Here is a 72,089-nt window from a genome sequence, read left to right as displayed (position 1 = left end):
TAGAACATAATCATTAAGTCATGCTTTTCATGTATGCATTTCTACTATTAAAGCATGCATTTTCTAAGGTGTCCACTCACTGTACACCATTGGTGCAAAGCCGTACAAAAAAGGAATAATGGAATAGCCGTTATTAATTGCACCTATGTACATAGAGGGTACATTCTTAATTAGGGAAAACGGACTCCAAAAACGGGTCCAGGACATCGAAATTAGCCTAGGAGAAGTCCCAGACAAAAACTCGAAAAGTCAACTCGAAAGTCAAAGTCAACAGTCAACGATCAAACCGGGTCAAACGAGTCTGGGCTTAGGGTTGGACCAAGTTTAGGGCTTGGGTTCTTGGCCCAAGGGTTTAAGGTTTTAGGCAAACAAGACAAAGACCCTGATTCTCACATGGCCCAAAGGCCTAACTAAAAGGGCTTGAAGCCCTGGTGTAACGAGTTCTGGTTCACAAGGTTTGCAATTGGGTTGGGCTTATAGGCCTGGCCTAATTGCATTTGGGTTTTAAGAAATTTAAATAAAAAAAAAAGCGAATGGGTAAGGGTTTTGGGTTGGTTCATAACGGGCCTAAAGCTCGATGGTCCCTGGGTGTTAACGAGGGTGAACGCCAGAGCTTCCCCAACTCCGGCCGACTGCAAATATGAACCCTAGGCTCCGATCTAAGTACAAAAGGAAGCACAAGGTGAGATGAGTAATTTGCTACCTTTGGTTCACCGTGAAACGGCCAGTGATGGTCGGAAAACCTCTCAATACTCACGAGCTCGCTGGAGATGGGTTTTCTTTTCCCCAAGCCGATCTCGTGTTAAACCTTGCCAACCACATGAAAATCTCTCAACAATTGAACTCAAACATCAACTTAAAACAGAGGGAGAAAATCCTGAGGCTTGCCTAGCTGGAAAAACAAGAAAATCTCACCAGAGAATTTCTGAGTTTTGTTATCCTCGCAGCGATGGGAGAAAGAGAGAGAAATGAGATGTTGATGGTGACGATGATGATGACACCAAAACGATGGTATAAGTGTGGGTGTACTTGGGTGCTCAGGTGAAGGAAAATGAGAGGGATGAGAGGGTTTCAAGAGAGGGAGAGAGTGCAGAGTAAGAGAGCTGAAAGTGAGAGTAAGAGAGAGATCTCGGGGTGGGGGAAAGAAAGAGAAAAGCAAGGAGTGCTAGGGTGCTGCCACGTGGCAATTTGAGGGTGAAAAGAAATCTCACTTTTAGATCCTGATTGGGTGAAAAGCTAAGGCCTTAATAGTTAATTCCATTAATTTTTGGGGGAAAACAAAATTATACATATAATTGGGGGTGGGGTGTAATAGTTTTGGGTACTGAACGGGTACTGAATTGATTGTTCAGTACCCAAGTATTATCCCTTTTTCTTTTTTTTTTCCTCTTCTGACCCCACCTTTTTTTATGGTTTGTTAACCCATTTCTCTCTTCTCTTTCTTTTTTTTTATTATTCTTGTATGTTCTTTTTTTCCCTCTTTTTAAGACCCCAGCGTATTTATCTTAAACTCTCACCTTATTTATAAATGTTGTATTAAGTTTAAAAAAAATAATGTAAATATCGTTTAACGCTTAGTTTACAATAAAAGAAATTCATTTAAATCCATCTAGGCTCCTGCCTAAATCTCACCTAGCTGCCTAATTGCTAGGCCCCAGTCCGCTGCCTGACTAGTGCTTAACGTTTTTTAGAATATAATCCTTACCAATTTAAGCTTCTGACATGGCTTTCATCTTACCGCTTACAACCGCTTTGGTGGATAGACTATTTTCTATTATGAATATTGATTCAAAACTTTGCACTCTCTAATGTAAAAGCAATCATTTCGATTAAACCTTGCATTCTTTTGAATTTTGCCCCTCCCCTTGCCAAATCCTGGCTTTGCCACTGGGATCAGCCTTAACCAATAGCTAAAGCTACTACATTTCGATTCTCTATGGCCTCTCCTACAGCCCCCTTAACCACCTTATCTTCTGCTGCTTTCTCATCCGATTCTTCTTCCATGAGGACAACCATCACCCCAACCTTTCCCACTACCTTCAATATATTTCACATGATCAACACTCTTATGGATCGTACCAATTATCTCAGTTGGCGATCTTAATTCCAAGATGTTCTTGAGATTCATGGTCTCGAAGACACTGGTCTGCAATTCTCAACCCTCTAACAAGCTCAACGACGACTCCGTCAATCCCGCCTAGTATCAAGATAAACTGATCCTCAGTTGGATTAAAGCCACTTGTTCCTCCTTCATCAAGCCTATCCTGCTTTTTTGTACCACTACCTATGCCGCCTAGTCACTCTTGAAGAAGCGTCTCTCTCCCTTCTCTAAGACTCACCTTTGCACTATTCAGGACCGTAACTTGAAGAAAACTCCCAAGCAACCTATGAGTGAGTACTTATTACATGCTCGAAGCTTGTCTGATTCTCTTTACTATGCTAGTTCCAGCATCATTGATGATGAGCTTATCGAATCTATTTTTGACGGGCTTGGTCAAGAATATAAGGATTTTAAGACATCAGTTCATCTTCGTCCTTCTCTTTCTTTTGATGACTGTTATGATCTGCTGCTTCAAGAAGAGTATCTCATTCAAAAAATGTCGTCTCTCTCCTTGTCCAATGGCGCTACCTTCAATGCAAAACGAGCCACAGGTAAATTCTGAGACTCTTAGCATGGTGTTGTTGAAGGATAATTTGGTGAAAACATGTTCATTTGAATAACATCTATAGCATGCATTTAACAATTAAAAGGCGGAATCATGCTTGCATGCATTCAAAAACAAAACATTACCCATGAAATTCAAAGCCTAGTAGATTGGTGAACCATTAATCAACTCAAAACAAAGTGAGTTGAGATTTATACCTTTGTAGATTCCTCTTTGCATAAGCAAAGGCTAATCACCCAAAGAGAGGGCCTTCATTCCTCGCATCTTAAATCTATGGATTTGGATGGATGAAAAGGTTTCTCCAAGTTCCCAAAATTGAGAACCTCTAAGTCTCTTCACCAAGGTTAGATTGGAGAAGAAATGAGTGACCTTGGAGTAGTGGGATTGCTAGATGCACCCTCAAAGGGGGCGGCCTCTTTAGAGAGAAATGGAGAGACATGTTCTCTCCAATTTTCTCCAAAACAAACCCTAAATGAATTTTGGCTATAAAGTCATATTTATACCTTTATTCATTTGAGTGGCAAACTTGTAAATAAGTCCAAGTTCACTACCCTTAACAATATGGCCGGCCTTAGGGTGTATTTGTTGGAAATGTGCCCTAAAACCAATCATATGATGATACTTTACGGACATTTCAAATGTTAAACTAATCTAGTTTAACATATAAAGGGCAAAGATTATTGTTTGAGCCGTCTCATATAAATGTTATATGCTTAAACGATAAAGTCCAAGGAATATGTGATTGGGAGAATGCAATCTAATGAAGTTAGATTAATGAGACCATTCTTTCGTAGACACATCCTAAATGTTCCTGATCATAGGATTACCAATTGGGCATTGACAGTCCGTTAAGATCAGTACGTACTGTGTCTTCTCTCAGGGAGAGTGACTAGTCTCGAGTCATTGGTGTGTGTGACATCAAGACAAGTACGTAGGTGCTCAATAAGAGAATGAGTTCACTGAACGTGATCAACGAAGAGTTCTTATATTCCATGTCACATGAGAACTCATGGTTGGGATAATGCAAAGTAGTCCTTTGACCTGAGGCATCACAGTTGTCTTGTGGTTAAGTCCTTAATCTTTGATTATGTCTAATTCACCCCCTCGGGGTGTCACGGCATCGTTGGGGTTAAGCCACTTAGCTATGGAGACAAGTGAATGCGCAACAAGGGATCTCTAACCTTCAAACAGTTGAGGGAGAATACTCTATGATATGATTTGGAATCTCTGGCCAGAGTATGAATGAGATTGGGGAATGCGTTCCAAATCACATTCAAGGAAATCATATAAGCAAAACGATTCACATTGGATAGTAGACATGAGTAAATAAACTATCATACCAAACAATGTGGTCAAGAGTATTAGATTAGAGAAGGACCGTATTGCATTTGTAATCCCAAACTGAATAGGTTCTCTAACCTCTTCTGATTAGCTTGGGTAACCATGACATGCTGCTAGGCATCAACCATGGTTTGTGGAAACCCTATACGTGTATAACCACTAAAGGGAGAATTGAAAATTGTTTCAATTCACAATCGATGTAAAATGGTTTTAATCGCCCACTGCCTCGCTAAAAGGAACCTAATGGATCGCACACCATAAAAGGTGGAGATTGAAGATTAAACGGAAATGAGTAAGAATGATTAAATGGTTTAATCATTTATTTATGGCAAGGATTAATTAATATGTTAATTAATCAAACGAATAAGTTCGTTAAAGACCTCGGGATAGTTTTGGACCTTAAGGCCCAATGGGCTTCGAATGTCAAGCCCATTGACTTAAGATGTATGACAACTTAATGAATAAAGATTCACAAAGGCCCAAAAACCCAAAAATCCCAAAGTAGGCCGGCCATGTAGATGAATTAGGGTTTTTGTTCTTTAGGTCACTTATTTGAAGGGACTATATAAAGGACTTTATAGCTAAATATTCATTAAGTGATTAAGGGTTTATTTTGGGTGAAAATGGGTGAGAATTGTCTCTCCATTTTCTCTCTAAAGAGGCCAACACCTTGGAGGGTACATCTAGCAATCCTACTACTCCAAGGTCACTCATTTTTTCTTCTACAATCAAACCTTGGTGAAGAGACTTAGAGGTTCCCTATTTTGGGAACTTGGAGAAACCTATTTTTCCATCCAAATCCATGGATCTAAGAAGCAAGGAATGAAGGCCCTATCTCTTTGGGTGATTAGCCTTTGCTTATGCAAAGAGGAATCTACAAAGGTAATAATTTCAACTCACTTTGTTTTGAGTTGATTATTGATTCACCAATCTACTAGGCTTTGAATTTCATGGTAATGTTTTGTTTTTGAGTGCATGCAAGCATGATTCCGCCTTTTAAATGTTAATTGCATGCTATATGATGTTGATCAAATGAACATGTTTTTCAAAATAAATCCTTCAAGTGGTATCAGAGCCTAGGTCTAGTAGTTGGTGAATCCTTTTGGGTTTTGTAGTTCATAAGTTTATGATTTAAAAGTTGTAATTGTTACAAGCTTTATTCTTGCTTCTTTGAATGTAAATTTTGTTTGAAAATTTGCCATCTCAAATGTTGTAGATGTAGTTCATATGAGGATGAATATTGGAGCTAAAATTTGGTGCCATGATTTTAGGGATTTTCGGCCAAATCCAAAGGGTGATTTTTTGGGTTCATGTTTGTCTTGTTAAAATGGTTTTAAGGTGACTTTTGGAACCCCTAAGTACCCTAGGATGTTAGCCTCATTTTGAATGATAAAAATTTGAGTTTTATTGCATGAAAACATTCATGGAGCTCTTATGGGTTTTCATGGATGTTCTTCATATGTTCTTGATGTTCTTGCCAAGAACACAAAGGTTTGTGTTTTGATTCAAAGTTTTGATTTATTTCATAAAGTTTATGATATATGTTTTTCAAATGATTTATCATGTATTTAAAATGTTTTTCAAATGATTTATCATGTATTTAAAGTGTTAAATATTTGTATAAATGATGATGGAAACATCAATCATCAAAACATATATTATTTTTATGAAAGTATTTAAAGTGTTAAATATTTGTATAAATGATGAAAGAAATATCAATCATCAAAACATATATTATTTTTATGAAAGGTGAAAGCACTACTTGATTGTTTTTGACAAAACTAATAAATCAAAACACCCACCACTCATTTTTATCCCTAAAAACCGGCCACCCTAATAAAATAGGGTATTTTTGGGGCTTTTATGCAATTACATAAAGTTTTGATACTTTTGTGTATTTGTACTTTGACCCGAAAGTTTACGTTTTGACGTTAAGGCCTAAAAACGCTAAAGGACAAATTGTTTTGCTCCTTTAATGAAGTTTTTGAATTTATTTAAATTTTGGGTTCTAGTTGTATTTACATGAAGTAGTGACTTTTGTGTTTTTACAAAGTGACCCCAAAAGTTTATGTTTTCGCAATATGGCCCAAAAAGTTGTGGTTATTGCATGATGGCCCAAATAGGATGAGAACAAAATTGTTTTGTCTCTTTAAATGAGAATTGGATTTTCATTTTGTTTAGCTCCACTTAAATCAATTTTATGGATACAAAAACCAAATGAAAATGTTGCATTCAATTAATTAGTTAAAGCGTTAATTAATTAAAGGATGATTATGAACCTAAGCCTAATATAATTGAGCTATGTGAAAGGCGTTTCAAATTTGTTTGAACCATGGGAATGTGTAGATTAGATTTTGGTTGTAATTTGATTTGATCAAATGTTGTAAAAGGGCATAAGTCCTTCTTTACTTTAAGGTAATTTGTTTTATGCAAATGTTGTAATGAGCATAAGCTCATCCTTTACTTTGAAGTATTTCTTTCTTGCTTTATATGATATGCATGAAAATGAAGTAATTGGGTCCAACGCCCCTAAGACAACACGCCTTAATGTGATTAAACGCGTAACTAAAATCAATCTCCATCCCTAGACCGAGATTCAACACAAGGCTCGTGTTGAATCTAAACAAAGGTTCATAGTCATCCTAAGGCCCTAAGGCAACTATATAGTCCATCAAATGAATGCAAACCTTATGTTAGTAGTAACATATACTCTTGCTTTAAAAACCGTTTTAAAAGCATAGTGGGAGTATTATGTACAACTAAAACAATCATATGGACCAATAGTTGTAATAGGACCAAAATTGTTTTAATAGAGATTAAAATGTATATTGATATGTGATGAGACCTAAAACCCTCAACCAAACCAATATTAAGTTGAAAGCGTGAGAGTGCTTAGAACATTCTTTCGTGGCCTTCCACCATGGTAGTTCCAATCGTTTATGACTTGTACACCGGCTTCACCCTATCATGGGGAAGTACAAAGTGCATGGTTATACTCAGGAGGAGTCTATATACATATGATGAGGTGAGTGTAGGCAACGAGGATGGCCAATATCGTATCATCGTGAGGCTATTCTTGAAACCCTTCATGAACTAAGCTTGGTGGGAATGACTTAACTAAGTGCAATGGAACCAATATCATATCATTGTGAGGTGACATTCTCTAGAGGCCAAATAAGATGGGTACTTGCATGAGTTGCAAATGAGTAAGCGTACTCTCTCATTATTATTGTTGCTAGCCATATATCGTATCATCGTGAGGTGGGCTTGGTAATAGTGAGCCTCCCATAACCTACTAGGAGTTTCATCCAAAACTCTCGAATTCCTATGAGGGATATGGAATTTGCCAAAAATAGTGGGTGGTGCTATTTGATTTAAAGACCCAAATCAAATGGCTTAAAATCAATCAATTTATATTCGTTATGTATTTGATTACCAATATATTTGCAAACGCTATCCAACACTTGACAAATAAAAGCCGAACGTTTAGTTTACGGACTTGGTACTACAAAACCATAGATTGTCTTTAATGGCTTGTAAAAGTACCAAAGTAGTCTCATCCTCACAATCTTCCTATTGATAATGTATCATTAGAAGAATATGTTAGAAAAGGTCTATCATAGAGAGGACAACACTTTTAATGTCATAATTCTTCAATTACAAATTGTTGTATGAAGAAATAAGAGTTGCTTTGAACAACCCTTAGTCAATACAAACACTTAGTGCTTATTTCTTTGTTAATTGAACAAAGAACTTGAGAAGTAAGCACAAGGGCATGGACACTTTATGTGCCATGATTCTTCACTTACAAATTGTTGTATGAAGAAATGAGAGTTGCCTTGTACAACTCTTGAAAGTTTGTAATTATGTTTAGAACATAATGGTTGGTTGACAAAAATAGTCCATTAACATGGACTTATGATGATTTTGAATCATTGAGTGTTGAAGTGTTAAACCACTTAACGAGACGGAAACTAGGCAAGGACTTCACCTTTGTTTCCCTATCCTAATGATTCACTAAGTTTATGGTAAACTATGTAGTGAACAATAACCACATACTCTCCAAATTGTTTGATGTGTATAACACAATTGAAAAAGGTTTCAAGAGAGATAGTGGGAGTTTAGGGACCATGACTAATGTAGTCAAAGGTGAAAGTCAAATAAAGAAGATAAATAACTCCAAGGGAACAAACTTTCTTTATGAAATGATGGACATTGGAAGGGGTATTTGCAAGAAATGTCTTGCATGTGTCAAAGAACACACCTTTCGAAGGTGTTGTAAATTGTTCTTGAATAGTTCAAAACAGTTGGTTCTTCTACTTGAATATATGATTCCGTATTAGTAACTATGTTTTACAAATCGTTGTAAAAGTGTGACTAATAAGAAGTAGAAGATATATGAGAGAAGAAAAGGTACTTCACATACGGAACGTGAATAAGATATAGATCTCTGCGAAAGCAGATAGTACTTACTTCCTCATATGAACTACCAAAGAAATTGGATTATAGTAATCTAATTGATTGTCTCTATAGTAGAGATGATATGGTAGTGTTAACTGTTTAGAATATAATGATGCTTAAAACCCAAAAGGTTGCAAGGTAGTGACTAATCCCAACTAAATTATGATACCTCTAAAACATAAGTTACGAGTTGGTGAAACAAGGATGCTTTGGATCGTTAGATCCGGATCCAATACCTTCTTGTTAAAATTGTATAGAGGCGAAATGTTCGAATCTTTATTCTTTTGGAAAGAAGAAAGCATCACAAAAGTTGTTGAGGTTAATTCACTTAGATGTTAGTGGCACTCGTCCTCAACATAATACTACTCATGTTATATGACATTCACCGAAGATCACTCTCGGTTGGACTATAGTTTATTTTGAATAAACACAAGTCCGAATACTTTGCAAAAAGTTTCAAAGAATTCAAGAAATGTAAATAGATGAGTAAGATATCTAAAGTATTTACCTCTTTAGATTTGATCCAAGGAAAGGTAACACTTTAGATGAGTTTCGTTGAATGATATCAAGGAAAATAGCATCATAAGATAATGTATTTCTCCATTAGGAGAAGAACGAACTTGAATAAGATTTAGTTCGTTAAATGTTATCTATTACCCATATATAGGATATATACTTCTAAAACAATATGATTGTTGATGAGAAGATCTTCCAATATTTTCATGACTCCATAAGATGTAGTTGGAAAAGAAAGACAAATCTTAAGCATGTTAAAGATTTGGGGTTGTGTGCTAATAAGCAATATTTGTTTGATAACAATCTTGTAGGATATCCTTAAAATAACTTTTGGATATCGCTTCTATAAACCAACTAACAAATGTTGTTTTGTTGGGTAGTTCATTATAATTCTACAATGTGATTTGCCTAAAAGCAAATGAACGAGAGATAGAACTCAAAGAATGGGTTCTTTGAGAGACAAGATAGTAATCAACAAATATAACAACCTAGTTCCTATACCACAAGCTCCAAGGTAGTCGATAAGAATGAAAATCCTTATACACTGAGTGCATATACGATATATAGTCAAGGAAATGGTAAAGTACCATTTGACTCGAAATAATGAAACCTTCATAGCTAATTGGTAGCTTAAGGTGACTACAATCAAAGAAAATGGTTGACTTTGAAGAAACCATCTTTGAGATAGTCTTAGTTTCAATTAATTCGAAGATTGCTAGCTACAACTAAATAGTGATTCAATGTTTGGACATTATTAAGATAGTCTTGATAATATATGTCTAAAACTATGAATCACAAGACATGTAAGTTGTAGAGATCCATCCATCATGGATCTTAGCAAGCTAGTGGGAGCTATTTGCATCTTATGAGAAAAAGATCAAATCGTTTGATTGCTTATAAAGATGTAAATGAATCTTTTGTTTACTAGGTTTACAAAAGATTAGTGGGAGTTAATCATGTTCCTAAAATTTAAAATATATATGATATATTAAAAATGAAATGAATTCTTCTTCGTTAAAGTTATGACTTTAAGCATTCTATAAACGATAGAATGTATATGGGAGATATAGTCTATATACATGGGAATGAAATCTATATTGATAGATTTTAGGATATAATTGGATTGTATCAATCCCTAATAATAGACAAGAGATGCTGGGAAGTTTCTCATATGATGATAAACTTCAATCAAATGGACAATTCTAGTAAGACTAAGAAGTTGTTGACTCCCAAAGAAATAATGCGTAAATAGAATCCTTTATGCGTAAGCAGAAAGGTGATTTATGTATTTCATATTGTATGAAAAACATTGATATGAGTTGTACCTAGAACGGTACAAGACGATATCAATACAAGCCCAGGATCAGAACCATGGCAACTGTCAAGTGAGTCCTTAAGTATTTAAGAAATACTAAAGGATAAATTCCTCAAAGATCGAGGAAGAATTAGAGTAACGTAATGGAAGCGTAAATGTATTAGATTATGAATCTAATCCATCATTGGATGTTTCTTCATTACGAATGAAGAAATAAACAGATATCTCTTTATTATGACTAAAGAGATATTTGGATGGAAACATTAAAGTAATGACTTTAGTGTGTTCCATTATGAATGCAAGATATATTGCCATATAGAAGTTTACAACAATGTTGTTTGGATGGGAAAGTTCATTTATGAACTCTCTATTCGGTTCCAACCAGAAAGTGTATGACACTAATGGGGCGATAGCTCAAGCCTGGGAATCAAGGGCTCATCAAGATCCGAACACAAATGAGAGACTGAACCACATGATTGAGAATCATGTATAATGGTGACGTCGATATTCTCAACGTTGCTTCTATGGATAACATATAGATATCCATTGTCTAGGCCTACTTTTCAGCCATTTATGAAATGACTACAGAAGAGGTATCATCACTGATGACCAATGCTGATTGGCTCTAGTGCAAGTGGGAGATTGTTGGAAATGTGCCCTAAAACCAATCATATGATGATACTTTACGGACATTTCAAATGTTAAACTAATCTAGTTTAACATATAAAGGGCAAAGATTATTGTTTGAGCCGTCTCATATAAATGTTATATGCTTAAACGATAAAGTCCAAGGAATATGTGATTGGGAGAATGCAATCTAATGAAGTTAGATTAATGAGACCATTCTTTCGTAGACACATCCTAAATGTTCCTGATCATAGGATTACCAATTGGGCATTGACAGTCCGTTAAGATCAGTACGTACTGTGTCTTCTCTCAGGGAGAGTGACTAGTCTCGAGTCATTGGTGTGTGTGACATCAAGACAAGTACGTAGGTGCTCAATAAGAGAATGAGTTCACTGAACGTGATCAACGAAGAGTTCTTATATTCCATGTCACATGAGAACTCATGGTTGGGATAATGCAAAGTAGTCCTTTGACCTGAGGCATCACAGTTGTCTTGTGGTTAAGTCCTTAATCTTTGATTATGTCTAATTCACCCCCTCGGGGTGTCACGGCATCGTTGGGGTTAAGCCACTTAACTATGGAGACAAGTGAATGCGCAACAAGGGATCTCTAACCTTCAAACAGTTGAGGGAGAATACTCTATGATATGATTTGGAATCTCTGGCCAGAGTATGAATGAGATTGGGGAATGCGTTCCAAATCACATTCAAGGAAATCATATAAGCAAAACGATTCACATTGGATAGTAGACATGAGTAAATAAACTATCATACCAAACAATGTGGTCAAGAGTATTAGATTAGAGAAGGACCGTATTGCATTTGTAATCCCGAACTGAATAGGTTCTCTAACCTCTTCTAATTAGCTTGGGTAACCATGACATGCTGCTAGGCATCAACCATGGTTTGTGGAAACCCTATACGTGTATAACCACTAAAGGGAGAATTGAAAATTGTTTCAATTCACAATCGATGTAAAATGGTTTTAATCGCCCACTGCCTCGCTAAAAGGAACCTAATGGATCGCACACCATAAAAGGTGGAGATTGAAGATTAAACGGAAATGAGTAAGAATGATTAAATGGTTTAATCATTTATTTATGGCAAGGATTAATTAGTATGTTAATTAATCAAACGAATAAGTTCGTTAAAGACCTCGGGATAGTTTTGGACCTTAAGGCCCAATGGGCTTCGAATGTCAAGCCCATTGACTTAAGATGTATGACAACTTAATGAATAAAGATTCACAAAGGCCCAAAAGCCCAAAAATCCCAAAGTAGGCCGGCCATGTAGATGAATTAGGGTTTTTGTTCTTTAGGTCACTTATTTGAAGGGACTATATAAAGGACTTTATAGCTAAATATTCATTAAGTGATTAAGGGTTTATTTTGGGTGAAAATGGGTGAGAATTGTCTCTCCATTTTCTCTCTAAAGAGGCCAACACTTTGGAGGGTACATCTAGCAATCCTACTACTCCAAGGTCACTCATTTTTTCTTCTACAATCAAACCTTGGTGAAGAGACTTAGAGGTTCCCTATTTTGGGAACTTGGAGAAACCTATTTTTCCATCCAAATCCATGGATCTAAGAAGCAAGGAATGAAGGCCCTATCTCTTTGGGTGATTAGCCTTTGCTTATGCAAAGAGGAATCTACAAAGGTAATAATTTCAACTCACTTTGTTTTGAGTTGATTATTGATTCACCAATCTACTAGGCTTTGAATTTCAACATGTTTTTCAAAATAAATCCTTCAGTATTTGGGTTGTTTGGGCCTTTGTGAATATTTAGTCATTAAGTTGTCATACAACTTAAATCAATGGGCTTGACGTTCGAAGCCCATTGGGCAACTTAAATCAATGGGCTTGACGTTCGAAGCCCATTGGGCCTTAAGGTCCAAAAACTATCCCGAGGTCTTTAACGAGCTTATTCGTTTGATTAATTAACATATTAATTAATCCTTGCCATAAATAATTAAACCATTTAATTATTCTTATTCATCTCCATTGTTTCTTCAATCTTCACCTTACACGGTGTACGATCCATTAGGTTCCTTTCAGCGAGGCAGTAGGCGATTAAAACCATTTCACATCGACTGTGAATTGAAACTTACTTTCAATTCTCCCTTTAGTGATTACACACATTTAGGGCTTCCACAAACCATGAGTGACACCTAGCAGCATATCATGGTTACCCAAGCTAATCAGAAGAGGTGGAGAACCTATTTAGTTTAGGATTACAAATGCAATACGGTATTTCTCTAATACAATACTCTTGACCACATTGTTTGGTTTGATAGTTTATTTATTCATGTCTACTATCTAATGTGATTCGTGTGCTTATATGATTACCTTGAATGTGATTTGGAACGCTTTCCTAAATCTCATTCATACTTTGGCCAAAGATTCTTAATCATATCATAGAGTATTCTCCCTCAAACGGTTTGAAGGTTAGAGATCCCTTGTTGCGCATTCACTTGCCTCCATGACTAAGTGGCTTAACCCCAATGATGCCGTGGACACCCCGATGGGGTGACTTTGACATAATCAAAGATTAAGGACTTAACCACAAGACAACTGTGATGCCTCAAGTCAAATGACTACTTTGCATTAGCCCAACCATGAGTTCTCATGTGACATGAATATGAGAACTCTTCGTTGATCGTGTTCAGTGAACTCATTCTCTATTGAGCACCTACGTACTTGTCTTGATGTCACACACACCAATGACTCGAGACTAGTCACTCTCCCTGAGCGAAGACACAGTACGTACTGATCTTAACGGACTGTCAATGCCCAATTGGCAATCCTATAATCAGGAACGTTTAGGATGTGTCTACGAAAGAATGGTCTCATGAATCTAACTTCTTTAGATCGCATTCTCCCAATCACATATTCCTTGGACTTTATCGTTTAAGCATATAACATTTATATGAGACGGCTCAAACAATAATCTTTGCCCTTTATATTAAACTAGATTAGTTTAACATGTGAAATGTCCGTAAAGTATCATCACATGATTGGTTTTAGGGCACATTTCCAACAATCTCCCACTTGCACTAGAGCCAATCAGCCTGTTCATCAGTGATGATACCTCTTATGTAGTCATTTCATAAATGGCTGAGTAGTAGGCCTAGACAATGGATATCTATATGTTATCCATATAAGCAACCTTGAGAATAACGACGTCACCATTATACATGATTCTTAATCATGTGGTTCAGTCTCTCATTTGAGTTCGGACCTTGATGAGACCTTGATTCCCTGGCTTGAGCTATCGCCCCATTAGTGTCAAACACTTTCTGGTTGGAACCGAATAGAGAGTTCATAAATGAACTTTCCCATCCAAACAACATTGTTGTAAACTTCTATATGGCAATATATTTTGCATTCATAATGGAACACACTAAAGTCATTACTTTAATGTTTCCATCCAAATATCTCTTTAGTCATAATAAAGAGATATTTGATTATCTCTTCATTCATAATGAAGAAACATCCAATGATGGATTAGATTCATAATCTAATACATTTACGCTTCCATTACGTTACTCTAATTCTTCCTCGATCTTTGAGGAATTTATCCTTTAGTATTTCTTAAATACTTAAGGACTCACTTGACAGTTGCCATGGTTCTGATCCTGGGCTTGCACTGATATCGTCTTGTACCGTTCTAGGTACAACTCATATCAATGTTTTTTCATACAATATGAAATACATAAATCACCTTTATGCGTATACATAAAGGATTCTATTTACGCATTATTTCTTTGGGAGTCAAAAGGGCACGTTCCCTTTGAGAAGGGCAACTTGCTAGTCACACTAGAGTCATCCTTCTAATTGAAGTTTATCATCATATGAGAAACTTCCTAGCATCTTTTGTCTATTATTAGGAATTGATATAATCCAATTATATCCTAAAAAATCTATCATTATAGATTTCTATCCCATGTATATAGACTATGTCTCCCATATACATTCTATCGTTATAGAATGTTTAAAGTCATAACTTTAACGAAGAAGTATTCTTTTCATTTCCAAAATTAATATATCATATATACATTCATGTATATCATATATATATTTATATATATATACAAATTTAGGAATATGATTAACTCCCACTAATCTTTTGTAAACCTAGTAAACAAAAGATTCATTTACATCTTTATGAGAAATCAAACGATTTGACCTTTCTCTCATAAGACGCTTATAGCTCCCACCAGCTTGCTAAGATTCATGATGGATGGATCTCTACAACTTACATGTCTTGTGATTCATAGTTTTTAGACATATATTATCAAGACTATCTTAATAATGGTTTCGAAAAACCCATATTATGTCCAAACATTGAATCACCATTTAGTTGTAGCTAGCTATCTTCGAATTAATTGAAACCAAGACTACGTCAAAAATGGTTTCTTCAAAGTCAATCATCCTTTTGATTGTAGTTACCTTAAGCTACCAATTAGCTTATGAAGGTTTCATTATTTCGGGTCAAATGGTACTTTACCATTTCCTTGAGTATATATCATATATACACTCAATGTAGTCATAAGGATTTTCATTCTTATTTCTTTCGAATTAAGAGGTGCAACTCTATGACATAGTCATAAAGTTCAAACCATTCAACTTAGACGGTTTATAAATCCTTTTCGACTACCTTGGAGCTTTTGGTATAGGAACTAGGTTGTTATATTTATTGATTACTTTCTTGTCTCTCAAAGAACCCATTCTTTGAGTTCTATCTCTCGTTCATTTGCTCTTAGGCAAATCACATTGTAAGATTACAATGAACTACCCAACAAAACAACATTTGTTAGTTGGTTTATAGAAGCGATATCCAAAAGTTAATTTAAGGATATCCCACAAGATTGTTATCAAACAAATATTGCTTATTAGCACACAACCCCAAATCTTAACATGCTTGAGACTTGTCTTTCTTTCCAACTACATCTTATGGAGTCATGAAAATATTGGAAGATCTTCTAATTTACAATCATATTGTTTTAGAAGTATATATCCTATGTATGGATAATAGATAACATCTAACGAACTAAATCTTATTCGAGTTCGTTCTTCTCCTAAAGGAGAAATTCATTATCTTATGATGCTATTTTCCTTGATATCTTTCAAGAAAACTATTCTAAAGTGTTGCCATTCCTTGGATCAAATCTAAGGATGTAAATACTTTAGACGTCTTACTCATCAACTTACATTTCTTGAATTCTTTGAAACCTTTTGCAAAGTATTCGAACTTGTGTTTATTCAAAATAAACTATAGTCCAACCGAGAGTGATCTTCGGTGAATGTCATATAACATGAGTAGTATTATGTTGTGGACAAGTGCCACTAACATCTAAGTGACTTAACCTCAACAATTTTGTGATTCTTTCTTCTTTCCAAAAGAATAAAGATTCGAACATTTCGCCTCCATACAATTTTTAATAAGAAGGTATTGGATCCGGATCTAATGATCCATAGTATCCATCTATGACCAACTCGTAATTTATGTTTTAGAGGTATCACAACTTTAGTTGGGATTAGTCACTTCCTTGCAACCTTTTGGGTTTTAAGCATCATTATTTTCTAAACAGTTAACACCACCATATTATCTCTACTATAGAGACAATAAATTAGATTACCATAATCCAATCATTGATTAATAAAGAACAATGTTTTGTCAAACAAAACATTCATCCATCTCTACTATAGTGACGGAATTAAATTCCTTAAAATTGGAATGTAAAGACAATCTTTGGTTTTTCCAATTTCTTTGGTAGTTCATATGAGGAAGTAAGTACCATCTGCTTTCGCAGAGATCTATATTTGATTCACTTTCCGAATGTGAAGTACTTTCTCTTCTCTCATACATCTTCTACTTCTTATTAGTCACACTTTTACAACAATTGTAAAACATAGTTACTAATATGGAATCAAGCATTCAAGTAGAAGAACCAACTGTTTTGAACTATTCAAGAACAATTTACAACACCTTTGAAAGGTGTGTTCTTGACACTTGCAAGACATTTCTTGCAAATACCCCTTCCAATGTCCATCCTTTCATAAAGAAAGTTTGTTCCCTTGGAGTTAATTTAATCTTCTTCATTTGACTTCTCCTTTGACTACAATAGTCATGGTCCCTAAACTCCCACTATCTCTCTTGAAACTTATTTCAATTGTGTTATACACATCAAACAATTTGGAGAGCGTGTGGTTATTGTTCACCATATAGTTTACAATAAACTTAGTGAACCATAAGGATAGGCACACAAAGGTGAAGTCCTTGCCTAGTTTCCGTCTCGTTAAGTGATTTATCACTTCAACACTCAATGATTCAAAATCATCATAAGTCCATGTTGATGGACTATTTTTGTCAACCAACCATTATGTTCTAAACATAATTACAAACTTTCAAGAGTTGTTCAAGGCAACTCTCATTTCTTCATACAACAATTTGTAAGTGAAGAATCATGGCACATTAAGTGTCCATGCCTTTGTGTTTTCTTCTCAAGTTCTTTGTTCATATAACAAAGAAACAAGCACTAAGTGTTTGCATTGACTAAGAGTTGTTCAAAGCAACTCCTATTTCTTCATACAACAAATTGTATTTGAAGTATTATGACATTAAAAGTGTTGTCCTCTTTATGATAGACTTTTTCTAACATATTCTTCTAATGATACATTATCAATAGGAAGATTGTGAGGAAGAGACTACTTAGGTACATTTACAAGCCATTAAAGACAATCTATGGTTTTGTAGTACCAAGTCCGGAAACTAAAGCTTTCGGCTTTTATTTGTCAAGTGTTGGATAGCGTTTGCAAATATATTGGTAAACAAATACATAACGAATATAAATTGATTGATTTTAAGCCATTTGATCCGGGTCTTTAAATCAAATAGCACCACCCACTATTTTTGGCAAATTCCATATCCCTCATTGGAATTCGAGAGTTTTGGAGAAAACTCTTAGTAGGGTATGGGAGACTCACTACTACCAAGCCCACCTCAGAAGAAAATCATATTGGCTAGCGTTAATAATAATGAGAGAGTACGCTTACTCATTTGCATCTCTTGCAAGTACCCATCTAGTTTGGCCTCTAGAGAATGATGCCTCAGAAGAATATCATATTGGCACATTGCACTTAGTTAAGTCATTCCCACCATGCTAGTTAAAGTAGGGGTTCAAGAATGGCCTCAGAAGAATATCATATTGACCACACTCGTTGCCTACCTTTACTTCATCATATGTGTATAGGCTTCTCCTGAATGTAAGCACATACTTTGCAACCCCAGAACTGGACGAATACGGTGTATGAGTCACAAACGATTGAAGCCCACCACGGTGGAAGGCCACGAAAGAGTGTTCAAAGCACTCTCACGCTTACCAACTTAATAATGGTTTGGTTGAGGGTTTTAGGTCTCATCACATATAAACATACATTTTAATCTCTATTAAAACAATTTTGGTCCTATTACAACTATTGGTCCATATGATTGTTTTTAGTTGTATATAATACTCCCACTATGCTTATAAAACGGTTTTTAAAGCAAGAGTATATGATACTACTAACATAACCTTTGCATTCATTTGAAGGACTATATAGTTGCCTTAGGGCCTTAGGATGATTATGAACCTTTGTTTAGATTCAACACGAGCCTTGTGTTGAATCTCGGTCTAGGAATGGTGATTGATTTTAGTTACGCGTTTAATCACATTAAGGCGTGTTGTCTTAGGGGCGTTGGACCTAACTACTTCATTTTCATGCATATCAAATAAAGCAAGAAAGAAGTACTTCAAAGTAAAAGTGAGCTTATGCTCATTACAACATTTGCATAAAACAAATTACTTTAAAGTAAAGAAGAGCTTAAGCCCTTTTACAACATTTGATCAAATCAAATTACAACCAAAATCTAATCTACACATTCCCATGATTCAGACAAATTTGAAACGGCCTATCACATAGCTCAATTATATTAAGCTTAGGTTCATAATCACCCTTTAATTAATTAATGAAGGAAAAATTTTGTCCTAGCTAAGAACAAGTATGAACATTTGAATACATATGCAAGCTATAAACACTTTAAAGTAGGCATGCATCCAAAAACAATTCATAAAACCCATGACTTTCAAAGCCTAGTATATGGTGAACCAAAATAAACTCTTTAACAACATTAAAGAGAAAGAAGAATTTAGTGATTCTTTACCCTTGAAGCTCATCCTTGATTACACAAGGGATTCACCCAAGTGGAGGGCCTTCAAGTCACCTCCAAGCTCCTTGAATCCTCCTTGTGTTTTCCTCCCTTTAGTGCTCCTTTGGAGATTTGAGGAAATAAGGATTTGTTCTCCAAAACACCAAAAGCTTGATGTCTCTAAGTCTCTTCACCAAGGTTGTATCTTGTGAAGATGAAATGGATGACTAAGGGAAGAAGAGATTGCTAGATGTCCCTTCCCTTAGTGGCCGGCCTCCTTAGAAGAAAATGGAGAAAATGTTTCACCCAATTTCAACAAGAAGAACCCTAATCAGAAAATTGCTATAAAGTTGCTTTTATAACATTTTCTTTGGTGAGTGGCAAACTTGTAATTAAGCAAACTTGCCCATTCACCCTAATGGCCGGCCTCTCCTTGTTATTAGGCTAATTTGCCCATTTTGTTTTTGTTGTCATACAACTTAAACATAATGGGCCTTTTGGACCAAAACGCTTTTGGGCCCCGAAACCCAAAACCAACATATAAGCCCAATACGAACCTTTCGTAAAATTAATTAACTAATTAATTAATCTTGACCATTCTTCAATTAAACCATTTAATTGCTTATCCATTTCATATAATTTCTTCACATACATCCTTACTCGGTGTACGATCCATTAGGTTCCAATTAGCGAGGCAGTGGGCGATGTTACTCTTAACTATCGATTGTGAATTGAAACCACATTTCAATTCTCCCTTTAATGATTAGTGTTAACTAATCATTTGGGCTTCCACAAACCATGAGTGACACCTAGCAGTATGTCATGGTTACCCAAGCTAAGTAGAATTGGTTGGAGAACCTATCCAGTTACAACTACAATGCAATACGGTCCTTCTCTAATACAATACTCTTAATCACATTGTTTAAGTGATAGTTTGTTTCATGTCTACTATCCAATGTGATACTTTCCTATATGATTCCCTTGAATATGATTTGGAACAAACTTCCTAAGTCATATTCATTTGCTTTGGCCAAAGACTTTAGAATCATATCTTAGAGTATTCTCCCTCCACCATGGAAGGTTAGAGATCCCTTGTTGTGCATTCATATGCCTACATGACTAGATAGCTTGACCCCAACAATGCCGTGGACACTCCAAAGGAATGCCGTTGACATGATCAAAGATCAAGGACCTAACCATTAGACATCTATGATGCCTCAGGTCAAAGGACTACTTTGCATATTGCAACCTTAGAGTTCATACATGACATGTATGTTCGAACTCTCTTTTGATCGTAGTTCAGTGTACTCGAGTACTCTTTCGAGCACCTATGTGTTTGCCTTAGTGTCCAACACCAAATGACTTGAGACTAGTTATACTCACGATTGAGTCAACATAACACATACTAGCCTTAGCGGATTGTCAATGCCCAATTAGCAATCCTATGGCTAGGAACGTTTTAGGAATGAATGTAAGAGAAAGGTCTCGATAATCTAACTCATTAGATCACTTATCTCTTAGAACAAATACATTCCTTGGATTCCCTTATTGCTTAAACACATGATACAATAAATAGTGATTAACAATAAGATTTGCCCTCCATTAAACATATAAAAGTTTAACACAACAAGTATTCCAAAAAGCTATTACATCAAATGAGTGGCTTTGTGGGCATACTTCCAACAATCTCCCAAAAAGCTATTACTATGTCATCTACATATAACACTACGAATACAACTGCATCCCCAACGACCTTTTGATAAACACAATTGTCGTCTTCGTTTTGAGTAAAACCAAACGTTTTGATCTCAGTGTCGAAACGATTGTTCCAGCTCCTGGAGGCTTGCTTAAGTCCATAAATGGACATTTGAAGCTTGCATACCTTAGTCTTTTCAGACTTGGACACGAAACCCTCGGGTTGAGTCATATAGAGCTCTTCCTCTAGGTAGCCGTTCAGAAAGGCCGTCTTCACGTCCATTTGCCATATCTCATAATCATGGTACGCAGCTATCGCAAGCAAAATCCGAATGGACTTTATCATGGCTACAGGAGAGAAAGTTTCTTCATAGTCAATCCCTTCTCTTTGCCTGTAACCCTTGGCTACTAGTCTAGCCTTATAAGTCTCCACGTTCCCATCAACGCCTATCTTCCTCTTGAAGACCCATTTGTTTCCAACAGGTACAATACCTTCTGGAGGGTCTACAAGAGTCCAGACCTGATTTTGATACATGGAATCCATCTCGGATTTCATGGCCTCTTGCCATCTCTTTGAATCAATGTCGGACATTGCTTCATTGTAGTCTCTAGGGTCCTCCTTTGTTTCATTGTCACCTAGAAGGTACAATTCATCAAAGTCATTGTCTAAGCCATACCTCTTAGGTGGCTTACTAACCCGTTTAAATCTACGTGGAGCTAGGGGTTCAGGAACAGGATTGTCAATATGTCGAGTGCTCGTTTGTGGTTCATTATTAATCTCATTAATTTCCATCTATTTGCTTATAGTTCCTTTGAGAACAAATTCATCCTCTAGAAACTTAGCAGTTCTGGTGACAAAGACTTTCTGGTCGTCAGGATGGTAGAACTCATATCCCATAGTTTCTTTAGGATATCCCACAAAATAACATCTTACTGATCTCGCTTCAAGCTTAGTAGCTTCAAGCTTCTTGACATATGCTTCACAACCCCAAATCTTAACATGTTTAAGACTTGGCTTTCTTCCATGCCATATCTCATAGGGCGTTTGTGGAACTGACTTGGAAGGTACTCTATTAAGCAAGTAAGCTGCTGTATATAGAGCATATCCCCAGAATGTTACTGGTAGATCAGCAGAACTCATCATAGAACGAACCATGTTCATCAAGGTTCGATTTCTCCTTTCAGAAACTCCATTAAGTTGTGGAGTTCCTGGAGGAGTCCACTGTGATATTATTCCACACTCTTTGAGATAATCTAGGAACTCATTACTCAGATATTCACCCCCTCGATCTGATCTTAGGGTCTTTATCTGTTTCCCAGTTTGCTTCTCAACTTCATTCTTGAATTCTTTGAACCTTTCAAAGGATTCTGACTTGTACTTCATAAGATACACATAGCCAAACCGAGAGTGATCGTCGGTGAATGTGATATAGTAGGAGAAGCCTCCTCTCGACGTAGTAGACATAGGTCCACATACGTCAGTGTGGATTAACCCTAGAATTTCAGTGGCACGCTCTCCTTTTCCAGTAAATGGAGATTTGGTCATTTTCCCTTTCAAGCAACATTCACAAGTACCCATCTGGTCATTACCTAATGGGTGGATATATCCGTCTTTCGACATCTTGCGAATCTTATCAAGGTTCACATGTCCAAGTTTAAGATGCCACATCTTTTCTTGGTTAACATCTTCTCTAGCCCTTTTGGGTTTTGAGGTATTCCTGCTTGCAATACAGTGCATCCCACTATTCGTCTCTAGGTGAAAAAGTCCATCTATCATATTACCATGAGAGATAATACGACCGTTCAAGTATAAAGTGCAACTCATTTTGTCAAACAATACTGAGTGCCCATCTCGTAAAAGCTTAGAGATGGAAATCAAATTCTTTATACATGAAGGAAAATATAAACAATTTTTAAGTTCCAGGACTTCCCCAGAGGGCAGGTTAAGCATGTAGGTGCCTATTGCTTTTGCCGAGATTTTAGTGCCGTTCCCAACTCGCACTATCATCTCCCCATTGCTCAGTGATTTGCTCCCCACTAGTCCTTGCATCGTATTACAGATATGTTGACTAGCGCCTGAATCAAATATCCAGGAATTGGAGCTCACTGTAAAAGAACTCTCTATGACAGAAATAGTCTCTTTAAAAGTTCTTGTCATAAGGCTTGCAATGCGCACCCTGTATTTCTTCTTCCAACGTTCATCCTTTCCACAATGAAAGCATGTTCCTTTGGATTTCTTTGCCTTCTTCTTATGCAACCTTTTCCTTATGTTTGCATTCTCACTCCCACTGTCCATTTTGAAACCTTTTTCAAATCTACAGCACATGTCAATCATCTCTTTCAAAGAATGATCGAATCTATTCACTTTATAGTTTACAATAAACTTAGTGAAATCATCCGAGAGAGATGCAAGGAAAAAGTCTTGGGCCATTTTCCCATCGATGGAAGTTCCTAAACTTTTAAGATCTCTAAATATCTTTTCCACCTTTTGTCCATGTTTATGAACCGATGCCCCCTTTGCCATCTTGGCATTCATTAGACTACAAACATTTGAGAATCGTACATTACTAGTCTCATTGTCATGCATCTTATGCAAACTTTCAACCATGGCACAAGAAGTGTCCATGTGCTTATGTAGCTTCATAAGCTCCTCACTAAGTGAAGTAAGGATTAAGCATTTGGCTTGTAAGTCATCCTCATAGTGTCTAACATAATTTTGACACTCCTCCTTTGAAGCTAGTTTCGTAGGAGGTACATGAGGAGGGGATTGCTTAAGCACATACAATATGTCTTTCACCTTTGAGACATTCTCAATATGGCGATACCAAGCAAGGAAACGTTGGCCCTTAAGGCCACTTTTGTCAAGTATAATGGTGGGTATAATTTTAGGCATGTCGTTCACTACATAACATAACAGAAATCGTATTAGATTGTTTGTTTAAAACTATTTGATTGGGTCTTTTAATCAAATAGTACCACCCACTATTTTTGGCAAATTCCACATCCCTCAATAGAATTCGAGAGTTATATTGAACTCTTAGCGGGTTATGGGAGACTCACCATTACCAAGCCCACCTCACGATGATACGATGTTTGGCTAGCAAAAATAATGATGAGAGAATAACGCATTATTCATTTACAACTTTTGTAATTACCCATCCGTTTGGCCTCTAGAGAATGTTGCCTCACGATGATACGATGTTGGCACCATTGCACTTAGTTTAAGTTATTCCCACCATGCTTAGTGTGTGAAGGGGTTCAAGAATAGCCTCACGATGATACGATGTCGGCTACCCTCGTTGCCTACACTCACCTCATCATATGTTTATGGACTCCTCCTGGATGTAAGCACATACTTTGTACTCCCCCATGATAGGGTGAAGCCGGTGCATGAGTCACAAACGCTTGGAGCCCACCACGGTGGAAGGCCTACGAAGAGATATTCTAAACATCTCTCGCTTATCAACTTAAATCTTCATTTTGAAGGAGTTGTTTTGGGCTACATCAAAACATTTTAATCACATTAAAAGAACTTGGGCCTATCACAACTATTGGTCCAAGTTAATATGAATTAGTAGCATATAATACTCCCACTGTTTCGTTGAAACAAGCGAGACTATATGGAACTACTAACGAATGCATTGCATCCTCATATGGACTATATAGTCATATTAGGTTTTAGGATGATTATGAACCGATTAATTTGATCCAACACGAGCCTTGTGTTGGACCTTGGGTTTAAGGTAGATAGTTGTTGATTTTAGTTACGCGTTTAATCTAATTAAACCGTTATTTCCTATTGGGCGTTGGACCCAACTATTCCATTTTGCATACATATAAACAAAAGGAATACATGAAATAATAAGAAGGGCTTATGCCCTTTTACAACACAAATCAAATGATGGACTTATGTCCATTTACAACAAATTGAATTAATCAAATTACATTCAAATCTATACTACTAAAACCCAAACATTCATAATGTATATCGGCCAATCACATAGCTCAATTATCGTGGCCTTTGGTTCATAATCACCATTTTCTTAATCAATCATATTAACTAAGAAAACAACTTTAAACAATTGGTTTTTGGATCCATAGAATTGATTTAAATGGAACTAAATGAAATGAAAATCCAATTCTCATTAAAGAGACAAAACAATTTTGTTCTCATCCTTTTGGGCCAATAGGAAACTATGACCACAACAATTGGGCCATAATGCAAATACAAAAACTTTTGGGGTCACTTTGTAAAAACACAATAGTCCACAACTTCATGTAATTACAACTAGATCCCAAAATTTTAATAATGTAAAAACATCATTAAAGGATCAAAACAATTTGTCCTTTAGAGTTTTAGGGCCTTAACGTAAAAACGTAAACTTTTGGGCCAAAATGCAAATACACAAAAGTATCTAAAACTTTATGTAATTGCACAAAAGGCCCCAAAAGTACCCCCACTAGGGGTGGCCGGCCATTTAATGAAAAATTGAAAAATTTCTAAAAAGTTTTTGCAAGTTGATTTTGGTGGGTGAGGTAAAGGTGATTTGGATAGGTTTGTAAGAGATTTTTGTCAAACATTAAAACCAACAATAATACTTCACCAATAAACATCACCCATCAATAATAAATCAATAATATACCAAAACTTTATGAAAAACATAAAACTTTTGAATCAAAACTTCAAAACTTTATGTTCTTGGCAAGAACACCAAGAACAATGAAGAACACCATGAAAACTCATAATAGCTCCATGAATGTTTTCATTCATCAAAACCCAATTTTTCACCACTCAAAAGAGGGCTAATATCCTAGGGTACTTAGGGGTTCCAAAAGTCACTTTAAAACCATTTTAACAAGACAAACATGAACCCAAAAAGTCACCCTAAGGATTTGGCCGAATTTCCCAAAACTCATGGCACCAAATTTTAGTTCCAATATTCATGCTTAAATGAAATACATCTACAACATTTGAGATGCTAAATTTTCTAGCAAAATTTATATATTCAAAAGCAAGAACAAAGCTTGTAACATTTACAACATTTAAATCACAAAATATGAACATCACAAAGCCCAAAAGGATTCACCATACACTAGGCCTAGGCTCTGATACCACTTGAAGGAAAAATTTTGTCCTAGCTAAGAACAAGTATGAACATTTGAATACATATGCAAGCTATAAACACTTTAAAGTAGGCATGCATCCAAAAACAATTCATAAAACCCATGACTTTCAAAGCCTAGTATATGGTGAACCAAAATAAACTCTTTAACAACATTAAAGAGAAAGAAGAATTTAGTGATTCTTTACCCTTGAAGCTCATCCTTGATTACACAAGGGATTCACCCAAGTGGAGGGCCTTCAAGTCACCTCCAAGCTCCTTGAATCCTCCTTGTGTTTTCCTCCCTTTAGTGCTCCTTTGGAGATTTGAGGAAATAAGGATTTGTTCTCCAAAACACCAAAAGCTTGATGTCTCTAAGTCTCTTCACCAAGGTTGTATCTTGTGAAGATGAAATGGATGACTAAGGGAAGAAGAGATTGCTAGATGTCCCTTCCCTTAATGGCCGGCCTCCCTAGAAGAAAATGGAGAAAATGTTTCACCCAATTTCAACAAGAAGAACCCTAATGAGAAAATTGCTATAAAGTTGCTTTTATAACATTTTCTTTGGTGAGTGGCAAACTTGTAATTAAGCAAACTTGCCCATTCACCCTAATGGCCGGCCTCTCCTTGTTATTGGGATAATTTGCCCATTTTGTTTTTGTTGTCATACAACTTAAACATAATGGGCCTTTTGGACCAAAACGCTTTTGGGCCCCGAAACCCAAAACCAACATATAAGCCCAATACGAACCTTTCGTAAAATTAATTAACTAATTAATTAATCTTGACCATTCTTCAATTAAACCATTTAATTGCTTATCCATTTCATATAATTTCTTCACATACATCCTTACTCGGTGTACGATCCATTAGGTTCCAATTAGCGAGGCAGTGGGCGATGTTACTCTTAACTATCGATTGTGAATTGAAACCACATTTCAATTCTCCCTTTAATGATTAGTGTTAACTAATCATTTGGGCTTCCACAAACCATGAGTGACACCTAGCAGTATGTCATGGTTACCCAAGCTAAGTAGAATTGGTTGGAGAACCTATCCAGTTACAACTACAATGCAATACGGTCCTTCTCTAATACAATACTCTTAATCACATTGTTTAAGTGATAGTTTGTTTCATGTCTACTATCCAATGTGATACTTTCCTATATGATTCCCTTGAATATGATTTGGAACAAACTTCCTAAGTCATATTCATTTGCTTTGGCCAAAGACTTTAGAATCATATCTTAGAGTATTCTCCCTCCACCATGGAAGGTTAGAGATCCCTTGTTGTGCATTCATATGCCTACATGACTAGATAGCTTGACCCCAACAATGCCGTGGACACTCCAAAGGAATGCCGTTGACATGATCAAAGATCAAGGACCTAACCATTAGACATCTATGATGCCTCAGGTCAAAGGACTACTTTGCATATTGCAACCTTAGAGTTCATACATGACATGTATGTTCGAACTCTCTTTTGATCGTAGTTCAGTGTACTCGAGTACTCTTTCGAGCACCTATGTGTTTGTCTTAGTGTCCAACACCAAATGACTTGAGACTAGTTATACTCACGATTGAGTCAACATAACACATACTAGCCTTAGCGGATTGTCAATGCCCAATTAGCAATCCTATGGCTAGGAACGTTTTAGGAATGAATGTAAGAGAAAGGTCTCGATAATCTAACTCATTAGATCACTTATCTCTTAGAACAAATACATTCCTTGGATTCCCTTATTGCTTAAACACATGATACAATAAATAGTGATTAACAATAAGATTTGCCCTCCATTAAACATATAAAAGTTTAACACAACAAGTATTCCAAAAAGCTATTACATCAAATGAGTTGTGGGCATACTTCCAACAACTAACACTTTAACTAATTAAATTGAATGCAACATTTTCATTTGGTTTTTGTATCCATAAAATTGATTTAAATGGAGCTAAACAAAATGAAAATCCAATTCTCATTTAAAGAGACAAAACAATTTTGTTCTCTACCTAATTTGGGCCAATATGCAATAACCATAACTTTTGGGCCGTAAAGCAATTAACCTCAACTTTTGGGCTATATTGCAAAACTTTTGGGGTCACTTTGTAAAAACACAAAAGTCCACTGCTTCACGTAATTACAACTAGAACCCAAAATTTTAATAATGCAAAAACTTCATTAAAGGAGCAAAACAATTTGTCCTTTAGCGTTTTTGGACCTAAACGTAAAAACGTAAACTTTTGGGCCAAAGTGCAAATACACAAAAGTATCAAAACTTTATGTAATTGAATAAAAGCCCCAAAAGTACTCCCACTTGAGGGAGGGCCGGTTTTGGAGAAGAGAAAAAGGGAGTGGAGATAAGTCCACAAAAATTTGGAAATTTTTTCAATAATGTCATAAAGCCTTGCAAGTGGAATTTGGTTGTTGTGAATCATAAAACCATGCATGTGGTGTGTAAGGTGTGTAAGGTGTGTAACTCTTACACACCCATCACAATTTCTATCACCTTTCAAAATAAATGTTTTGGTGATAGAAAATTCACATCAACCAACACAAAACAAAGACTTTATGAAATTATCCAAAACTTTGAATCAAAACATCAAACCTTATGTTCTTGGCAAAAATGTCAAGAACAATGAAGAACACTCATGAAAAACCCAAAATTTTTCCATGAACATTTTTCACCCAAAAACATTCCAAAACCATTCAAACTTTAGGGAAATAACATCTAACCAAACTAGGGTACATAGGGGTTCCAAAAGTCACCTTAAAACACTTTTAACAAGTCAAACAAGAACCCAAAAATCCACCCTTCGGATTTGGCCGAATTTTCCCAAAAGCATGGCACCAAATTTTAGCTCCAATATTCATGCTCATATGAACTACATCTACAACATTTGAGATGGCAAATTTTCTAACAAAATTTACATTCAAAGAAACAAGAATAAAGCTTGTAACAATTACAACTTTTAAATCACAAACTATGAACTACAAAACCCAAAAGGATTCACCAACTACTAGACCTAGGCTCTGATACCACTTGAAGGATAATTTGGTGAAAACATGTTCTTTTGAATAACATCTATAGCATGCATTTAACAATTAAAAGGCGGAATCATGCTTGCATGCATTCAAAAACAAAACATTACCCATGAAATTCAAAGCCTAGTAGATTGGTGAACCATTAATCAACTCAAAACAAAGTGAGTTGAGATTTATACCTTTGTAGATTCCTCTTTGCATAAGCAAAGGCTAATCACCCAAAGAGAGGGCCTTCATTCCTTGCATCTTAAATCTATGGATTTGGATGGATGAAAAGGTTTCTCCAAGTTCCCAAAATTGAGAACCTCTAAGTCTCTTCACCAAGGTTAGATTGGAGAAGAAATGAGTGACCTTGAAGTAGTGGGATTGCTAGATGCACCCTCCAAGGGGCCGGCCTCTTTAGAGAGAAATAGAGACATGTTCTCTCCAATTTTCTCCAAAACAAACCCTAAATGAATTTTGGCTATAAAGTCATATTTATACCTTTATTCATTTGAGTGGCAAACTTGTAAATAAGTCCAAGTTCACTACCCTTAACAATATGGCCGGCCTTAGGGTGTATTTGGGTTGTTTGGGCCTTTGTGAATATTTAGTCATTAAGTTGTCATACAACTTAAGTCAATGGGCTTGACGTTCGAAGCCCATTGGGCCTTAAGGTCCAAAAACTATCCCGAGGTCTTTAACGAACTTATTCGTTTGATTAATTAACATATTAATTAATCCTTGCCATAAATAATTAAACCATTTAATTATTCTTACTCATCTCCATTGTTTCTTCAATCTTCACCTTACACGGTGTATGATCCATTAGGTTCCTTTCAGCGAGGCAGTTGGCGATTAAAACCATTTCACATTGATTGTGAATTGAAACTTACTTTCAATTCTCCCTTTAGTGATTACACACGTTTAGGGCTTCCACAAACCATGAGTGACACCTAGCAGCATATCATGGTTACCCAAGCTAATCAGAAGAGGTGGAGAACCTATTCAGTTTAGGATTACAAATGCAATACGGTATTTCTCTAATACAATACTCTTGACCACATTGTTTGGTTTGATAGTTTATTTATTCATGTCTACTATCCAATGTGATTCGTGTGCTTATATGATTACCTTGAATGTGATTTGGAACGCTTTCCTAAATCTCATTCATACTTTGGCCAAAGATTCTTAATCATATCATAGAGTATTCTCCCTCAAACGGTTTGAAGGTTAGAGATCCCTTGTTGCGCATTCACTTGCCTCCATGACTAAGTGGCTTAACCCCAATGATGCCGTGGACACCCCGATGGGGTGACTTTGACATAATCAAAGATTAAGAACTTAACCACAAGACAACTGTGATGCCTCAGGTCAAAGGACTACTTTGCATTATCCCAACCATGAGTTCTCATGTGACATGAATATGAGAACTCATCGTTGATCGTGTTCAGTGAACTCATTCTCTATTGAGCACCTACGTACTTGTCTTGATGTCACACACACCAATGACTCGAGACTAGTCACTCTCCCTGAGAGAAGACACAGTACGTACTGATCTTAACAGACTGTCAATGCCCAATTGGCAATCCTATGATCAGGAACGTTTAGGATGTGTCTACGAAAGAATGGTCTCATGAATCTAACTTCTTTAGATCGCATTCTCCCAATCACATATTCCTTGGACTTTATCGTTTAAGCATATAACATTTATATGAGACGGCTCAAACAATAATCTTTACCCTTTATATTAAACTAGATTAGTTTAACATGTGAAATGTCCGTAAAGTATCATCACATGATTGGTTTTAGGGCACATTTCCAACAGTTGTTTCTTATAAATATAGCACAGGTCGTGGTCACGACTGTTGTGGTGGTGGTTGGCATCCTCCTAATTCCAACCGTCATCGACATTGATCTTCTCATCAGACCCATCATGGCTCCTCCAGTGATTTTTGACCTCCTCTGCTTCCCACACCGGCATCGCCCCTACCTCAGTTAAACTTTGACTATGGTAAGCCCTATGAACTTTGTGACAAACCTGGTCATAAAGCCAAGACATGTCCGCAACGTGGAAATTTTGCATACCTTGCAACCACCACTACTGCTCATCCATTCCTTGGGTCATTGATTTCGGAGCTACCCATCACATGACTAATGATCCGTCTCACCTCACTCAAGTTCAACCTTACACAAGTATTGATTCAATCATTGTGTTGTGGGCAATGGAGAGCACTTACCTATCTTTCATATTGTCAAATCCTCCATTTCTGTCTCACACGTCTCTTTTTCTCTTAAAGATGTGTTGAATGTTGCTCCCATAAAAAAGAATCCATTGTCGATTTGTAGATTCTATCATGATAATAATTGCTATTTTCAGATGGATGATATATGTTTTCGTTTGAAGGACAAGAAAACGGGATAAATACTTCTTATTGGGCATAACTATGGTGATCTCTATTATATTCGGGCTGCTTTTCACATCTCTCCCAAGCTTTTGTTCTATGGCGAACAAACAACTCGAGATATGTGGCATGCTTATTGAAACCGGTTTGTATGGATGGGTTGTATGTATGAGTTGTCATCCTCACTTTTAGCTAAGTCATAGGCTAAAGTCACTTTCCATAACTTGTCATTCACCTTACATCAACCTTTCTTAGTTGCTTGTAAAAAATTCTTTACTTGTAATTTGCTTTTTGCTTTTCCACTTGTTAGGGCAGATTTTAGGGATTGTGTTTGTGTAGTTATCCTACAATCTATTGTAGCTTTCTTTTGGCTCTCTATAAGAGTTGCCTTCACTCTCTTGTAACATTCATAATGAAATATATAACAAATATTGAAACCAAAACTCAACATGGTATCAGAGCAGGAACCATAGGGTTCTGACTCTGTTCCTTTTTTTTTTTACTTCTTCATTTGCTCATCATCGATAGAGATGGCAGAAGAAAATGTGTCTAGTGCCGAGAGTTCCTCATCCTCCTCCCTAAACTTAACCCAAAGGGTTAAGAATAATCCAAATCAACGACTCTGCTCAGTGCTACTAAAGGAGTTCCACTACCTTTCTTGATCAAGAGCTGTGTCACTTGCTCTAGGAGGAAGATCGAAGCTAGGGTTTATCAATGGAATCTCAGAGCCCCCAGAATCCACTTCACCAACTTACGATGCATGGCATACTACTGATCAGCTGGTCATGTCCTGGTTACTTAATTCCATGGAGCCAAAATTGTCTGAGCTTTTCAACTACTTAGAGTCTTCCCCTCTCCTATGGGAGTCTGTCAAAGACATGTATGGCAGCCAAAACAACTCAGTTCGCATCTTTCAACTGAAGAAAAGTGTGGCTAGTTTAAAGCAAGGCGATCACTCATTTGTTCAACACCTTGGAAGTATGAAATCCATGTGGAATGAACTCGATATGTATCGTCCACACATGACTGATTCCGCTGTGCTACTGAAGAGGGCTGATGAAGGCAAGGTTTTTCAACTCTTAGCAAGCTTGGGAGCGGAGTATGAAGACTTGCGTAGTCACTTGTTAATGACTCAAGAGCTGCCCTTCTTTACCACTGTGTGTCATGCAGTCCAAAGAGAAGAAACTCGACGAAGAATGATGAACGTTGAGCCCAAATCCAACTCTGAAGCTAGGGTTTTCACGACAACTCACAATGCAAGTGGTGATAGGGTGCTTGGCAAGAAAGCAAACTGGAAATGTTCTTATTGCAACATGAAGGGACATTTGAGAGAAAAATGTTGGATTCTTCATCCGGAGTTAAAGCCTAAGTTTGATAGGGAAGGCAAAATGATCAAAGATGGGAAGGGTGGAGTCACTCCAAAAGCATTTCATTCAGCATGTTCCTCAACTGATAGGATGGCCAATTTCTTAACAAATCATGTGTCCTTGATCAACGAGTTTGTTGCTTTTCTTCAAAAGAAGCAAAGAAGCACTGGACCTGATGAAATGACACCTGAAAACCCTACTGCAATGCTAGGGAAATTTGCTGGATTCTTGGCTGACTCGGAGAACACATCGAAAGGCAATATTCCAAGTATTATCAGTGCCATTTCCACTGCTTTTAATGTAAATGTTACACATGATTTTTTTATTATTGACTCTGGTGCCACTGATCATATAACTAATAAACCCTCTAGTCTCCATGATTGTCAAAGAACTATTGATCCAATTCATGTGTCTGTTGCAAATGGGAAAGGGGAACCTATTCTAGGGAAAGGAAAGATTAGATTGCTAAGTGAGCATACTGATTCCACTGCTCTCTAAGTACCTTTTTTTCCTTTTTAGCTCTTGTCAATAGGAAAAATCACAAAAACCTTAGACTGTCTTGCCATATGATGAACATGTGATTACCAAGTTGTTTCCCATCCCTCAGAACATGTGATGACCTAGTTGTTTCCCTTTTTTTGTAAAAACACACTGGAGTGTGAAACTTGTCAAATGTCAAAAGCCACTAGACTTCCTTTTGTTTCCTCTAATTCTAGAACTAGTAAACTTTTTGAGCTTGTTCACTCTGATATTTGGGGTCCTTCTCATGTAGAATCCTTTGATGGGTATAGATATTATGTTACATTTATTGATGACTATTCTAGAGTAACCTGGTTGTATCTTTTAAAACTTAAAAGTGATTTGTTTGATGCTTTTAAGGACTTTCACAATCTAATCACCAATCAATTTTCATCTAAGTTATATATGTTAAGATCATATAATGGTACCGAGTACACTTCCAATAACTTGAGTAATTACTTGAGCAATCATGGCATTTTGCATCAAACTAGCTATGTTGGTACACCACAACAAAATGGTGTGGCAGAGAGAAAGAATCAAGACTTATTGGAGAAGACTCGATCACTTATGATCCAAATGAATGTTCCTAAGAAATTTTGGTCTCAAGCTCTACTCACTGCCACTTACATCATTAATAGACTGCCAACTCGGGTGTTGAATACTAAATCTCCTTTTGAAGTCATGAAGGGCAGGCCTATAAGCTTGTCTTACCTCAGGACCTTTGGTTGTACTTGTTATGTGCACATTCAAGCTCTCCATCGTGACAAACTCGACCCTCAAGCTGTCAAATGTGTGTTTATGGGATACGCCAGTTCTTAAAAGGGTTACAAAATGTACAACCCTAACACGGGGAAGTTGGCAGTCTATAGAGATGTGCGATTTGATGAATATTCACCTTATTTCCACAAAAGGTTGGGGACTAATGCTAATATGGAAGATCTTGTGGATCTATTTCCACTACCTATTCTAGCAGAAATTCATGAAGTCACTCCTGCTCATATCAGCACTGATAATTCTCAACTCACTAAGAGTGTAACTGATGCAGTGCCAAGGTCCTCTGAACCATCAGAAGCTCAACCAAATCAACAAGCTATAAGTGCACGAAGAAGAAATCCTACATGAGATAGACATCCACCAGTGAGGTTACAAGAGTATGTTACTTACACTGCAAGGCATCTTATCTCTGCAGCCATTTCTTATCACAGATTCTCATCTTCTCATATTTCTTTCCTTAACAAAGTGTCCCACACTTTCAAACCAAGGAATTTTCATGAAGCCACATGCATGCTTGAGTGGCAAGATGTTATGACTAAGGAGTTTCAAGCTCTGAATGACAACCAGACATGGAGTATAATTGATCTTCCAAATGGCAAGAAGGTCATAGGAAGTAGGTGGATATATAAGACCAAATTCAACTCCAATTGAAGCATTGAAAGACACAAGGCACGGTTAGTAGCTCAAGGCTTTACTCAAACCTATGGCATTGGCTATAAGGAGACCTTTGCTTCTGTTGCCAAAATGAACACAGTGAGGTTATTGTTGTCTATGGCAGTCAATAATGCATGGCCTTTATTCCAAATGGATGTGAAGAATGCATTTCTTCATGGGGATCGTGAAGAAGAAGCGTACATGAAGTTGCCTCCTGGTCATCCAATAGAAAATGAACCCAACAAGGTCTGCAGACTTCACAAAGCCATATATGGTCTCAAACAGTCCCCTCAAGCTTGGTATTCGAAGCTTAGTTCAGTCCTTGAAGCTGCAGGGTTCAAAAGGAGTCATGCTGACTCTTCTTTGTTTGTTTGAAATAGTATTGCTTGCAAATTGGTTATGCTTATATATGTTGGTGACCTAATTATTATAGGTGACAATATAAGTGAAATTAAGACGCTTAAGCAGTCACTTCACCAAAAATTTGCCATTAAAAACTTGGGACCCTTGAAATACTTTCTTGGAATTTAGGTGGCTACCCCTTCAAAGGGATTGTTCTTAAATCAAAGAAAGTATGTTCTCGATCTTCTAGATAAAGCTAACATGATGGAATGTAAACCAACTCGGACACCCCTAGCTAGCAAACTTCGGTGGCATGAAAAAGGTGAACCTTTCTCGAACCCTAGTGTTTATCAGCGAATGGTTGGGAAACTTATTTATCTCACCATTACTAGGCCTGATATCTCATATTCAGTTAGCCTAGCCACTCAGTTCATGCACTTTCCTACTCTAGTTCACTGGGAAATCGTCAAGAGAATACTTCGATATCTCAAGGGCTCAGTAGGAAGGGGGATAATTATGAAGAACAATGGATCAAATCACATCTTGGCCTACACAGATGCTGACTGGTGATAGGATTAAAAGCACACCACAAAGTAGCACACAAATGTCCTATTGATTTTCCTTATTAACACTAAGATTTTTCAATTGTAGCATATGAAAATAAAGGTCTTTCCCGCAGAAGATTGTTTTATCTAACTACCTAAAATGTCACAAAAACTGGGTTGATGTCCCTACTGACTAGCCACCGAAAAATAATTATTAGACTGACTTATACATATCTAAAGTCTACGAAATTTTATATGTAGATACTAGACACACAAAGCTACACTCACACAAATGTTTGGGATTTTTGGAGTTGATTTGCTATTTAAATTAAATCGAACAAAAACAGGATAGAAACAAATTTTAAGTAGTTCACAAATTAAGAAAAACGAGTTAGGGGTATTGCTATCCACCACCAAATAATCATGCAAACATGTTATGTTTCATTCAAATTTTTTTTATTTCCGGATGAAGATGCTCAAGTTGGCTCAATGTTAGAACTCAACCTATTACTCTTTCTTACGTAGTATGTTAAGAGAATGGCGTTTTCAACTTAACTTAGTCCCTAGCATGCAATCTAGAATGGCGTGTTCATAGATTTAACAAGTAGAAATCATTAAGAACGAAAAGAGTTTGAGTCATCACAAGGCATCGTAAGTACTGGCGTTGTCTTACTTATCCTAGAAATTGGTTCACATGTTAATCGCAATTAACAAGTACTACTTTAGAACATATGTAGGTCCTCATTTGACAAGGGCAGGCACACACATACTCATAGCATTAGAATCCTATATATGCTTACTACGTATGCATCCATAGAAAACAAATAAAGAATTCATCAATGAGACAAGTAGTGAACCAAGTTTCATCCATTCATAAAAATAATTTAACGAAATGTCATAACAAAATTGCAATCATATTCGGGGCTTCAAAACAGCCCCTAACTACTAAAAATTTAGTTACACACAATCCTTAAGTTAAAACAAAAGATAGGCATGAGTTTGAGAAGATAGAACCGAAAGAAGAGAATGCCAAGATTTCCTCCTTCCTTTCCTTCCTTCCCCAATGCTGCTTTTAAACCCATTCTTGCTGCATCATTTTCTTCTCCTTAACTCACCCACTAATAGCCATTTAGTGATGACAATAAGTGAGAGGAAATTGTAAAACAATTGTAACTCTTTGGGCAACCTTTATGCCAATTACTCCCACTTAATCCTCATCTTTAATTCCATTTCATCTGATATTTGAGGAGATGTCAGCTGGCTTGTTCTTGGCTGCAAGTTTTATTGGATTTATTGCCTTCAATGTAGTTACAAACTGCACAGCGTCTTGGAAACCTTTCAGTGTTAAAACGGCCATAACTTCTTCTACAAAAATACTATTAACAATCCGCGAAATGTTCCAGAAAATAGACATCCGTAGCTTTCCAAGAATATAAGGCTCATTCTCTAATTCATTCTGAGCTGTTCGCAACTAGCTGACCGGCACTGGCAGTTTTGACAAATTTGTCACTTAATATCCAACTTGTGCTATTTTTCTTTTCTTTGCTTGACAAATCCTACTAAACACAAAAACAAAGTAAATAGCTCAAAAATATAAGGAACTAACTAAGAAAAGACAAGTGAATTTGATGTAAAATATATATAAATATGAGCTTATCAACTGGGCTGGAAATGCCCTTGATCGAAAATCCCCAACAGGTTTTTGCACATTTGTTGGAGGGAACCTTGTCATTTGGAAGAGCAAGAAACAAACTGTTATTGCTCGATCTAGTGCCCAAGCTGAGCATAGGGCTATGGCAGCAGCAGCTTGTAAACTCATATGGTTGAAAGGTCTTCTTTCCGAGCTCGGATTCACAAGCATGGAACCTATGTCCTTGTATTGTGATAACCAAGCTGCCATGTACATTGCCTCCAATCTAGTATTCCATGAAATGACCAAACATATTGAAGTTGACTGCCATTATATTCGTGCTCAAGTTCAGTCCAAGGTGATAGACACCGTGTTCACACGCAGCCATTATCAACTTGCTGATTTATTCACAAAAGCACTAGACTCTACTCAGTTTCAGTGTTTGTTGTGCAAGGTTGGATCAATCAATCCCCTTGATCCAGCTTGAAGGGGTGTATTTAAACCGGTTTGTATGGATGGGTTGTATGTATGAGTTGTCATCCTCACTTTAGCTAAGTCATAGGCTAAAGTCACTTTCCATAGCTTATCATTGACCTTACATCAACCTTTCCATAGCTTGTCATTCACCTTACATCAACCTCACTTTCTATAGCTTGTCATTCACCTTACATCAACCTCATTTTCCATAGCTTGTCATTCACTTTACATCAAGCTTTCCATAACTTGTCATTCACCTTACATCAACCTTTCTTAGTTGCTTGTAAAACTTTCTTTACTTGTAATTTGGTTTTTGCTTTTACACTTGTTAGGGCAGATTTTAGGGATTGTGTTTGTGTAGTTATCCTACAATCTATTGTAGCTTTCTTTTGGCTCTCTATAAGAGTTGCCTTCACTCTCTTGTAACATTCATAATGAAATATACAACAAATATTGAAACCAAAACTCAACAATGCTCGATTGGGTCATCCTTCTGATGTTATCTTTCATGTTTTGGCAAATAAATACCACATCCCCATTGGCGTTTCTTCTAATAAAAATTGTCACATTTGTCTGTTAGGCAAGGTGTGTCGACTACCATTCAATGCTCGAATGACCATGACTTCTCACCCTCTAGAACTTTTACACCTTGATGTATGGGGCCCTGCCCCGACTTTGTCTAATTTTGGCTACAAGTATTATTTATCTATTGTCCATGATTTTTCACGATTCATCTGGTTATTTCCCCTTGTTCAAAAATTCGATGTCTCGACTACCTTTGTCACTTTCAAACACATGATTGAGAATTGGTTAAATCGCACAATTAAAATGTTACAAACTAATGGTGGTGGTGAATTCACTAATTTGGCTTTCCGGAATTTCCTTCATGAACATAGGATAGTTCAACTCTTTTGTCCTCACACACCACAACAAAACGACATTGTTGAAAGAAAGCATCACCACATTGTTGAAATGGGTCTATGTCTCTTAGCTCAATCTTATCTACCACAGAGTTTTTGGGTGGGAGCTTTCACAACCGCCACAGTTCTCATTAATCGGTTGCCTCTACATAACCTTGGGAATGTCTCTCCCTATGAGAAATTATTTTCCATGATTCCGAATTATCTCTTTCTTCAAACATTTGGTTGCACTTACTTTCCGCACTTAGTTCCCTACAACAAACATAAGTTAATGCCCAAATCAGTGAAATGTGTCTTCATTGGTTATGACAACAATTACAAAGGGTATCGTTGTCTCGATATGGCTTCCAGTAAGGTTTAGATCTCTCGTAATGTTTCTTTGATGAATTAAACTTTCCGTACCAAGAACTCAAGTCTCATTCTCAGCTTGGCGAAGCATCGATTTCGTCCCCACTCTTTTTGGAGTCTCTGCCCCCGACATAGACTTGCACTACTGCTCTTATTCACTCTACTGATTATAGCCCCGACGAGCAGGCCCCGGTCTCCTCACCATGTCGCCAGCCCAGTGTGTGACACCAATAGTGACACTCAACCATCTGCTGCTTCTCCAAATGAGTTCGTAACTTCTTCAGAAGCACAAGAACTCGCGACCCCAGACCAAGCTTCTACTTCAGTCACGTCAGATCATGCATCGTACCATGTATTAGACCAATCTGATGCCATGCACAATTCCACCACTATCCAAGTTTCTGTTTCTCCAGACTCCTCTCCTGCTCATCACAAGTTCAAAAGTATCAATGCTTTGACTTATGGCACGGATAGACACCTACTACTACACAGTTTAATAGCGGCTCTCCATAATCCTCTTTCCTTTGAGCCAACTAGCTACACTCAAGCTTCGAAACACCCTCGCTGGCAACAATCAATGAAGGAAAAATATGAAGCCTTCATACAAAATCATACTTGGTCTCTTATTCCCGCCACACCAAATATGAACATTGTAGGGTATAAATGGGTAAACGGATAGCTCTATTGGCAGACACAAAGCTTGGCTGGTCGCCAAAGGATACAATTAACAAGAAGGCCTCGACTACCATAAGACCTTCAGTCCTGTGGCCAAATTGAGAACTATTCAGACCATACTTACCCTTGTTGTTTCCAAATTGGCCCTCCCAACAACTCGATGTGCGTAATGCTTTCCTTAATGGGATTCTACTCGAGGAAGTTTATATAAAGCAACCACCTGGGTTTGTTGATTCCCAATGCTCTAAGCATGTTTGTCGGCTTCACAAAGCTTTTAATGGCTTGAAAGAAGCCCCCCGAGCTTGGTTCCAACGACTTAATGCTTTCCTACGCGAACAAGGATTTTCTCATAGCAAATCTGATGCGTCTTTATTTATTAATCACTCATCTACATATTCATTGTATGTTCTCGTTTATGTTGATGACTTGATTGTCACAGGATCTAATTCAGTTGCTATTCACATGTTCATTGATTTGCCGCAAGTTAGGGGACCTTCATTTTTTTCTTGGCATGGAGGTCACACGAACAACAAGTTACCTTTCTCTATCTCAGACTCATTATGCTTCTAACTTGCTCAAGAAGTTCAAGATGGACATGTGCAAGCCAAGTTCTACTCCGTTTCTTTCCTCCGCCTGCTTGTCCGCATATGATGGCGATCTCATTTATGATCCTGAGTCTTATCAAATTATGGTTAGTGGCCTTCAGTATTTCTACCACTGCGGTTGAAATACCATGGTATTGTTATGTTTTTCGTGAACTGGGCATTCCCATACTCATTCCACCTTGCATTTTTGTTGATAATATTTCAACCCTACATATGGCTGCCAATCTCGTCATCCATGCTCGTACTCGTCACATTGAAATTGATTACCACTTTGTTCGTGAATTACTTGCTCAAGGCGTACTTCAAACTCGTCATATCTCCTCTCACAATCAGATTGTCAACGTCTTCACCAAAGGCCTTTCCTATGAACGGTTCTCTTTTCTTACTTCCAAGCTCAATCTTCACTTCGTTCTGTTTCGATTGAGGGGGGATGACAAGAGAATTATCACAGCCACAAATAACTCCACCAAATCAGCAAAGGAATGTTGCAAAAGTTAACCAGACAACAATCCCTCAATCATCTCCACTCAGCCAAGATCTTCTTCATCATATTAAACTTGCTGATTGTATTACATTAATTGTATAATTACTTACCCCTAATTGCTATACAAAAGTCAATGATGTATATACTTATATATGTACCAATTGATATAGCAGATAATAATTCAAGCTATTCTCCAAATTACAGACTTATTACTTCCTCCACTCATTTTCTTTCCGCCGCTCTCTCTGCTGGTCTCTCCTTTTCTACAACTTAAACAATGAAAGTGCAGCAACAATCCAAGACTAAAAAAACTTATTCTCATAAAGCAGTAGCATCCTTTTCACTTTAGAGTCTGTAACCTGCACACACTCAAACAAGAAAACCTGTGATGCATAAAAGAATATAAGTTGCTGAAGTAGAAAGCATTTATACATATAACAACAAGCAACCAAAAACAATCAGGTTTTTGAAATTCTACTTCTCCCCCTAAATATAAGCATCATACTTCTCCCCCTTTTTGTCTAGAAAGGTCAAAGGCCTTAAAGGCAACCATCAGGTGCAGTCAGCGGAAGAAAAGCGGAACATAACAAAATGTGATGGAAAATAATTTCCTTTTTGTGAACTAGAACCTCTTCGGAAGAATAAAAGTGGGGACAAATTAGGAAGGGAAAAGAATACCGATGCAACAGTAAAAAATAAATAAATAAATAAATACATAAAAAGAAACACATCTTTCATATTTTTAAGCTCCCTTAAACAAATGCTTTAAAACATATATATATATATATATATATATATATAATGAAATGCAACACGCAAATAAATGATATGATTTTGTTTTTGTTGTTTTTTTTTATTTGTATGAGAAGCATATGATTGTACTGTCACAGCCCGTCCCGGAAGATTATTCTCAATGACGTGGAATGATGGAATTACCCTTCGACGTGAGTATTGGGGTGTATGAGAAGCATATATATATAGCATATATATATATATATATATATATATATATATGCTTATATCTTGATTCTGGGAAAAATTATACATGTTTTACAGCGAGGGGTTAGATATGTTGATAAATGAAATGGTTTTGTAAAACATTTGTTTTTGCCCACTCACGTTTTCTGTTTTTCACCCCTCCAGGTTTTAGGTAAGTTTCCAGTTGCTGAATGGTAGGACTTCGGCGATTCTGACACATCTAAGTAATTGTAGGACATCTTATGGTACTGTATAACTAGTACTTGTCCTACTGGACTGCACCTAAACTTTCTATGCTCTGATTAGGAGTGTTTACTTCTGTATATTACTCCTAACACTTCCTGTTTAGTAGTGCACTCTAGTAATTCGGTTTTAAATTATTCATATATTTCTTATCAGTATTGCTTCCGCACTGTGCACATGGCTACGACACTCTCACGTGACGGCCAGCATGCCTTGATCTCGGTCGGGGTGTGTCATGTACCAACAAGAATGAAAGGGTGCAAAAACACATGTAGTTTTGAATCCTTATTCACAATTTAACATTTTCCCTAAAGCATAACATGTATGAGTATAGTTACAAGTATAGCCGAAAGTTAATACTACAAATGTAATTAAGTCTTACATGACCAACTTAACTTTAAAACTTAAACTCACAATAGATATGCTCGAATTGTCATTCAAAGTGTTTGGGGTTAAAATGTATATGCTCAAAAGATCTTTACATGAATGCTCTACCATAGGCTTGCAAATTGATCTACACATCAAAAATTTACCTTCTTTGGATCAAGTAGGTCTATGTGAAGGGTTGTAATGGGGCTTCAGGGACTCGGTTAAAGAAATGAAGGATATAGGAAACACAAAGACTAAGAAACTAATAGAGTAGTTGGAAATGAAACCAATAGAGAAATACAACAATGAACAAGGCAACTTAGCAGTAAATAGAGATGTCGGATGCACGACATATAATTGCATAGTAAATTTCTGATGATTCTTATCTTCATTTACAACAACACACTTGATTTCTTATGATGCTACCAACTGACTTGTGTCTCAAAATGACCTCGTTTCCTCTTTTCTTCTTTAGGTCTTCATTTTGTAATTTGTCTTTCTTCACAAAATTTGTGTCCTTATTATTCAAACAACATTGAACTCTTTTCTTTGAAAAACATACCCTACTAGCTTCTTAGTAGGGTAGGGAATTTTCAATACAAGAGGCTAGGTAAGGAAAATGTAGGTTTAAGAACAAAAAACGTACAAAAAGGCTTAAAATGGCTAACTACAGAAAAAAATGTAAGGCACTGGTATACATGGCAATGGTGATAAGTCATTGTAACAACCCGTCCCTAATTTTACAATTTTATTAATTTTAAAAGAGAGAATTAACAAAAATACCCCTAGAGGCGAGATTGTTGACTTTTGTTAACCATCTTTTTGTGACGTGTATGAGCTATTATTTTATCTTATTCTCGAAGTACTCGATGGTATGAACGCGTAGGTGCAAGCGGAATCAAATTTGGAATTACGATGAAGATTTTAATAAACTATGAAACTCGAGAGTGTTTTATGAAATTTGAATTTTGGGTATTTTATTTGTTTGTACCATACTTGACCAATCCTGAAACTACTGAGCACCGGTCAACGTTATACCGTTAAGGACCCAGAAGAGTTTCCTTTCAACCAGGAGGCCAATCACAGCGTGACACGTGTTGACATCAGAAGCCAATCATAGCGCGATACGTGTCAACATCAGAAGCCAATCACAACACGACACATGTCAATGTCAGAATGAAACTAGAAACTCTCTTCTATAAATAGAGATCATTCTCTCACAATATTTCCTAATGTCATTTGTACTAAATCATTCACTTGTACTAACTAAAGGAGAGCTTGAACCTATGTACTTGTGTAAACCCTTCACAATTAATGAGAACTCCTCTACTCCATGGACGTAGCCAATCTGGGTGAACCACGTACAGCTTGTGTTTGCTTCCCTGTCTCTATCCATTTACATACTTATCCACACTAGTGACCGGAGCAATCTAGCGAAGGTCACAAACTTAACATTTTATGTTGTACCAAAGTCCCCACTGATTTTGTGCATCAACATTTGGTGCCGTTTGTGGGAACGACACTTATTCACACTCTCTTCAGCGTTGTCAAGTTGGTTTCCACCATTCGTACACTTTCTTTTGACCAGGCATCCCTCTCCAACATGGGGAGCGAAGGAAGCCATAGCACACAAAATGACACCCCTCTTGCACCTAGTGCGAATCAACGAAAGAAGGAAGGAAAGAGGGTTGCTCTTTAAGCTAAAGTCGATGAGCTAGAAGCTCAAAACAACAAGATAGCAATGAAGAATGAGGTCCTTCAGGAGCAGTATGAGAAGTTCTTTGAGACGCTCCATGAAACTATGCGTACTTAAATACGCGAGCTTGTTGCCCTTGTGGACATCAACCATCATCTGGGTGCCCCCCAACACGGATGGTCACCTTCCTTCGACATGGGTATCCCTGATGAGGAGCGAGCTAATCATCAAAACATTGATCAACATGAGACTTCTCTCAACCCAGCTGCTTCGACCCAAAACAAGAGAAGTGGAGGAAGACACCTCCTTGCAGAAGGGTTGGAAAGATCGAAAGCCGTTTCTCATGACTGCCGAGACTTCCTAAAGCAAGTCGAGAGAATCCCCTCCACATATGCTCGAAGATCAATGACCCAAGGGTTTCTGAAAGACTCGATCCCCTCCCACGACCTAGGCCAGCTGCCAATCTAGGGAATGAATGACATGTCCTAGAAGAACATGAAGGTACAGGAGACGAGACTTTGAGGTATTCCGATAGACTCGCCCTAGAAGTCAGTACGGCGAGTCCCAGGAAAAATCACACGCCCTTGCTCAAACTTTCCTACTTCCAAGAGGCGATGGAGACTTACGAAAGAAAATCCCAGTATTACATGACTCCACTCAAGACCTCCTTGTCCTACAGCTCCTTGAGGAAGTAAACAAGTTGAAGGCCGAACGTCAGGCTGAGATACCTGACTGGAACCAACCCAGGCCTGGCCCTCTCACAAGGAGGATCCTCGACACCCCATTCAATCGAAGACAAAACAAAAGCTTGGTTTACAACTTTATATCGGAAGGGAGGACCCAATTAAACACCTTAACCTCTTTGAGTCCACCATGGCATATCAGATGCACACCGATGAAGAACAATGTCTTCTCTTCCCCTTCACCCTCTCTGGCGGAGCTCTAAACTTGTATTGCCATCTTCCACCTGAGACAGTAGACTCATTTGAGGAACTGAGGAAACTGTTTGTCTCTCAACACATCTTCCAGACTTCTGCAGATGACTTATACACTATTCATCAGAAGCCGGACGAGTCACTACGAGAGTATGCTAGTCGTTTCAGCCATGAGTATTCTCGCTGCGCTGAGGCAGATGACAAGACCACCCTCAAAGCCTTCACGGCAGGCCTATGTGATTGTTTCTTCAAGTACATGATCAATGCCAACACTTGGAAGACTTACTCTGAGGTGATGGCACAAGTTTACAACCATGCCTCCGCCAAGGCAAAGACATATCAAGGGAAACCCCCCACAACCAACCCTTATCAGCAAGTAGGGAGTGGAAGCCAGATCCAACCAAATGAGAAGACCTCGACCTTCCAAACGACAGTAGTGCCTCCCCCTGCCTTACTTAATGCTTTGCCAAGTCAACAGACATATCAATCTCAGGGCAAAAGGAAAGATTTCCATCCTTACCAGTCTCATTTTAGTAAAAGGAGTAAGGGACACTACCGCGATAACCAAGGGTATCGCCATGATAATCCCCGACCCCAGGTAGTCAACACAGTGGGTCAAGCACGTGTCAGGACAGCCCCTACCCCGAGGTATGAGGCATACACACCTTTGAACACCACATGCGTTGCCATTTACCCCAGCATAGCATACTTGATACCGAAGCCAAAGCCGAGGCATCTGGATTACAAGCCCACAAAAAACACGGGCACGTTTTGCTGCTACCACGAGCATAACGGCCATGGCGGCGTGAAGGAAAAATTGATCAATTCCTCCTTCACCCTCCAAGGGGTAACCGTAACCAACGCCAAGTAAATGTGATATATTCCATAAGTGGTGGCACACCCATATCTAAATCTTCCAACAGGGCCATGAAAAATAGTGAACAAGCTTGAAGGTCTGGCCACCAAGTGTTTCACGTGGAAGACATCAGGGGAGGTAAGTATCAAAAGCCTAACTGGGATCTAATATGTTTCTACCTTGAGGAAGAAAGAGGTATCATCTACCCTCACAACGACCCACTGATCGTGGAAGCTCACATAGCCAACTTTGAAGTACGATGAATCCTGGTAGACACTAGGGCTTCAGTTAATATCATGTTTACTGAAGCTTTCAGAGCACTTAATGTAGCTGAACACTTGCTCGACCGCTCGATTTCCCCTCTGATAAGCTTTTCCGGTGATATCGTGCAACCTTTGGGGAGCATACACTTACCTTTCACCATTGGTAGAGGCCCTTACACAACTACCATTACCACTAACTTCCTGGTGGTTGACTGCCCAATGGCATACAATGTCATCTTCGGACGCACAGGCATCAATGATCTCAAGGCCATGGTATCTGATAGGAGCATATTTATGCAACTTAGTTAACAAGTTTTCTTGCACTTACTTAGTTAGTTATTGCTTATAAGAGTGTTTTAAACCATTTTCGTATGTTTGTAGGTCCTAATAACAAAGTTGGCAAGAAAAGTGCATTTTGGTTTGGTGCATTTTGGAGCAATTTTGGGCTGAAATGGATTGCATGCACTTGGAGACATGAGGATGGACGTTTTGGGAAGATTAGAATTCAGCATATGTGTGTGCAAGTGTGTGACCTACAACAAACAAACATCATAGCTGCCATGTGATGGAGACAACATTATACAACGCACATGCAAAGACACCCACATGTAAAGGCAAAGAAACACACACGGCATGGAGATAAAGTGTAGTGGTTTGTGGCTGAAATGTTGAAGCAAGTGTGTGAAAATGTAAAGGGGATCTAAACATGGATAGCATATAGCATGTGCAAAGGAGAAACAAAGATGACAACACACACATGCAAAAAAGACACATACATGCAAAGAGGGAGGAATGCATGACAAGAGAGGGATATATCACATGGAAAGACATGGCACATGCAAGAAAGGAGATATTTTCAGCCACAAGAACAAAGATGACATACACACACGGCATGGGCAGCAGGAAATAAAGAATGAAGGAGTAGACAGCACACACACACGCTAAGAGGAGCTGGCACCATCATTCATACTTGTGCAGCAATAACCCTTGATGATTACTTCACATTCTACAATTTCAAGCAGAAAAATAGAAGAGGGATAGATGGACAGTTTGGAAGAAAAGAAAGTGGAGACATCATTCACACATGGCACATGCAAAGAAGGGAGACATCACTCATACAAACACATGCAAACTGCACGGACAGCTGGAAGTGTTTTGATTCAAATCTGCCGCAAGTTTGTGTCTTTTCTCCTTAACCATTCACCACCCTTTTTACCACTACATAAGCCTAAAATTCATATATATATGGGGGTGCATATTTTTAGTTGGGAGAGAGTGGGGAGAGACACATTCTGCCGCAAGGCAGAGTTTTTCTTCTTAACCATTCCCACATCCCACAAACACAAAGAATTCCCTTCCCATTGCCGTGGCATCCATCTAACATAAATACATTCATAACATTTCCATATATCCATACACATCCTAGACACTTGCTGTAACAAGGTGGTGAAAACAAAGGTCCTTGGCGTTTCAAGCTTGGAACTTTGGAGCGTTTTAGGTGTACTTCGTTCTTGCTTTCAATGTCTACTTTGTTATTTTCTAATTTTGTTGCAATTATGAGTGGCTAAACCCCTATTTAGTTAAGGAGAAGTTTGAAGCCATGAACATGCTTGAGATATGAATTGATTTCTTCCAATTATGATTTGATATGTTGTGATTGCAATTCAATTATCTATTTTCTTCATAACTGATTCTTGTATGTTTATTAAGGATGCATACTTAGTTTTCATGCATGAATTAGATGCTAGAATATAAATGAGTTTCAACTAATCGTTACAAGTTTATATTCATGAGTAGTGAAGGTTGCTTGTCACAATCGCGTTAATTGAATTCTTGGCAAATGTATCATGCATTCATAGTTACAATTACCTCGTCAACACATATGATTTTCATTAAGCGTAATGATCTCTGATTGTATCTCTATTATGCATTCATATAGGGGACTTTTAGAGAATGATTTGGGTTGTCGCATGCATTCATCCAATTCAATGAGTAAAGGAAAATATGAGGGTTAATTTGTGCATCACGGTTAATCTGGGGTGTTGAGCATCATAGTTTATTGAAAAGCAATTGGAAATCGATTCATGTACAAGTGTGTCATGTGTGAAGAACGGACCTCTAACTAATCCATCCATCATCTTATTTCTTAAATTCATTTTACAATCTGCCTAGTTTTATAACTTGTTTGTTTGTTTCAAATTCATCAAAACTAAAATCCCCCTTTTACTTTCTTGTTTCAAAGTGTTTAAAATCTGTTTTGTTTGTGTTTTAGAGTGTTTTGAGTCAAGTCAAAACCCAAATTTCGTCCAAAGTTGTGTTAGAGTCAGAAACTACCTAGTTTGTGTTTTTAGGCAGTTTTGAGTGTTTTTAAGTTGTTTTGAGTCATGTGAACTTGTTTTGAGTCCTTCAAGTCTATTCAAACATTTTTAACTTTATTTTTTATGTTTTTGAGTTAGTTTAGAGGTTTTAGCAAGCCCTCCTAATCCCCAGTTTAGAACGATCCCTACTTGCATTTATACTACAATTTGACAACAAGAGGGTTTAATTTGTGTGTTAAGTTATTTTCGCATCAGTATCCACACATATGTTGTTGATGAAATTTCCAACCCCATATGGCAATGGTTACATCAGAGGAGATCAACTTAGTGCACGATCATTTTACAACACTTCCGTCAAGCAACAGCACCTGCATGTGCCCAAGGAAACCCTTTCTATACATGACTAAGTCATAAAGACCAGCCTAGACGAAGCCAACTTGGACCTTCATGGTGGCAACAGTCAACCCGACGATTCTCGAGATGACTCTTTCACCCAGCAAGCACAACCTGCTGAAGAGTTGGAGAAGGTCTCTATCTCAAAAGATTATCCGGATCGCATGGTCAAGATTGGTACCACCTTGTCACCACCCATTCGGTTGGCATTGATCTCTTTTTTGCAAGAGAACACTGAGGTCTTTGCCTGGTCATACGAGGACATGTCAGGCATCTCTCCTGATATAATCTATCATCGCTTAAGTATTGACCCCAAGACCAAGCCAGTGAGATAGAAGCGAAGATCTTATGACGCTGAACGGTATGAGGCAATGAAGGTAGAAGTTGAAAAACTCAAAGGCATAAGCTTCGTCCACGAAGTCAATTATCCAACGTGGGTAGCAAATGTTGTCCTTGTTAAGAATAATCCGACCAAGGAAATCTCCTGCTCCGAAAGGTCTTATGGAGAATGTGTGTTGATTACATCGACCTAAACAAAGGATCCCCGAAGGATAGCTTTCCTCTTCCTCTCATAGACAGACTTATAGACTCTACGGCAGGGTGTGAACTCCTAAGCTTCATGGATGCTTACTCAGGATACAACCAAATCCTCATGAACCCTCCGGACCAAGAACACACAGCCTTCACTACTGACAGAGGACTATATTGCTATAAAGTCATGCCTTTCGGCCTAAAGAATGCAGGAGCGACTTATCAGAGACTGGTTAATTCAATGTTCGCAGAACAGATTGGGAAGAGCATGGAAGTTTACGTTGATGATATGCTAGTCAAAAGTAAACATGCTGACCAACACATCACCAACCTATCTGAAACTTTGACCATTCTGAAGAAGTATCGAATGAGGTTGAACCCCAACAAATGTGCCTTCGGTGTAGGCTCTGGCAAATTCTTAGGCTTCATGATTGTTGGAAATGTGCCCTAAAACCAATCATATGATGATACTTTACGGACATTTCACATGTTAAACTAATCTAGTTTAATATCAAGGGCAAAGATTATTGTTTGAGCCATCTCATATAAATGTTATACGCTTAAACGATAAGTCCAAGGAATATGTGATTGGGAGAATGCGATCTAAAGAAGTTAGATTCATGCGACCATTCTTTCGTAGACACATCCTAAACGTTCCTGATCATAGGATTGCCAATTGGGCATTGACAGTCCGTTAAGATCAGTACGTGATGTGTATTCTCTCAGGGAGAGTGACTCGTCTCGAGTCATTGGTGTGTGTGACATCAAGACAAGCATGTAGGTGCTCAATAATGAATGAGTCCACTGAACACGATCAACGAAGAGTTCTCATACTCATGTCACTTGAGAACTCAAGGTTGGGATAATGCAAAGTAGTCCTTTGACCTAAGGCATCATAGTTGTCTTGTGGTTAAGTCCTTGATCTTTGATTATGTCAAAGTCACTCCATCAGGAGGGTGTCCATGGCATCGTCGGGGTTAAGCCACTTAGCCATGGAGGCAAGTGAATGCGCAACAAGGGATCTCTAACCTTCAAACCGTTTGGAGGAGAATACTCTATGATATGATTAAGAATCTCTAGCCAGAGTATGAATGAGATTTAGGAAGTCATTCCAATCACATTCAAGGTAATCATATAAGCACACGAATCACATTGGATAGTAGACATGAATAAACTATCAAACCAAACAATGTGGTCAAGAGTATTGTATTAGAGAAAGACCGTATTGCATTTGTAATCCTAAACTGAATAGGTTCTCCACCTCTTCTGATTAGCTTGGGTAACCATGATATGCTGCTAGGTGTCACTCATGGTTTGTGGAAGCCCTAAACGTGTATAATCACTAAAGGGAGAATTGAAAGTAAGTTTCAATTCACAATCGATTTGAAATGGTTTTAATCGCCCACTGCCTCGCTAAAAGGAACCTAATGGATCGTACACCGTGTAAGGTGGAGATTGAAGAAACAATGGAGATGAGTAAGAATAATTAAATGGTTTAATTATTTATGGCAAGGATTAATTAATATGTGAATTAATCAAACGAATAAGTTCGTTAAAGACCTCGGGATAGTTTTGGGCCTCAAGGCCCAATGGGCTTCGAACGTCAAGCCCATTGACTTAAGTTGTATGACAACTTAATGACAAATAATTCACAAAGGCCTTAAAAGCCCAATGAAACCCTATGGCCGGCCATTTTGTTAAAGGAGTGGGTTTTGGACTTAATTACAAGTTTGCCACTCCAATGAATAAAGGTATAAATATGACTTTATAGCCAAAATTCATTTAGGGTTTCTTTTGGAGAAAATTGGAGAGAACATGTCTCTCCCTTTCTCTCTAAAGAGGTCGGCCTCCTTGGAGGGTGTAGCTAGGAATCGTACTACTCCAAGGTCACTCATTTCTTCTCCAATCTAACCTTGGTGAAGAGACTTAGAGGTTCTCAATTTTGGGAACTTGGAGAACCATTTCATCCATCCAAATCCATAGATCTAAGATGCAAGGAATGAAGGCCCTCTCTTTGGGTGATTAGCCTTTGCTTATGCAAAGAGGAATCTACAAAGGTATAATTTCTCAACTAACAAATGTTGTTTTAAGTTGAGTCAAGGTTCACCAATCTATTAGGCTTTGAATTTCATGGTTAATGTTTTGTTTTTAAGTGCATACAAGCATGATTCCGCCTTTAATTTGTTAATTGCATGCTATAGATGTTGCTTAAATGAACATGTTTTTCACAAAATCATCCTTCAATGATAAGCCAACGTGGCATTGAGGCTAATCCCAAGAAGATCAAAGCAATCCTTGACATGAAGGAACTGATAAGCTCAAAAGACACTCGGAGCCTTACTGGCAAGGTGGCAGCCTTAACTAGGGTTATCTTTAAGGCCACCGACAGATGTGCTCCTTTCTTCAAAGCACTTAAGGGAAGTAAGAAGTACATTACATGGACTGATGAATGTGTTGAGGCATTCAAGAACCTCAAAGACTACATGAGTAAAGCCCTTTTGCTTTCCAAACCTGAGGTTGGTGACACTCTCATTATCTATCTGTCGGTATTGGCTTCAGCAGTAAGTTCTGTTCTCATTCGAAGGGATGGTAACGTTGAACGGCCTGTTTACTACGCTAGTAAAACCTTACAGGATGCGGAGACATGATACTCCAACAATGAGAAATTGGCTCTAGCATTGGTCATGTCTGCTCAAAAACTTCGCCCTTACTTCCAAGCACACTCCATCATCGTGCTTACCAATCATCATCTTCGACAGATACTCCAAAGTCTTAACACTTCCGGGTGAATGATCAAATGAGCGATAGCATTGGGTGAGTTTGACATCTCCTACCAACCAAAGCCAGCTGAGAAGGGCCAAGCAATGGCAGACTTCATCGTCGACTTCACATATCCTGTTGACATTGTTTCTACACCTAAAGAAATGGTTTCATTACCCTCAGAAGCTCAGAAAATAGAACCAACATCCCCAACATGGAGTCTATATGTTGATAGCTCATCCAACCAATAGGGTTGTGGAACAGGACTGGTCCTTACGACCTCTGACAAAGTGGCGATAGAGTATGCTCTTTGTTTCAAATTCAAGGCGTCGAACAATGAGGCCGAATATGAAGCCCTCCTAGCAGGCTTACGTTTGGCCAAACACCTTGGGGTTAAACGAATTGATATCTTTAGTGACTCTTAATTGATGGTTAACCAGGTCACCAACAACTTTGACGCTAAGGATAGCTCCATGGCAGCATATCTGGCACAAACACAATTATTGCTCAAGCACTTCAACTACCAAATCACCCAAATTCCTCGAGCGGTAAACAGTCATGCAGATGTTTTGGCTCGCCTCGCCTCAGCGGTGGAAGACAAGAGTAGGAGAAAAATTCAGGTCGAATTGTTGGCAGCACCAAGCACCATGGCTGCAGAAGTGTGCAACTTACAACAAGGAGATAGTTGGATTACCCCGATTTATAGATTCCTTACTCATGGCACCCTTCCAAATGACAAAGTCCAAGCTAAGCAGATTCGATACAAGGCTACCCGTTACTTGATCGTTAATGACTAACTCTACAAGCGGGGTTTTAACCTACCATACCTAAGATACCTTACGCCCGTAGAGGCGGAAACTGTCATTCGGGAAATACATGAAGGAGTCTGCGGAGATCATGCTGGATCTTGATCCCTAGCACATAAGGCTTGTCGCCAAGGATATTATTGGACAACACTCCACCAAGATGCCATCAGAATATCCCGCTCATGTGATAATTGTCAACGCTATGTAACTATTCCTCACTCCCCTCCCAAGCCGCTCACTCCTATGATCAGCCCTTGGCCCTTCGCCTAATGGGGACTTGATTTGATCGGCCCAATGCCTGCAGGGAAGGGCAAGGTTCGCTATGCAATCGTTGCAGTTGACTACTTCACAAAGTGGGCCGAAGTAGAACCCTTGGCAACCATTACTGAGGAAAAAATAGAAGACTTCGTATGGAAGAACATCCTTTGCAGATTCGGCATTCCCAATGTAATAGTCACTAACAACAGGCAACAGTTCGACAACAATAAGTTCAGGATGTTCTGCTCTAAGTTGAACATCAACTTATGCTTTGCCTCCCCAGCTCATCCCCAATCTAATGGACAAGTTGAAGGCATCAACAAAATAATCAAGCGAACTTTGAAAACCAGCTTGGACAAGGCTAAAGGTTGTTGGCTAGAATTTGTACCCCAAGTTCTTTGGTCATACCACACTTCGTATCAAATATCAACAGGAGAAACCCCATTCTCACTTGCCTTTGGTACAGAGGCAGTTGTCCCAGTTGAGCTTGAGCAAGTAACGTTCCGAGTCCAGAACTACATGCAAAGCGAAAATGACAAACAACTTACCCTCAACTTAGATCTAGTCGAGGAACACAGAAACTATGCTCACTTGAGGAATGTAGCCTACAAGCAGCGCATCTCCAACTACTATGACTCAAGGGTCAAACCTCGTTCTTTGAATGTGGGGGACTGGGTATTGAAGAAAAGATTACTCTGCGACAGAGTCCCGAGTGAATGAACACTTAGTCCAAACTGGGATGGACCATTTGAAGTTGTTGGCATCAGTCGCCTTGGCTCCTACAAGCTTAGAAGCTCCAATGGCAAGACCCTTGGCCATCCATGGAATTCTGATGACTTGAAGTACTATTACAAGTAAACTCACATTGTACAAGTGTTAAGATTCAGCCGTTCGGCATCCTATGTAACGAAGACTATTTGGCATAAATTCAATAAAGAGGTGATTTAGACAACTTGATCTTAATCCTCTTACATTCCTAGTAATGCAACACTCGGGTACAAAGCTTCAGCACAAAAGCTTCACTTATAAAACCTTCACACTATCTTGATCAAGATAGTGTGAAGCAAAATCAATTCATGGTGCAAAACACAGCTTGACCCACAAAAGCTTGACCCATAAAAGCTTAACCCACAAAAGCTTGACCCACAAAAGCTTCACCTACAAGACTTCAACACAAAAGCTTCACACTATCTTGATCAAGAAGCTTCACCTACAAGACTTCAACACAAAAGCTTCACACTATCTTGATCAAGATAGTGTGAAGCAAAATCAATTCATAGTGCCCAACAAAGCTTCAACCTCAAAGCTTCACCTACAAAGCTTTAAAATATATATTTTTTTTTTTAAATTTGAAAATTTGAAAATTCAAAAATTCGAAAATTCGAAAAAAAAAATCAAAAAATAAAAATTTCGAAAAAAAAAATTGCCTATATATATATTTTTTTTAAAATTTGAAAATTTGAAAATTCAAAAATTCGAAAATTCGAAAAACAAAATCAAAAAATAAAAATTTTGAAAAAAAAAAAAATTGCCTAGGCCTCCTCTTCTTTGGGCCTAACAACTTTCATAACAAATATATATGAAGAAGGAGTTTTGGGCTACCACTTAGAAAGGAAATGCCTCATTCGTCAACTCCCTCGACCGGAGACTTGGGGGACTCCTACCATATGCTACTGCACCTTGATACTCGGAAGTCTCATGACCACTCAGTGACTTGGATTTTTCAAGTCTCCAAACGAGAAGTTTTCCTCACTCGGGAAATTAAGGGAGCACTACCTCAACCTACATGCTTCACTCACAAAGCTTCAACATACAAGCTTCAACAAAAGGAAAAATTCAAAGAACTTAGTGAAGAAGACCTTGGTGTATTTAACACAATACGTTGAAATGAAGCAAAGCTTGTTTATTGATATCTCCGATAAATTACAAATATGTACATATGCATGAATCAAAATAAACAAACAAGAGAGAGCCTTCACAAAGGTTGCTCAGGAGAAGTCTTAGCAGTTGGCAGAGCCCTAGAAAGAGGAGGCACCAGAGGGTGATTATTCGGAGCCTCAGTACTAGGCAAAACCCCAGAAGGAGGAGGCACTGAAGGTTGATCATATGGAGCTTCATTACGCGGTACAGCCCGAGAAGACGAAGGCAATAAATGTCATTGGAACAAACCCACAAACCTCTGATGATCAAGTAAAATCTGACCATTAGATTCCTGCAGCTGGTCGAGCTTCCTCTTCATGTTTGTAGCGTAGTCATGTGCAAGCCTGTGCAACTGTTTGTTGGAAATGTGCCTTCGTCACTTAGTCATGGAGACAAGTGAATGCGCAACAAGGGATCTCTAACCTTCAAACCGTTTTGGGGAGAATACTCTATGATATGATTTAGAACCTCTGGCCAAAGTATGAATGAGATTTAGGAAAGCGTTCCAAATCACATTCAAGGTAATCATATAAGCACACGAATCACATTGGATAGTAGACATGAATAAATAAACTATCAAACCAAACAATGTGGTCAAGAGTATTGTATTAGAGAAAGACCGTATTGCATTTGTAATCCTAAACTGAATAGGTTCTCCACCTCTTCTGATTAGCTTGGGTAACCATGATATGCTGCTAGGTGTCACTCATGGTTTGTGGAAGCCCTAAACGTGTGTAATCACTAAAGGGAGAATTGAAAGTAAGTTTCAATTCACAATTGATGTAAAATGGTTTTAATCACCCACTGCATCGCTAAAAGGAACCTAATGGATCGTACACCGTGTAAGGAGGAGATTGAAGAAACAATGAAGATGAGTAAGAATAATTAAATGGTTTAATTATTTACGGCAAGGATTAATTAATATGTTAATTAATCAAACGAATAAGTTCGTTAAAGACCTCGGGATAGTTTTGGACCTTAAGGCCCAATGGGCTTCGAACGTCAAGCCCATTGACTTAAGTTGTATGACAACTTAATGAATAATGATTCACAAAGGCCTAAAAGGCCCAATGAAACCCCAAGGCCGGCCATGATGCTTTTGGAATGGGTTTTGGACTTATTTACAAGTTTGCCACTCCAATGAATTAAGGTATAAATATGACTTTATAGCCAAAATTCATTTAGGGTTTGTTTTGGAAAGAATTGGAGAGAACATGTCTCTCCATTTCTCTCTAAAGAGGCCGGCCCCTTGGAGGGTGTATCTAGCCATACTACTACTCCAAGGTCACTCATTTTCTTCTCCAATCTCTCCTTGGTGTGGAGACTTAGAGGTTCTCAATTTTGGGAACTTGGAGAAACCTATTCTTCCATCCAAATCCATAGATTTTAGATGCAAGGAATGAAGGCCCTCTCTTTGGGTGATTAGCCTTTGCTTATGCAAAGAGGAATCTACAAAGGTATATATTTCTCAACTCACTTTGATTTGAGTTGAGTCTTGGTTCACCAATCTACTAGGCTTTGAATTTCATGGGTAATGTTTTGTTTTTTAATGCATGCAAGCATGATTCCGCCTTTTAATTGTTAAATGCATGCTATAGATGTTATTCAAATGAACATGTTTTCACAAAATCATCCTTCATGAACCACATGATTGAGAATCATGTATAATGGTGACGTCGTTATTCTCAAGGTTGCTTCTATGGATAACATATAGATATCCATTGTCTAGGCCTACTATTCAGCCATTTATGAAATGACTACAGAAGAGGTATCATCACTGATGATCAAGCTGATTGGCTCTAGTGCAAGTGGGAGATTGTTGGAAATGTGCCCTAAAAGCAATCATATGATGATACTTTACGGACATTTCACATGTTAAACTAATCTAGTTTAATATCAAGGGCAAAGATTATTGTTTGAGCCGTCTCATATAAATGTTATATGCTTAAACGATAAGTCCAAGGAATATGTGATTGGGAGAATGCGATCTAAAGAAGTTAGATTCATGAGACCATTCTTTCGTAGACACATCCTAAACGTTCCCGATCATAGGATTGCCAATTGGGCATTGACAGTCCGTTAAGATCAGTACGTGCTGCGTCTTCTCTTAGGGAGAGTGACTAGTCTCGAGTCATTGGTGTGTGTGACATCAAGACAAGTACGTAGGTGCTCAATAGATAATGAGTTCACTGAACACGATCAACGAAGAGTTCTCATATTCATGTCACATGAGAACTCATGGTTGGGATAATGCAAAGTAGTCCTTTGACCTGAGGCATCACGTTTGTCTTGTGGTTAAGTCCTTGATCTTTGATTATGTCAAAGTCATCCCATCCGCGGGTGTCCATGGCACCGTTGGGGTTAAACCACTTAGCTATGGAGGCAAGTGAATGCGCAACAAGGGATCTCTAACCTTCAAACCGTTTGGGGGAGAATACTCTATAATATGATATAGAATCTCTGGCCAGAGTATGAATGAGATTTAGAAAAGCGTTCCAAATCACATTCAAGGTAATCATATAAGCACACGAATCACATTGGATAGTAGACATGAATAAATAAACTATCAAACCAAACAATGTGGTCAAGAGTATTGTATTAGAGAAAGACCATATTGCATTTGTAATCCTAAACTGAATAGGTTCTCTACCTCTTCTAATTAGCTTGGGTAACCATGATATGCTGCTAGGTGTCACTCTTGGTTTGTGGAAGCCCTAAACGTGTATAAACACTAAAGGGAGAATTGAAAGTAAGTTTCAATTCACAATCGATTTTAAAGAGTTTTAATCGCCCACTGCCTCGCTAAAAGGAACCTAATGGATCGTACACCGTGTAAGGTGGAGATTGAAGAAACAATGGAGATGAGTAAGAATAATTAAATGGTTTAATTATTTATGGCAAGGATTAATTAATATGTTAATTAATCAAACGAATAAGTTCGTTAAAGACCTCGGGATAGTTTTGGACCTTAAGGCCCAATGGGCTTCGAACGTCAAGCCCATTGACTTAAGTTGTATGACAATTTAATGAATAAAGATTCACAAATGCCCAAAAGCCCAAATCCCTTATGTGGCCGGCCATGTGTGTTGAATTAGGGTTTTTGGTTCTTAAGTCATTTAAAGAGGTGACTATATAAAGAACTTTATAGCCTAAAATTCATGAAGGGTTCTTTTGGAGAAAATTGGTGAAAACATATCTCTCCTTTTCTCTCTAGGAGGCCGGCCCCCCTTGGAGGGTGTATCTAGCAATCCCACTACTCCAAGGTCACTCAGTTCTTTATCAATCTTACCTTGGTGTAGAGACTTAGAGGTTCTCAATTTTGGGAACTTGGAGAACCACATTCTTCCATCCAAATCCATAGATTTTAGATGCAAGGAATGAAGGCCCTCTCTTTGGGTGATTAGCCTTTGCTTATGCAAAGAGGAATCTACAAAGGTATATATTTCTCAACTCACTTTGATTTGAGTTGAGTCTTGGTTCACCAATCTACTAGGCTTTGAATTTCATGGGTAATGTTTTGTTTTTGAATGCATGCAAGCATGTTTCCGCCTTTTAATTGTTAAATGCATGCTATAGATGTTATTCAAATGAACATGTTTTCACAAAATCATCCTTCAAGTGGTATCAGAGCCTAGGTCTAGTAGTTGCTGAATCCTTTTGGGTTTTGTGGTTCATAGTTTGTGATTTAAAAGTTGTAATATGTTACAAGCTTTATTCTTGTTTCTTTGAATGTAAATTTTGTTAGAAAATTTGCCATCTCAAATGTTGTAGATGTAGTTCATATGAGCATGAATATTGGAGCTAAAATTTGGTGCCATGTTTTTGGGAATTTTCGGCCAAATCCAAAGGGTGGATTTTTGGGTTCTTGTTTGACTTGTTAAATGTGTTTTCAAGTAACTTTTGGAACCCCTATGTACCCTAGTTTGGTTATATGTTATTTCCCTAAAGTTTGAATGGTTTTGGAATGTTTTTGGAGTAAAAATGTTCATGGAAATTTTTTGGGTTTTTCATGAATGTTCTTCATTGTTCTTGACATTTTTGCCAAGAACAAAAAGTTTTGTGTTTTGATTTAAATTTTTGATTTATTTCATAAAGTTTATGTTTTATGTTTTTCAAATGATTTAATGTGTTAGATATTTGTTTAAATGGTGTAAGAAATATTGGTGGGTGTGAAAGGATTAATTCCCTTTCACACACACCACTTGCACCACTTGCATGCTTTATGTCAAAACTCACAAATCAACACACACATCACTCACACTCCTCTCCAAAACCGGCCACCCTACATTATAGGGTACTTTTGGGGCTTTTATGCAATTACATAAAATTTTGATACTTTTGTGTATTTGCACTTTGGCCCAAAAGTTTACGTTTTTACGTTTAGGTCCAAAAACGCTAAAGGACAAATTGTTTTGGTCCTTTAATGAAGTTTTTGCATTATTAAAATTTTGGGTTCTAGTTGTAATTACATGAAGTAGTGAACTTTTGTGTTTTTACAAATTGACCCCAAAAGTTTTGCAATATAGCCCAAATGTTGAGGTTAATTGCTTTATGGCCCAAAAAGTTGTGGTTATTGCATGATGGCCCAAATTAGGTTGAGAACAAAATTGTTTTGTCTCTTTAAATGAGAATTGGATTTTCATTTCATTTAGCTCCATTTAAATCAATCTTATGGATGCAAAAACCAAATGAAAATGTTGCATTCAATTTAATTAGTTAAAGTGTTAATTAATTAAAGGGTGATTATGAACCTAAGCCTACGATAATTGAGCTATGTGAAAGGCCGTTTCAAATTTGTTTGAACCATGGGAATGTGTAGATTAGATTTTGGTTGTAATTTGATTTGATCAAATGTTGTAAAAGAGCATAAGCTCTTCTTTACTTTAAAGTAATTTATTTTGATCAATTGTTGTAAAAGAGCATAAGCTCTTCTTTACTTTAAAGTACTCCTTTTCTTGTTTTATTTGATATGCATGAAATTGGAGTAGTTGGGTCCAACGCCCCTAGGAACAACACGCCTTAATATGATTAAACGCGTAACTAAAATCAATCACCATCCCTAGACCGAGATTCAACACAAGGCTCGTGTTGGTTCATAGTCATCCTAAGGCCCTAAGGCAACTATATAGTCCATCAATGAATGCAAACCTTATGTTAGTAGTATCATATACTCTTGCTTTAAAAACCGTTTTATAAGCATAGTGGGAGTATTATATACAACTAAAACATTCAAATGGACCAATAGTTGTAATAGGACCAAAATTGTTTTAATAGAGATTAAAATGTATGTTTATATGTGATGAGACCTAAAACCCTCAACCAAACCATTATTAAGTTGAGAAGCGTGAGAGTGCTTTGAACACTCTTTCGTGGCCTTCCACCGTGGTAGCTCCGCTCGTTTGTGACTCGTACATCGGCTTCACCCTATCATGGGGGAGTACAAAGTGCGTGCTTACACTCAGGAGGAGTCTATATACATACTTGATGAGGTGAGTGTAGGCAACGAGGATGGCCGACATCGTATCATCGTGAGGCTATTCTTGAACCCCTTCACGAACTAAGCATGGTGGGAATGACTTAACTAAGTGCAATGGAGCCAATATCATATCATTGTGAGGTTACATTCTCTAGAGGCCAAATTAGATGGGTACTTGCAAGAGATGCAAATGAGTAAGTGTACTCTCTCATTATTATTAATGCTAGCCAATATCATATCATTGTGAGGTGGGCTTGGTAGTAGTGAGTCTCCCATACCCTACTAAGAGTTTCATCCAAAACTCTCGAATTCCAATGAGGGATATGGAATTTGCCAAAAATAGTGGGTGGTTCTACTTGATTTAAAGACCCGAATCAAATGGCTTAAAATCAATCAATTTATATTCGTTATGTATTTGTTTACCAATATATTTGCAAACGCTATCCAACACTTGACAAATAAAAGCGGAAAGCTTTAGTTTCCGGACTTGGTACTACAAAACCATAGATTGTCTTTAATGGCTTGTAAATGTACCTAAGTAGTCGCATCCTCACAATCTTCCTATTGATAATGTATCATTGGAAGAAAATGTTAGATAAGTCTATCATAAAGAGGACAACACTTTTAATGTCATAATTCTTCACTTACAAATCGTTGTATGAAGAAATAAGAGTTGCTTTGAACAACCCTTAGTCAATGCAAACACTTAGTGCTTGTTTCTTTGTTACATGAACAAGGAACTTGAGAAGAAAGCACAAAGGCATGGACACTTAATGTGCCATGATTCTTCACTTACAAATTGTTGTATGAAGAAATGAGAGTTGCCTTGTACAACTCAACTCTTGAAAGTTTGTAATTATGTTTAGAACATAATGGTTGGTTGACAAAAATAGTCCATCAACATGGACTTATGATGATTTTGAATCATTGAGTGTTGAAGTGATAAACCACTTAATGAGACGGAAACTAGGCAAGGACTTCACCTTTATGTCCCTATCCTAATGGTTCACTAAGTTTATTGTAAACTATGTAGTGAACAATAAACACATACTCTCCAAAATCGTTTGATGTGTATAACACAATTGAAATAAGTTTCAAGAGAGATAGTGGGTGAAGGATTATTTTGTGAAAACATGTTCATTTAAGCAACATCTATAAGCATGCAATTAACAATTAAAGGCGGAACCATGCTTGCATGCACTTAGAAACAAAACATTAACCATGAAATTCAAAGCCTAGTAGATTCCTCTTTGCATAAGCAAAGGCTAATCACCCAAAGAGAGGGCCTTCATTCCTTGCATCTAAAATCTATGGATTTGGATGGATGAAAAGGTTTCTCCAAGTTCCCAAAATTGAGAACCTCTAAGTATCTTCACCAAGGTTAGATTGGAGAAGAAATGAGTGACCTTGGAGTAGTAGTATGGCTAGATACACCCTCCAAGGGGACCGGCCTCTTTAGAGAGAAAGGAGAGCATTGTGTTGAGACCTAAAACCCTCAACCAAACCATTATTAAGTTGATAAACGAGAGATGCTTTGAACATCTCTTCGTAGGCCTTCCACCATGGTAGGCTTCAATCGTTTGTGACTCATACACCGTATTCGTCCAGTTCTGGGGTATGCAAAGTATGTGCTTACATTCAGGAGAAGCCTATAAACATATGATGAAGTGAAAGGTAGGCAACGAGTATGGTCAATATGATATTCTTCTGAGGCCATTCTTGAACCCCTACTTGAACTAGCATGGTGGGAATGACTTAACTAAGTACAATGGTGTCAATATGATATTCTTCTGAGGCATCATTTTCTAAAGGCCAAATTAGATGGGTAATTACAAAAGTTGTAAATGGCTAAAGCGTTATCCTCTCATCATTATTGTTACTAGCCAATATGATATTCTTCTGAGGTGGGCTTGGTAATGGTGAATCTCCCATACCCTACTAAGAGTTTCATCCAAAACTCTCGAATTCCAATGAGGGATATGGAATTTGCCAAAAATAGTGGGTGGTGCTATTTGATTTAAAGACCCGAATCAAATGGCTTAAAATCAATCAATTTATATTCGTTATGTATTTACTTACCATTATATTTGCAAACGTTATCCAAAACTTGACAAATAAAAGCCGAATGCTTTAGTTTCCGGACTTGGTACCACAATCCCAAAGATTGTCTTAAATGGATTATATATGTACCTAAGTAGTCTCATCCTCACAATCTTCCTATTGATAATGTATCATTGGAAGAACATGTTAGATAAAGTCTATCATAAAGAGGACAACACTTTTAATGTCATAATTCTTCAATTACAATTTGTTGTATGAAGAAATAAGAGTTGCTTTGAACAACCCTTAATCAATGCAAACATTAGTGCTTGTTTCTTTGTTACATGAACAAGGAACTTTAGAAGAAAGCACAAAGGCATGGACACTTAATGTGCCATGATTCTTCACTTACAAATTGTTGTATGAAGAAATGAGAGTTGCCTTGTACAACCCTTGAAAGTTTGTAATTATGTTTAGAACATAATGGTTGGTTGACAAAAATAGTCCATCAACATGGACTTATGATGATTTTGAATCATTGAGTGTTGAAGTGATAAACCACTTAACGAGACGGAAACTAGGCAAGGACTTCACCTTTATGTCCCTATCCTAATGGTTCACTAAGTTTATTGTAAACTGTATGGTGAACAATAAACACATACTCCCCAAAATGTTTGATGTGTATAACACAATTGAAATAAGTTTCAAGAGAGATAGTGGGAGTTTAGGGACCATGACTAATGTAGTCAAAGGTGAAAGTCAAATAAAGAAGACAAAAATAACTCCAAGGGAACAAACTTTCTTTATGAAAGGATGGACATTGGAAGGGGTATTTGCAAGAAATGTCATGCAAGTGTCAAGAACACACCTTTCGAAGGTGTTGTAAATTGTTCTTGAATAGTTCAAAACAGTTGGTTCTTCTACTTGAATGCTTGATTCCGTATTAGTAACTATGTTTTACAATCGTTGTAAAAGTGTGACTAATAAGAAGTAAAAGATATATGAGAGAAGAAAAGGTGCTTCACATTCGGAACGTGAATAAAATATAGATCTCTGCGAAAGCAGATAGTACTTACTTCCTCATATGAACTACCAAAGAAATTGGAAAAACCAAAGATTGTCTTTACATTCCAATTTTAAGGAATTTAATTCCGTCACTATAGTAGAGATGGATGAATGTTTTGTTTGACAAAACATTGTTCTTTATTAATCAATGATTGGATTATAGTAATCTAATTGATTGTCTCTATAGTAGAGATGATATGGTAGTGTTAACTGTTTAGAATATAATGATGCTTAAAACCCAAAAGGTTGCAAGGTAGTGACTAATCTCAACTAAAGTTGTGATACCTCTAAAACATAAATTACGAGTTGGTCATAGATGGATGCTTTGGATCGTTAGATCCGGATCCAATACCTTCTTGTTAAAATTGTATAGAGGCGAAATGTTCGAATCTTTATTCTTTTGGAAAGAAGAAAGAATCACAAAGTTGTTGAGGTTAATTCACTTGGATGTTAGTGGCACTTGTCCACAAACATAATACTACTCATGTTGTATGACATGCACCGAAGATCACTCTCGGTTGGACTATAGTTTATTTTGAATAAACACAAGTCCGAATACTTTGCAAAAGTTTTCAAAGAATTCAAGAAATGTAAGTTGATGAGTAAGACGTCTAAAGTATTTACCTACTTAGATTTGATCCAAGGAAAAGAAACACTTTAGATGAGTCTTCTTGAAAAATATCAAGGAAAGAAGCATCATAAGATAATAAATTTCTCCATTAAGGAGAAGAACGAACTCGAATAAGATTTAGTTCGTTGGATGTTATCTATTACCCATATATAGGATATATACTTCTAAAAACAATATGATTGTCAATTAGAAGATCTTCCAAATTTTTCATGACTCCATAAGATGTAGTTGGAAAGAAAGACAAATCTCAAGCATGTTAAGATTTGGGGTTGTGAGCTAATAAGCAATATTTGTTTGATAACAATCTTGTGGGATATCCTTAAATTAACTTTTGGATATCGCTTCTATAAACCAACTAACAAATGTTGTTTTGTTGGGTAGTTCATTGTAATCCTACAATGTGATTTGCCTAAAAGCAAATGAACGAGAGATAGAACTCAAAGAATGGGTTCTTTGAGAGACAAGAAAGTAATCAACAAATATAAACAACCTAATTCCTATACCAAAAGCTCCAAGGTAGTCGAGAAGGATTTATAAACCGTCTCAGTTGAATGGTTTGAACTTTATGACTATGTCATAGAGTTGCACCTCTTACTTCGAAAGAAATAAGAATGAAAATCCTTATGACTACATTGAGTGTATATATGATATATACTCAAGGAAATGGTAAAGTACCATTTGACCCGAAATAATGAAACCTTCATAAGCTAATTGGTAGCTTAAGGTAACTACAATCAAAAGGATGGTTGACTTTGAAGAATCCATTTTTGACGTAGTCTTGGTTTCAATTAATTCGAGGATAGCTAGCTACAACTAAATGGTGATTCAATGTTTGGACATAATATGGGTTTCCAAAACCATTATTAAGATAGTCTTGATAATATATGTCTAAAACTATGAATCACAAGACATGTAAGTTGTAGAGATCCATCCATCATGAATCTAAGCAAGCTAGTGGGAGCTATGAGCATCTTATGAGAAAAGGATCAAATCGTTTGATTTCTCATAAAGATGTAAATGAATCTTTTGTTTACTAGGTTTACAAAAGGTTAGTGGGAGTTAATCATGTTCCTAAAATGTAAATATATATATGATATATTAATTTTGGAAATGAAAAGAATACTTCTTCTTTAAAGTTGTGACTTTGAAACATTATATGAAGATAGAATGTATATGGGAGATATAGTCTATATACATGGGATGGAAATCTATAATGATATATTTCATGATATAATTGGATTATATCAATCCCTAATAATAGACAATAGATGCTAGGAAGTTTCTCATATGATGATAAACTTCAATTAGAAGGACAACTCTAGTGAGACTAAGAAGTTGCTCTTCTCAAAGAGAACGTACTCTTTGACTCCCAAAGAAATAATGCGTAAATAGAATCCCTTATGCGTATGCATAAAGGGGATTTATGTATTTCATATTGTATGAAAAACATTGATATGAGTTGTACCTCGAACGGTACAAGACGATATCAGTGCAAGCCCAGGATTAGAACCATGGCAACTGTCAAGTGAGTCCTTAAGTATTTAAGAAATACTAAAGGATAAATTCCTCAAAGATCGAGGAAGAATTAGAGTAACGTAAAGGAAGCGTAAATGTATTAGATTATGAATCTAATCCATCATTGGATGTTTCTTCATTATGAATAAAGAGATATTTGGACGGAAACATTAAAGTAATGACTTTAGTGTGTTCCATTATGAATGCAAAATATATTGCCATATAGAAGCTTACAACAATGTTGTTTGGATGGGAAAGTTCATTTATGAACTCTCTATTCGGTTCCAACCAGAAAGTGTATCTAGTGTACTGACACTATGACACTAATGGGGCGATAGCTCAAGCCTGGGAATCAAGGTCTCATCAAGGTCCGAACTCATATGAGAGACTGAACTGTTGGAAATGTACCCTAAAACCAATCATATGATAATACTTTACGGACATTTCACATGTTAAACTAATCTAGTTTAACTATAAAGGGCAAAGATTATTGTTTGAGCCGTCTCATATAAATGTTATATGCTTAAACGATAAAGTTTAAGGAATATGTGATTGGGAGAATACGATCTAAAGAAGTTAGATTCATGAGACCATTCTTTCGTAGACACATCCTAAATGTTCCTGATCATAGGATTGCCAATTGGGCATTGACAATCCGTTAAGATCAGTACGTACTGTGTCTTCTCTCAGGGAGAGTGACTAGTCTCGAGTCATTGGTGTGTGTGACATCAAGTCAAGTACGTAGGTGCTCAATAGAGAATGAGTTCACTGAACACGATCAACGAAGAGTTCTCATATTCATGTCACATGAGAACTCATGGTTGGGATAATGCACAGTAGTCCTTTGACCTGAGGCATCACAGTTGTCTTGTGGTTAAGTCCTTGATCTTTGATTATGTCAAAGTCACCCCATCGGGGTGTCCACGGCATCATTGGGGTTAAGCCACTTAGTCATGGAGACAAGTGAATGCGCAACAAAGGATCTCTAACCTTCAAACCGTTTGGGGGAGAATACTCTATGATATGATTTAGAATCTCTGGCCAGAGTATGAATGAGATTTAGGAAAGCGTTCCAAATCACATTCAAGGTAATCATATAAGCACACGAATCACATTGGATAGTAGACATGAATAAATAAACTATCAAACCAAACAATGTGGTCAAGAGTATTGTATTAGAGAAAGACCGTATTGCATTTGTAATCCTAAACTGAATAGGTTCTCCACCTCTTCTGATTAGCTTGGGTAACCATGATATGCTGCTAGGTGTCACTCATGGTTTGTGGAAGCCCTAAACATGTGTAATCACTAAAGGGAGAATTGAAAGTAAGTTTCAATTCACAATAGATGTAAAATGGTTTTAATCGCCCACTGCCTCGCTAAAAGGAACCTAATGGATCGTACACCATGTAAGGTGGAGATTGAAGAAACAATGGAGATGAGTAAGAATAATTAAATGGTTTAATTATTTATGGCAAGGATTAATTAATATGTTAATTAATCAAACGAATAAGTTCGTTAAAGACCTCGGGATAGTTTTGGACCTTAAGGCCCAATGGGCTTCGAACGTCAAGCCCATTGACTTAAGTTGTATGACAACTTAATGAATAATGATTCACAAAGGCCTAAAAGGCCCAATGAAACCCCAAGGCCGGCCATGATGCTTTTGGAGTGGGTTTTGGACTTATTTACAAGTTTGCCATTTCAATGAATTAAGGTATAAATATGACTTTATAGCCAAAATTCATTTAGGGTTTGTTTTGGAAAGAATTGGAGAGAACATGTCTCTCCATTTCTCTCTAAAGAGGCCGGCCCCTTGGAGGGTGTATCTAGCCATACTACTACTCCAAGGTCACTCATTTTCTTCTCCAATCTCTCCTTGGTGTGGAGACTTAGAGGTTCTCAATTTTGGGAACTTGGAGAAACCTATTCTTACATCCAAATCCATAGATTTTAGATGCAAGGAATGAAGGCCGTCTCTTTGGGTGATTAGCCTTTGCTTATGCAAAGAGGAATCTACAAAGGTATATATTTCTCAACTCACTTTGATTTGAGTTAAGTCTTGGTTCACCAATCTACTAGGCTTTGAATTTCATGGGTAATGTTTTGTTTTTGAATGCCTGCAAGCATGATTCCGCCTTTTAATTGTTAAATGCATGCTATAGATGTTATTCAAATGCACATGTTTTCACAAAATCATCCTTCAAGTGGTATCAGAGCCTAGGTCTAGTAGTTGGTGAATCCTTTTGGGTTTTGCAGTTCATAGTTTTGATTTAAAAGTTGTAATATGTTACAAGCTTTATTCTTGTTTCTTTGAATGTAAATTTTGTTAGAAAATTTGCGATCTCAAATGTTGTAGATGTAGTTCATATCAGCATGAATATTGGAGCTAAAATTTGGTGCCATGCTTTTGGGAATTTTCGGCCAAATCCAAAGGGTGGATTTTTGGGTTCTTGTTTGACTTGTTAAAAGTGTTTTCAAGTGACTTTTGGAACCCCTATGTACCCTAGTTTGGTTATATGTTATTTCCCTAAAGTTTGAATGGTTTTGGAATGTTTTTGGGTGAAAAATGTTCATGGAAATTTTTTGAGTTTTTCATGAATGTTCTTCATTGTTCTTGACATTTTAGCCAAGAACAAAAATTTTTGTGTTTTGATTCAAAGTTTTGATTTATTTCATAAAGTTTATGTTTTATGTTTTTCAAATGTTTAATTGCATTAGATATTTGTTTAAATGGTGTAAGAAATATTGGTGGGTGTGTAAGGATTATTTTCCTTTCACACACACCACTTGCACCACTTGCATGCTTTATGTCAAAACTCACAAATCAACACACACATCACTCACACTCCTCTCCAAAACCGGCCACCCTACATTATAGTGTACTTTTGGGGCTTGTATGCAATTACATAAAGTTTTGATACTTTTGTTTATTTGCACTTTGGCCTAAAAGTTTACGTTTTTACGTTTAGGTCCAAAAACGCTAAAGGACAAATTGTTTTGCTCCTTTAATGAAGTTTTTGCATTATTTAAATTTTGGGTTCTAGTGTAATAACATGAAGTAGTGGACTTTTGTGTTCTTACAAAGTGACCCCAAAAGTTTATGTTTTTGCAATATAGCCCAAAGGTTGTGGTAATTGCATATTGGCCCAAATTAGGTAGAGAACAAAATTGTTTTGTCTCTTTAAATGAGAATTGGATTTTCATTTCATTTAGCTCCATTTAAATCAATCTTATGGATACAAAAACCAAATGAAAATGTTGCATTCAATTTAATTAGTTAAAGTGTTAGTTAATTAAAGGGTGATTATGAACCTAAGCCTACGATAATTGAGCTATGTGAAAGGCCGTTTCAAATTTGTTTGAACCATGGGAATGTGTAGATTAGATTTTGGTTGTAATTTGATTTGATCAAATGTTGTAAAAGAGCTTAAGCTCTTCTTTACTTTAAAGTAATTTGTTTTATGCAAATGTTGTAATGAGCATAAGCTCACCTTTACTTTGAAGTACTTCTTTCTTGCTTTATTTGATATGCATGAAAATGAAGTAGTTGGGTCCAACGCCCCTAAGACAACACGCCTTAATGTGATTAAACGCGTAACTAAAATCAATCACCATCCCTAGACCGAGATTCAACACTAGGCTCGTGTTGAATCTAAACAAAGGTTCATAGTCATCCTAAGGCCCTAAGGCAACTATATAGTCCATCAATGAATGCAAACTTTATGTTAGTAGTATCATATACTCTTGCTTTAAAAACCATTTTATAAGCATAGTGGGAGTATTATATACAACTAAAAACAATCATATGGACCAATAGTTGTAATAGGACTAAAATTGTTTTAATAGAGATTAAAATGTATGTTTATATGTGATGAGACCTAAAACCCTCAACCAAACCATTATTAAGTTGAGAAGCGTGAGAGTGCTTTGAACACTCTTTCGTGGCCTTCCACCGTGGTAGCTCCGCTCGTTTGTGACTCGTACATCGGCTTCACCCTATCATGGGGGAGTACAAAGTGCGTGCTTACACTCAGGAGGAGTCTATATACATACTTGATGAGGTGAGTGTAGGCAACGAGGATGGCCGACATCGTATCATCGTGAGGCTATTCTTGAACCCCTTCACGAACTAAGCATGGTGGGAATGACTTAACTAAGTGCAATGGAGCCAATATCATATCATTGTGAGGTTACATTCTCTAGAGGCCAAATTAGATGGGTACTTGCAAGAGATGCAAATGAGTAAGTGTACTCTCTCATTATTATTAATGCTAGCCAATATCATATCATTGTGAGGTGGGCTTGGTAGTAGTGAGTCTCCCATACCCTACTAAGAGTTTCATCCAAAACTCTCGAATTCCAATGAGGGATATGGAATTTGCCAAAAATAGTGGGTGGTGCTACTTGATTTAAAGACCCGAATCAAATGGCTTAAAATCAATCAATTTATATTCGTTATGTATTTGTTTACCAATATATTTGCAAACGCTATCCAACACTTGACAAATAAAAGCCGAAAGCTTTAGTTTCCGGACTTGGTACTACAAAACCATAGATTGTCTTTAATGGCTTGTAAATGTACCTAAGTAGTCGCATCCTCACAATCTTCCTATTGATAATGTATCATTGGAAGAAAATGTTAGATAAGTCTATCATAAAGAGGACAACACTTTTAATGTCATAATTCTTCACTTACAAATCGTTGTATGAAGAAATAAGAGTTGCTTTGAACAACCCTTAGTCAATGCAAACACTTAGTGCTTGTTTCTTTGTTACATGAACAAGGAACTTGAGAAGAAAGCACAAAGGCATGGACACTTAATGTGCCATGATTCTTCACTTACAAATTGTTGTATGAAGAAATGAGAGTTGCCTTGTACAACTCAACTCTTGAAAGTTTGTAATTATGTTTAGAACATAATGGTTGGTTGACAAAAATAGTCCATCAACATGGACTTATGATGATTTTGAATCATTGAGTGTTGAAGTGATAAACCACTTAACGAGACGGAAACTAGGCAAGGACTTCACCTTTATGTCCCTATCCTAATGGTTCACTAAGTTTATTGTAAATTATGTAGTGAACAATAAACACATACTCTCCAAAATCGTTTGATGTGTATAACACAATTGAAATAAGTTTCAAGAGAGATAGTGGGTGAAGGATTATTTTGTGAAAACATGTTCATTTAAGCAACATCTATAAGCATGCAATTAACAATTAAAGGCAGAACCATGCTTGCATGCACTTAGAAACAAAACATTAACCATGAAATTCAAAGCCTAGTAGATTCCTCTTTGCATAAGCAAAGGCTAATCACCCAAAGAGAGGGCCTTCATTCCTTGCATCTAAAATCTATGGATTTGGATGGATGAAAAGGTTTCTCCAAGTTCCCAAAATTGAGAACCTCTAAGTATCTTCACCAAGGTTAGATTGGAGAAGAAATGAGTGACCTTGGAGTAGTAGTATGGCTAGATACACCCTCCAAGGGGACCGGCCTCTTTAGAGAGAAAGGAGAGCATTGTGTTCTCTCCAATTTCCTAAAAGAAAACCCTTAAATGAATTTTGGCTATAAAGTCATATTTATACCTTTATTCATTGGAGTGGCAAACTTGTAATTAAAGCAAGTTCACTACCCTCCTCTAAATGGCCGGCCATAGGGTTTTGTTTGGGCTTTTTGGGCCTTTGTGAATTAAGTTGTCATACAACTTAAGTCAATGGGCTTGACGTTTGAAGCCCATTGGGCCTTAAGGTCCAAAACTATCCCGAGGTCTTTAACAAACTTATTCGTTTAATTAATTAACATATTAATTAATCCTTGCCATAAATAATTAAACCATTTAATTATTCTTACTCATCTCCATTGTTTCTACAATCTCCACCTTACACGGTGTACGATCCATTAGGTTCCTTTTAGCGAGGCAGTGGGCGATTAAAACTCTTTAAAATCGATTGTGAATTGAAACTTACTTTCAATTCTCCCTTTAGTGTTTATACACGTTTAGGGCTTCCACAAACCAAGAGTGACACCTAGCAGTATATCATGGTTACCCAAGCTAATCAGAAGAGGTAGAGAACCTATTCAGTTTAGGATTACAAATGCAATACGGTATTTCTCTAATACAATACTCTTGACCACATTGTTTGGTTTGATAGTTTATTTATTCATGTCTACTATCCAATGTGATTCGTGTGCTTATATGATTACCTTGAATGTGATTTAGAACGACTTTTCTAAATCTCATTCATACTCTGGCCAGAGATTCTAAATCATATCATAGAGTATTCTCCCCCAACGGTTTGAAGGTTAGAGATCCCTTGTTGCGCATTCACTTGTCTCTATGACTAAGTGGCT

At 37.3% G+C, this 72,089-nt stretch overlaps 1 protein-coding gene across 1 annotated transcript; it reads left to right on the top strand.

Annotated features, from left to right (window-relative positions):
• The first annotated feature begins 32,143 nt into the window (after window positions 1–32,143).
• On the top strand, window positions 32,144–33,202 carry LOC139196783 (uncharacterized). The gene has a single exon (XM_070823125.1). The coding sequence runs from the start codon at window positions 32,144–32,146 to the stop codon at window positions 33,200–33,202; it is 1,059 nt and encodes a 352-aa protein (XP_070679226.1).
• The last annotated feature ends 38,887 nt before the right edge of the window (window positions 33,203–72,089 follow it).

The sequence above is a fragment of the Malus domestica genome, chromosome 06, assembly GCF_042453785.1.
Source record: "Malus domestica chromosome 06, GDT2T_hap1".
Taxonomy (NCBI): domain Eukaryota; kingdom Viridiplantae; phylum Streptophyta; class Magnoliopsida; order Rosales; family Rosaceae; genus Malus; species Malus domestica.
Note: the sequence above shows the minus strand (reverse complement) of the source record. Positions and strands in the feature narration are given on the sequence as shown.

Bases quoted from the DNA above. Each gene is read 5' to 3' on its own strand.
- LOC139196783 (XM_070823125.1), top strand. From the start codon at position 32,144: ATGGAGCCAAAATTGTCTGAGCTTTTCAACTACTTAGAGTCTTCCCCT.